Source organism: Heterocephalus glaber, unplaced genomic scaffold (assembly GCF_053883595.1).
Source record: "Heterocephalus glaber isolate CG9 unplaced genomic scaffold, H.glaber_assembly_v1.0 deba00001733, whole genome shotgun sequence".
Lineage (NCBI taxonomy): Eukaryota > Metazoa > Chordata > Mammalia > Rodentia > Bathyergidae > Heterocephalus > Heterocephalus glaber.
This window is the reverse complement of record NW_028258444.1, coordinates 11,709,116-11,773,242: the sequence shown is the minus strand read 5'-3', so window position 1 is coordinate 11,773,242 and position 64,127 is coordinate 11,709,116. Positions and strand designations below refer to the sequence as shown.

Genomic DNA, 64,127 nt, shown 5'->3' with positions numbered 1-64,127 from the left:
ATGTTCCTATTGGTTTCTAGAGCCACCTCATATCCTGCTAATAAATTCATTTTACTACTCAAGTTCACCGGGTTCAGTTTCTATCACTCACATTAAAGAACACTACAAAGAGCACATAACCTGTCCATCTGTGCTTCCCTTTCAGAGTACAAAATTGCTTCTGGAAGCACCGCCAGGCCAGACTCCATTTCCAAATACCATGTGACTTTTTCTCATTTATAGAATAAGAATGACAATTATTTGTGCCATTTCCAAATCTAAGTGGCTAATAAGCATGAGTTCTTTCTCTACTCTTTCTTCCTGCTTGATAGACTAGATATTCATTCCTAGGGTGACCTTGGATGTTGCACAGTGAAAAGGATAAAGCCTTCAGGCAGGTATGGCGGTGCATGCCTATAATCCCAGCATTCCAAGGGGCTGAGGCAGGAGGATGGAAACTTTGAGGCTGGCCTGGGCAACTTAATGACTTAGCGAGAACCTGCCTCAAAAAATTTTTTTTAATTTTTAAAAACTGAGGATGTAGATCAGTGCAAAGGCCCTAGATTCTATCTTCAGTACCACAAGAAAAGGAAAGGGAAGGAAAAGAGAGGGAAGGGGAAAGGAGGGGAGGGGAGGGGAAGGGAGGAGAGGGAAAGGGAGAGAATGAAAGATAAGGGAAGGGAAGGGAAGGGAGGTAATGGTAGAGCCTTCTTCAGCTTGGGTCCCTGAATGACAGTGTGCACAAGTGCCACCACCTTACCACATTCCATCCAGTGACTCCTATCTCTGGAACCTCTTGGACTTTATGAGAAACTTCCACTGTGTTAAGTCACAGAAATTTCAAATTTTATCTATTATAGCAGCTGGCAGTCCTTTAATTAATACAAGCCATAGTCAACACAAATGCAAATGGAAACACATACATTAGCATTTTGAAGGCTCTGAAGCAACTAGAGGCCTACCTGGCAGTGACCTGAGCCATCTGACACCTCTCCTGATGCTCCAGCTGTCCAGATGCCAGCCACTGACCTACTCACCCGTTTCATCCACATCATCCCCTCCTCATCTGCCAAAAACAGCTCTTCTCTCCTCTCAGAAAGAAGATGCTCTCCATACCTACACTGGCCAAGAGAAAAGAAGTTCTGAGGTAAGTGTAGTCTTCCCAATGACATCCTAGAGAAACTTTCCCCCTTGCTTCCTGACTGCTTTCAAAGCCTTCAAAGGGATCCTCAGCCAGAAAGAAGCAGGTTGTTGGGCTGGGAATTTAGCTCAGTGGTTCTGCTGCCTGCCTCAAAAGTGCAAGGTCCCAAGTTCGATCCCCAGCACCAAAAAAAAAAAGAAGCAGCTTTGTATGGGCTCAATCTAAGGCACAAGGGACTGGCTCTCTGAGACAAAGCGTGGGTTGAAGAGGGTGCCACAGTGCTCAGCAGTGTACACAATCATGCTTATGTGAGACTGAGAACTTGGAGATAACACGCTTCCAGAGTTTTACATTTTCCACAACTGACCACATTAACTATATTAAGTGAAATGTTCATCCTCATTTTTGCCTGTAGTTCTTTCGATAATGATAAATTATTCTATAAGTAATATGGAGCCTAAGTAGTATTAGTGTATGTGCGCACACACACGCGCATGGATGAGTGTACACAGGCCAAAATTAGTAAGAAAGGCTCATTTGAGACCTTAGAGTATCATCAGCAACCCTCCCTCCTGGCCCCACCACACACTTCTGCCTTCTGTGGGAAGGGTGTGCAATCGGCTGAGCAGGCACCCATGGAAAAAACACAGTTTCATTCAAACCACAGCCCCACAGTTAACCATATATAAACCCATAAGCCCTTGCAGCCACTGCCCTCTCAGAAAAATGATGCTGTGCTACTTCCCCTGCCTTCCTAGCAGAAATTAGGAGACAACACACTGAAACCCAGATGTGAAAGCTCACCTGCTCTGGAAAGGGGTGTGCAGGCCTGGGCTCAGGGCTCCCCTGCTCTCTCCTCTTCACACATGACTGTGTGGTCATTGCCCCAAAGCTTCTGTCCTGGTACCAACGTCTAGAGGGTCAGCAAATCCTACAGCGAATCTCTTTCTCCCACTTTTCTCAATTACAAAATAAGAAAAATTATATACCCCTGGCTGCTGTGTTGTGCCCAGTAAATCTGAAGTGTTTAGTGCTTATATAAGGGGTGATCAAAATACATGGTGAATGTTTAAATTTTTTAAACTGATTAGCCTAAAAGACACATGCCATTAATCTTCCTCAAAATACCATCCCTTATTTCAAACACACTTATCCCATCATTCTTGCCTCTTTATGAAGCAGTTCTGGAAGTCCTCTTGCATGTCTTTATGAAGTGTGATCAAAAATATAGTGAAAACTGCTGCCAAGTGCCATTCAGTGGAAAGGCTCTGCTCCAAAAATGTTATGGAAGTCCTCTTTCATGTCTTTATGAAGTGTGATCAAAAATATAGTGAAAATTGCTGCCAAGTGCCATTCAGTGGAAAGGCTCTGCTCCAAAAACGTTACAGTGTGTCCTCATCCACCTCATTCACTCGATCTGGTATTGTGCATCTTATGGCTCTTCCTCTAAGTCACAATGACCATGAAAGGTAAATGTTTTGAATCAATTCAAGACATTGAGACACTTGTGACATTGAAATTAATGTGGACTTCAAGAACTGCTTCAGAAAGTGGCAAGAATGATGAGATAACTGTGTTCAAAGCAAGGAAAAGTATTTTGAGGGGATTTAATGACAATATTTTTTACTGTAAAAATTTTTTTAATTCAAACATTCACTGTATTTTTCAATCACAGAGAGAGAGAGAAGGCAGGAGAAAGAGAGAGAGAGAGAGAGAGAGAGAGAGAGAGAGAGAGAGAACCCTTGGTACTGGAGCAATTACAGATAGTATGTTCTACCTAAAACCAACCAATAGCTTCATGAAGCCTTAATACAAAGGATGTCCATATTTCTGATAAGGTTTTCTACAGTCTTATATATTTGTCACTTCATTTGTCAACTCTCACACTCAAGGTTGGTAAGACCTTTCAGAAGGGAGGAACAAGAATCACCAACACAACCCCATGATCTTCCCCAAGAGGGTGTCTTGGAAGGTACCTCCTGGAAGCCCAAGCTAACCAAGTCCCTCTTCCTTGAATAGCTGGATAGCCGCTTTCATAATCATAATTTCTCTCTCACGTGTTGTTCAACTTTACAAAGTACCTTTCTCTTCAGGGTATGGAAATGTATAGTAAAGCTTTTACTTTTCCACTGATTTCTTTTCCTGCCTTTTCTATAATGTTGACCTACAATATTTATAGCCAGTTCTAAATTCTGGGTTGACGTTTGGCGAGTTTTATTGTAATTTCCTTTTCTACCACATGAAAATTGGTATTTACAAAATCCCTTCATGTGAGATTGGGGTTTAGAGTTATCTAAAATATTTTGGCAAAAGATTATTAACAACATGAAAAGTAGAGTGACTTACCTTAACTATGTGTGATTATGTGTTTGATTTTGTACAGATCTTAAGATACCAGGCTCTTAAGAGAGCTTAAGAAATATTATCTGGTGATAACTTTGATGATTTTGAGGTAAATTACACATTCTAAGAACAAACTGTAACCTCTTGTCCCCTAGATGCCATAGTGTCTCCTTTTAATCCACCTTGTCAAGGCCCATTTATAATCTTCTTACCAGGTTCATGACTCTTTCTTTTTACTTAGAGTTTTCCTACCCATTAGAGTCCATAAATTAAAGCACACCAAGATAACCATGTGAAGAACATACTTCTGTTATGAAAGCTTCTTGGATAATACCCAGTATCCTTGTTCCCAATTTTTATAAAGAGTTCTTTTCTTTCTCTAAAACCTCAAAGCTCCAATTCACCTAATTGGTCAATGCTCTATACATTTTCCATTTTCTAACACAAATCTCCTTTGAAGAGATAAAGCTTAAAATTATATATACATTTTCCTTCTTTGATTTCAAAAGTGAAAGTTCTGTGTGAAGCTTAATACTATGTTAGTTTTTAATACAAATTGTTGCCAAATTGAGAGGTCAGGACTTTGAAAGGACCAAGGTCTAACCCTGAAAAATTTACCTTGAATTTAGATTACAAACCTGAAAAGGAAAATACTTGAAAATTTTGCTACACATATTCACCCTGTTTTATCTGATCATTTGTATCTTTGCTTTATCAATAGTGTGTGGAGCGGTGCCAGGAAGAGAGAGAAGAAGGGAGAAAAGAAGGGAGAGAGGAAGAGAGGGAAGAAAGGAGAAAGGGAGGGAAGGAATCAGAGACAGTGCCAGGGAGGGAGAAAGAAAGGAAACAAGGAGGAAGGAGTAAAATAGAAAAGAAAGAGTGAATGAGAGAAAAAGAGGGATTGACAGATGAAGACAAGAAATGGTGGTTATTGTTTAATTTGTCAAGAAGATGATTTGGTTATCTATCAGTGGGGGAGCAAGCAAGTTCCTTTCCACTGTCCATAGATTCCCAGTGCTTCTCAGGCCTTGGAGCCCATGGAGTATTGTGACTGTGAGTCATTTTCCAGCAATGGAACAGTTGTTTCTGATTCTCCACACTTTGAAGAAAAAAAAGTTGAATCCTTTTGGTTCTACAAGGAATAACATATCCTGTAGGATATGTTCACAAGCATATTCTTCCCTCTACATGGATAGAATATAATTTTTTCAGCTGGATGTAAGATTTTAGCTGCTCTGATTCAATAATATAAAATACAAGGCACTTATATTATGCTCTGGAGTTGGATAGTCAATATTCTGCTATTTTGTGCTTTTGTCAACATACAATATGCTTCCAAAGTGGAATTCAGTTAAACAAAACTTCATTTGTCTGTATTGTGATAATAATGTTATAAGCTCAGTTTCCATTAGCCAGGCAAGAAAACAAATGTTAAAATTTAGTCATCCTCCTATGTATTACTATCAAATATGTAGTTAGGTTAAATTTTTCCCTTTTATCCTTGTAATGTAATCCTTGTCATTCTGCCTGGAGATCTTTTGTTCCATTTCATAAACACTGAGGACAGCTATATTTTTTTCATGGAAAAAACCATTTACTCTGCCACCATGTTCCATTTCTGTACATCACCAGAGAATGAAGACCTTGAAATCCTATTCACAATTATTAGGCTGCCTATTCACTTGCCCTCACTGGGACAAAATACCTGAGATAAACAACTTAAAAGGAGGAAAGATTTATTTTGGCTCACAGTTTCAGAGTCCATCCACAGTGTTTTGGGCCAGTTGCTTCTAGCCCTGTGATGAGGTAGCCCATCATGGCAGAGGCATGCAGCAAAGGAAAGCTGCAAACCTCTGGGTGGTCAGGAAATAGAGGGCTCACTTTTATCACAAAATCCCTCCTCCAAACCCATTAAACTATGAATCCATAAGAGGATTAATCCATTCAAGAGGTCGGAATGATGGGATCCTCATGATCCCATCACCTCTCAAAGGTCCCACCTCTGAACACTGCTGTATTGGGGATCAAGAGTTCAACACATGAGTTTTGAGGGAGCATTTAAAGATCCAGCCCCTAACAAGGTAGATAGGAGTGGACCAATGACAGACCACTGACTTCTGTTCCTACTTGCCAGTCTCACTACATCAACAAATTCCTCTCCTTAAAAAATGTTCCTCAAGCTGCCTGGGCTTTGACAATCCATGGCACTTCATATGTTTGGCTCTGATCCCAAGCTCCTAGGGCAGAGAAGCTGAGCTGGTCCCAGCACCCTGAAGGAAGCTCCGTGCTGCCATCCCAAGCTCCTAGGGCAGACAGGGTGAGCCACATGGGCACCAGAAGCACCCCCTCCCATGGAAATGAGAAGACATGTAAACAAGTCTCAAAAACAGACTTCTGGATCACCTACAGCAACCCCAAAGGGAAACAAGATGGAACAATCTGATACTCAACCACCTGTACTCTCTGAACTGGCAACAAAAGAGGATCTGGGAAAAATGAAATCAGAAATAATTACTCAGATAACAGCAAAGATTTTGCTCATGGTGCAAGACATGATTAATAAATCTAGAGAGGACACAGATAAAAAAATAGAGGATCTGAGGAACATGATGGAATCTCAACATAGGAAACAAATGGAATCCATAAAACAGATGCAAACAGATTTCCAGGAGATTAAAAACTCCATCGAAAGTCGTCGAAGCAGAATGAACCAATGTGAGGATAGAATTTCACATATAGAAGATAAGATTACAATTAGTGAGCAGAAAAAGAAAAATTGCTTTAAAATTGTAAGGGAACACGAGAAATCAATCCAGCAGCTGCTAGATGATGCAAAGAAGAATAACATAAGACTGATTGGAGTCAATGAAGAAACAGGAGAGAGTGCAGATGACATAAAAAAAATCTCTTCACAGAAGTGATGGCAGAAAACTTCCCAAGGAGGAGAAAAGAACTTGACATACAGATAAGTGAGGCATATAGGATGCCAGCTAGCCTTAATCAAAAAAAATCTACACATAGGCATATAATAGTAAGGATTCCAGAAATCCAACAGAAGAACAAAATTCTACAAGCAGTGAGAGAAAAGAAACAAATCACATACAAAGGAAAGCCCATCAGAATCACAGCAGACTTCTCAATGCAAACCCTCAAGGCAAGAAGAGCTTGGAGTGATGTATTTCAAGCCCTAAAGGAAAACAGCCTCCAACCCAGACTGATGTACCCTGCAAAACTATCTTTCAAAATTGATGGAGAAATAAGATACTTTCATGACAAAAAGCACCTCAGGAACTTCATGAATACCAAACCGGCACTCCAAAAAATTTCAGAAAATACCCTAGGAAAAGACAATGAGGATCACAACCCCAGGAAACCCAGCAGAATGAATCCACTGGGTGTGACAAATTAAACGCAAAGGGGAAGAATCCAAAAAAAAGAAAAAGTCATGACAAGGCTTTTAAAACTTTTAACTTCATCTCCCTAATGAGTGTATAATTCAATCTTATTATTGTACTGATTAGTATTCTTCTGATTCTAGAGTTGCACACCATTCCTTGTGCTATACTGGCTATTTATCATCTTCTTACATCTACATTTTAATTGGGTTATCTATTAATGAGCTCTAAGAATTCTCTATGTATTCTGGTCACAGGTTATATGCATTGTAAATATGGTCTGTTTAAGGACTACTTTTCATTTTAATGATGTCATTTAAAGTGCTAAATTTTCATGGAATCTCATTTATCAATTTTTTTCTTTTATACATCTTGTTTTTTGTATCCTAGGTAGTTCTTGCCTACCCTGAATTCATAAATATTTTGCCTTATAATTTCTTCTTAAAGTTTTATACTTTTAGGCTTTCTTATTTAGGTTCATAGAACCCTTCAAGTTATTTTCATGTATGGAAAAAAAGGGTTGAGGTTAATTTTTTGTACACAGATACCAGGTGTTCTAGCACCATTTGCTGAAAACACTATCTCTTCCTCGGCTCTTGAATTGAGTTTATATTCTATAAAATGCTAATGTTAAATAATCTTTCAAAACTCAGTGGACCATATATGTGTGGTTCTATTTCTAGATTCTCTGTTTTATTCAAATGATCTATATGTCTTTCCTTACACCAACACTGCCTTGATTACTATAGCTTTAGAAGAAGTCTTAAAATTAGGTACTAAACGTCCTCCAACACTGTTTTTGTTTTTGTTTTTTGTTTTTAACTGTTCTAGGTCCTTTCTACTCCTACATAACTTTTAAATTTCAATATCCAATTCTTCATTTATAGCAAGTATACACAGACCTGAATTTTTATATATACCTTGGTTTTCTAATCCTGCTAAATTCAAGTACAAGTTCTAGGAGCTCCTAGAGATTTCTTAGTATTTTCTCTGTAGATGATCATTTCATCTACATATAAAGATTTTGCTTCTGCCATGCCAATCCTATCCTAGTTGTGTCATTTTATTGCCAGACTATTTTGGTGGGTCCTAGGTTTCAAAGTTTAATGGACAGATAAAGAGTAAGCATATCTGCCCTTGTTCCCCACCTAAAGGAGAAAGCATTGTATCATCTCCATTTATATAAGGCATTCTCGCTGGAAGCATGGAGTACATGTCTTTAATCTGTTGAGAAGTTTCTCTTCTACTTCTAGGCTCCTGATAGCTTTGACCATGAACAGCTGTAGAATTTAGTCCAATACTTTTTCTCCAACTAGTGACAGGATCATATGGCTTTTGCCTTTCCTCTGTTAAAATGATGACTTTGGGGGGTGGATTTTCCAATGCTGAACCAACACTGTCATCCCTATAACAAAACCACTTTCTACATCCTGCCAGATCTGACTTCTAATAGTTTGTATTGTTAAACAAATTTCTATCCACGTTCATACTTTTTTCTTCTATTATCTTTATCCAGTTTTAGGATTAGCACGATGTTGAGTTCCTAAAATGAGGGGAGAAGTGTTCCTTCTGTTTTCTGCTTTAATTGTTTGATATAATTTATCAGTTAAAATGTTTATGAGCCTGCTGTTGTCACATAGGTAGGTTTGCAAGCTAGAAATATACTTTCTTTAATAGGTGCTATTCAAATTTTATATTTCCTCCAGAGTTAGTTTCATTAATTTCTCTTCCAAGGTACTTCTTAGAAGTTGTCAAATTTATTTCAAAACAGATTTTTGAAATATGCTTTCTATATCCTTTTAAATTCTGTAAAATCTGTGGTAATGCCTCCTAGATCTTGATATTGTAATTTTAAAATGTCTAATTGATATTGTGTCACAGGAAAAAAGGTCTAAAGGAGCAGGGGAAGTGGGAAGGGTAGGGGAAAGGAAAAAAGGGAAAAGAAAAAATATGAGAAAAGGAAAAAAATGGAAACAAAATCTTTGCAAATAAGGAAGGGTGGAGGGGGTGAAGAGAGGGCAAGGGAGGGGGAAAAAAATAAGAACCAAGATACTCATGTAAAGGTACAAGATCCCAATGATGAATGTAACTGTATTTTATACCGAAAATGTACCAATAAACTTAATGGGAAAAAAAATATGTTTGGCTCTATTTTTCTGGCAAATTAGACTTTCTGAGTTCAACTCCAGAAGAATCCTGGTTAATGTTTTGGGTTTGTTTGGTTTGGGTTTTTTTTTTTCTTACTTTCTGGCAGCCCGAAAACAGGCTAAATGACTTCATACACTTTTTTTTTTTTCTTTTTGGTACCAGGGATCAAACTCGGGTCCTTGCACTTGTGAGGCAGGCAGCGGAACCACTGAGCTAAATCCCCGGCGATTCATTCACTTTTTAAAAGTCAGTGTTCAACTGTTACACTGAAATCGACTGATTCTCAGAGGTGTGATGAAACATACACTATATTTTAACTTTTCCAAAGTATTTTTTCACATTGAGACAATGCTTTTAAAATACAGTCCCAGCACAATTTCAACTATCGTGCTTTCACTTTCAACTATATTACTTTAGTGAAAAATAAAATGGGAGTGTCTCATTGAAGCAAGATCTAATTTTAATGGGAATAAAGAGTAGAAGCATATAGGTGAAGATATACATGGATTCTACACAGATGAGCATAACTGAAGATGTACACATCAATAATCACAAATTACACAACAATGTGTTATTTTTAATCACTAAAGAAAGGGCATTTGTGCGACATCTTCAAAACTCAACGTTTTCCCTTCCTGTCTATCATCCAACACACATCTACTCCCTTCCTCCCCACAGCTTTTTCTATCTGCTTTCTGGGTTACCGATGCCAATTCCTGCCAAGCAGAAGCAATGACATCTTCAGTCTGATCCACTATTGATAGGACCTCACCTCTGAGTGTGCAGAGAATGAAGTGTGGGTGAGGCTTGGGTTAGATCGTTATGGGCACTGGTACAGCTGGAACACAGAACCATATGTTGATCAAAGCCCGCCACACAATTAACTCTCGTTTCATATACCTTTAGTCTAAAACCACTATAAGCCTTAGGCCAATGGGGTTAGAGGTGATGGTTTATTCCACTTCTTCATTAGGTGACAGTTGGGGGAAACAGAAAGAACAACAACCCCAAGGTCAGACACAATGTTCACTTTGCCTTGCCAACATGCAAAGAGGGTCTAGGAGTATTCTTTCCACCCTAGGAACTTTTTCTTGCCCCAGTTTCATGACTTGTCTTGAAATTATTTCCACCAACAGCCAAACCAATTCACCTTTCCTCTTTTAGCTTTCTAAAAAATTGTATCAGGCTGAGAAATATATTTCAAAAAGGGTTTTCTTCTCTGAAACTTTTGACCAATATCTCCCTATTCTCCTACCTCTCAGGCACAGATAACCACTATTCTACTCTCTGCTTCAATGAGTTCGATTGTTTTATATCCCACATATAAGTGAGACCACACAGTATTTGTCTCTCTGTGCCTGCCTTCTTTCACTGAGCACAATGTCCTCTAGGTTTATCCATAGCATTGAAGTTTCACCTAATGTCAAACTAGAAGAATGAGTAGAAATAGCCAGATGAGGTACTGCAAGAAATAAAGACTAACGCTTTAGAAAATAAAGACAAAAGTGTTTTGTTTAATCTCTAATTCTTCAACTATCTGTTTGCCTCATAAATCTATTCATTGCTAATCCTTCATTTTTACCAGTGGGGCCAATTCAATGCATTTTCTTCTCTAAGACATAGGTTCTACCACTGGACTTGACATAAAATCAGTACTCAATAGAAATGCAGTAGGTAGGTGGATGGATGGATAGATAAAGGAAGGAGTGATTGAGTAAATAAGTGAGTTATTCATCAGCAAGAAACCTGGGAATAGTGAAGAACCTTTATATAATTGTACCTCACTATATGTATTCCTCTGGCTAGTGGAAGTAACAGGGAAAATGTAGTCAACAAAATATGAACACTACTTTAAATAGATATATTGAATTACTACTCTCATTAAAAGAAAAGAACAAAAAGGAAAATTCCACAATTAAAATACAACCCAATATGTCATATAATAGTACCATAAAGGAGGAGTATTAAATAATTCAAGAACTATTAGGAAAGGACACCCCACTGAAAACTTAACCATGGGAACCATGTAAGGAATTTTTTTCCCTATAAATATCTGCATGTACTTGTTTAAAACATCAACATATTCTCTCAAAGACATTCATCTTATCTACATAGCTCAACATTCCAAATGCAAAATGTAATTGTTATTAATATAAGACATCTACTTTCTACATATGCTATTTTTTTGGAAGTTGTTCAAATGTCAAATTTTAATTATATCTAAGCTTATCATGTGTTCAAAACGTAGAAAGTCCAGCAACCAATTAATTTACATGATATTCAGCTAGATCTCTAAAAGATCTTGGATTTTAATGGTAACAATTATATTATTAATAATAATAATAAGAGAGATCCAACATAGCTAACTAGAGGAGGAGTCATATCTGAGGTCTATAGAGAGGACTGGCTGAAAGCACAGCTACAGTATTCTGTAGTGGAGGAGGGGAGGGACTTCACCTAAAACAGAATATTAATCAGAAAGATGATACATATGGATCGAACCAAGTATCTGGATCATTCAAAAGGGGAACCACTGCCACCATGGCTAGTCCACCCCCACTCCAGCCCCTGCCCTTCCCAAGAGCAACCATCAAGAGAGTACTTCAGAAAGCCTAAGGGAAAGAATGAGCCTGCAAAGGCTGGACTCTTGAAACAAACTGTATATACCAGCTCCTTCTTCCCACCTCCCCTCCAAACACAGGGTACCCTGCAGCCCAGCAGCAGTGCTCACCATGCAATGGAACCTCCACACACATCCAGGCAGAGAGAGGATAAACAAATAAACAGGGCCTATGAACTCGCATGGCACAATCCTCCACCTGCTGACTCCCAAAGACCCCACTCCCCAGCATGTAAAGGTGTCCAGCAACTCCAATGGGCCCCAAAGGCTCACAAACATGTCGGCCAACTCAACATCACACCTGAGGGGGAAGAGTCCCTAAGCCAAGCCCAGAGAGGGCATCAGAGTCTGCCTGCTGGCTGGAGGAAGAATTCTGGAGACTGGGTTAGATTTTTAGTACAAGGAAAAAGAGAGGAAATTGGTGTGGCTGCTTGCAGTCAGATCACAGCTAAGGCAGGAAGGGAACCATGTGAACACTTGGCGTTAAGGCACCGCGGTCACCTGGGAATCACATGTGCATTCTCTCATTGGAGTAGGTGATCTAGGTTACCATCGATGTTTTGTTTTGTTTTAGTTGTTCTTTATTTTTTCTCTCTCTTCATATCTCTATTTTGTTTCTTCAACTTCTACAGCAATATTATTTTTTAAAATTCTTACTTGTTTCTCCTACTTTTTAAATTCCTCTTTTCAAGCTTTTCGCTTGCTGTGTTCTGCTCTCCCTGCTACTTCTATCTTCTCTCACACTCTCTCTTCTGTTCTTTTTGCTCTTCCTTATCCTACCTAAGCCTCTGTCTTCCCTTCCCTCTTCTCCACTTTACAGGTCCACCAACCTATCAGCAGGTTCCAACAATCTCATAACTTTCTCCAAATCCAAACTACAGCTCTCTCCTCCCACATCTCATCCTCACCTCCACAAATATCTTCTTAAAACCCTCAACATTAACCCTTCTATCCAAGTAGGAGACCTCCAACAGAATCTGACCACCTTCTCATTTTGCCCTGTTACTATCTCCTGCTGTCTACCTCACCTCCTACTGATTTACTCATCTTTCACCCCCCCATCTTGTCTCTACTTCTCCTTCAACACCACAAACCAACAGCGAGTGACAACATAATGCATGCCACAAATTCTGATAATAGGTGAAAGTATAAATGCAAAGTTTTTCACATATAAGTGATATACAATTAGATCTGACGATGCTGTTATAACCAATAATAATTCTTTCCTCGAAATACATGACAAGTTCCAAACCACTTAAATTAAGGAGTAAATGAAGGGATAAATAGTATCTCTGGACAAATAAAGATGAAAAAATATCACTGAAAGGCAATATCTAACTAAACAAATCTTCTAAACTACAGTCTCTTTTCATCCTACTTGATCTCAAACCTCAGCACCAAAAAAAATCCAAAAAACAAAACCCTCCAAAGCAAATATACAATCAAACCTTGGATTGCAAGTAACTTGGTCTGTGACTGTTCTGTAAGCCAAGGAAACATTTCTAAGAAAAATTTTTTTTAATATACAAAATATTTATATTACTGAACTAGTAACAGATGACGTTCTCTGTGTCGGTAAAACTTTGGAACCACATAGCTGATTTGTTAAATCTAGTCCATGCCAGCTTCCAAACACCAGAAAAGATTTTAGTTAGCTTCATTCTTTGATGCTTCATCAAAATTTTCTACAAGATCCGGAACATCATCATCTTCTTCATCCATGTCTTCTGGTTTTGGTGCTTTGCTATCCAACACTTGCCATGGGAACTGTTCAGCTAATTTTCTAAGACTTGTTAAGCTGTCGGCACCAAGCTGACTTAATATTCCAGGAAGCATTTCTGTGATTGGTTTGGCTTCTGCATAACCAGTAATTGCAAAGGTGTCAGCAGAGAGGGAAGCTTGGACTTCGGGATTGTTGAAATGAATAACTGTCCCATCATCTTTAATCATGTTCACCTCTTCGATACCAGCTATATTATTTACTGCCAGCTTTTTCAGAGATCTCTGAAGCTTTTTGCCATCAGCTGTAGCTGTTCTGTGCACCACCTTCTTCTTTCTGCGAGCTGTACCCTGGCCCCCTATCCGGACCTGAGCCTGAAGTTTGGCTAACTTTTCTTGATTCATGCTGTTGGTAAATCTGAAGCAGGGCGGGTCCTCCAACACCAGCACGCGCGGCAAGAGCAGGATGGCTGCCTCGGCCGAGACACAGAAAGAGCGCAGCGGCAGTGGCTGAGGCGGCGGCGGGCGCGAGGCGAGGCCCACGTCATTGCTAAGAAATTTTAACTTGATAAATGAGCAATGTGTTGTAATATGAGTAATACAACAGGTCAAATATCACATGATCACAACTGATTCTTCTCTCTCCCTCTCTCTCTCTGCTTTGATACACAAGTGCTTTGGATTACAAGCAGAATAAATTATTGTCACAAACCAAGGTTTTAATAGACAGTAATACCTCGGTTCATGAACGCTCCTATTTGCAAGCAATTCAGTTCACAAACAGAAGCATTCAGCAAAATTTTACTTCCATTTGTGAGCTCCATATCAGGTGATGAACACAGCCATGGCCATTTTCCCCAGAATTGTGAAACAAATTAAGTTTATGAACCAAGATACCACTGCATATAGCAAAAAGAAGAGTTAAAACAAAGTCATTCCTTCAAAAACAATTTCAGAGATACATGAACACTAAACCAGCATTCCAGAAAATACTCAAGAATATCCTGGACAGAAACAATAAAGCCAAAAATTAAAATGGTACAAATTCATCAGCAAGGCAAATAGATAGAGAGAAAGAAAGAAAGATAAGAAAAGAAGGCATCATCTAAAAAAAGAACAAAATGCAAAATGTCAGGAATAATTCAACACCTTTCAGTAATAACGCTCAATATTAATGGCCTCAATTTCCCAATTAAAGACACAGACTGGCAAAATGGATCAAAAAACTGAAACCAACAGTCTGTTGCATTCAAGAAACTCATCTAATCCAAAAAGATATTCATAGAATAAAAATTAAAGGATGGAAAATAATATTTCATGCACCAGGACCCTGGAAACATGTAGGGGTATCAATTTTACACTCAGACAAAGTCAACTTCAAGGTAAAACTGACCAGAAGAGGCAAAGAAGGTCACTATATACTAGTTAAGGGAACAATCTAACAGGAAGAGATGACATTTGTCAATACATACATATGCATCAAACACTGGTGCACCTAAAACACATACTGCAGGACATAGAAGACCAAATAAATACCAACACAATCATAAGGGGTGACCTCAATACCCCACATCCACAAAGAGACAGATCAACTGAACAAAAAAATCAACAAAAAAAATCAGAGTCAAGCCACACCTTCAAAACAATGAACTTAATAGATATCTACGGAAAGTTCTAGCCTACTACAACAGAATACACACTCTTCTCAGCAGCATATGGAACTTTCTCCAAAATAGACCATGTACTAGTCCACAAAGCATAAATACAAATAGAGTCAAAATCACCCCATGTTTGTTATCAGACCATAGTGCATTGAAATTAGAAATCAATCATAGAAGAAACCACAGAAAATTCATAATCACGTGGATCCTTAATAACACACTCTTGAATACCCAATGGGTTAAAGACAAAATCAAGGAAGAAGTTAAACAATTTCTGGAATCAAACAACAATGCCAGTACAACACACCAGAACCTATGGGACACAATGAAAGCATCATTAAAGGAAAGTTTATAGCAGTCACTGCTCACATTAGAAAAACAGAACAGGCACAAATAACCTAATGATGAACCTCAAGATACTCAAAAAACAACAACAAACCAAACCCAAACCAAATTCAAGGAGGGGAAATCATAAAGATCAGAGCAGAAATTAATGAAATCAAAACAAAAAATACAAAGAATCTATAAATTGAAAAGCTGGTTCTTTGAATGATCAAAATAAAACTGTTAGCCAAATTCACCAAAAGAAAGACAGAAAAGATTCACATTCATGCAATTAAAAATGAATAAGATGAAATCACAATGGGCAGTATTGAAATTCAGAAGATAGCTACCATGAAAAATTGTATTCCAACAATTTGGAAAATTTTTTTAAATGGACAGATTCTTAGACTCATGTGAATTACCAAAACCAAATTAAGAAGACATAAAAATGCTGAACAGTCCAATAACAAGCAAATAAATTGAGGTAGTAATTTTAAAAAATCTACCAACTAAGAAAAGCCTAGGACCTAATGGATTCACTTCTGAATTCTACAAAACCTTCAGGGAGGTAATAACACCAATATTAAAACTCTTCAACAAAATTGGAAAGGAGGTAGTGTTTCCAAACTCATTTCTGGAAGCCAGCATCACTCTGATGCCAAAATCAGATAAAGACCCAACTAAAAAAGAAACTTACAAATCAATCTCCTTAACGAACATAGGTGGAAAAATCCTTAATAAGATACTCACAAATGGAATGCAGCAAATCATCAAAAGGATCATACATCATGAGCTTTGAATGGTGACTGTACCTGGACCTTAAATTGTATTGTGGAACTTGTGCTACTATTAAAATCATTTATTTTTCTCCTGAAAAAAAATACATATTATGCTATATTATATATAGTATAATACATTATATTATATACATATATTTATATCTAATATATTTTACTTTAGATTAACCACACAGAAAACATTATTTTTCTCATTCACAACCTGCAATAGCATCACAGTTGTCACCAAAAATACTTCTTTGGGGGCTGGGGATTTAGCTCAGCGGCACCACACCTGCTTCACAAGCACAAGGTCCTGAGTTCTATCCCTGATAACAAAAAAACAAAAACAAAAAACTTCTTCAGAGCTTCTAGCACACTTAGGCCCATATATACCAATATCCATTATCTAAATTAGTAAGCCTCTCTGGGGGGCACAGTAGACTGTTCCCAAAATCTCAAAATCTGCATTCCCTTTCACCCAGAAATTAGAAAACTGGGAACTTATTCTAAAAAATAATTAAGGATAAGGTTAACATTTTTTCCAAAAAGAAAGATTATTCCAGAGTTTCTATACAGCAAAATATTGACTACAATCTTAAATGTCCAACAACAACCATGGAAAATTATGTCATATAAAAACATTTATGGGTATTAATGCCATAGTCTCAACATAGAATTAAATGGAAAAGTATATCACAAAACAGGATGTAAAGCAGGCCCTGTGCATGTTTGTATGTACACAAAGGGCCTGAAAGTTCACAGCTCAAAGTATTGACAGTGGCTATCTCTAGGCAAAAGACACAAAAAGACAAACACTGTGAATGACTTTTCTTATCTTCTCCTTTCCATTTATTTATAGTTTTATTTTATTTTTTACAATGAACATTGATTTTTACAACTTTTAAAAAAGGTTATTAGTTCTTTAAATTACAGTTTTAATTTTTGAGAAATATTCCTCAAAAGGAGTTGCCCACATTCTAGGTCCATTGCACTGTTTCCCACCTAAACATTTATATATCCCTGTAAACTCATAATGTGTGCTTTAAAAAGAAGAAGAAATGAATTCAAAAAATTTATATCTTGAAACATTACAACATTCTTTCCATTTTCTTCCATTTTTTTTCTTAGTCACCTTCCTTCACATATTTGTAATTCATTTAATAAGACTTAGCTGAATTCAAATTTGCCTATGTGCTGAAGCCACACAAGTGTCCTGTTTATGATATGATTTCTCTAACACATTATTTAATAAAATCACTTCTTACTAAATTTTTAAACTCAGTTTATAATATCTAGTCATTAGTTTCCCAGGTGACATTTTGTCATCTTAAAATGAGGAGGAGGAAGAGGACAAAGAGAAGAAAGGAGGAAAAGGAAGGAGAAGGAGGAGGAGAAGGAAAATGAAAGAGGAAGGAGGAGGTGGAAGAAGAGGAAGAAGGGGCTATAAAATAACCTACCCCATAAGGTCACTATGAAAGTTAATACTCTATGCAAAACACCTGGCAGAGCACCCTACACATGGTAAGTGCTCTGTAAATATAGGTCATCACCCTTTCAGATGCATCATCATCTTCGGGCTCCTATGAATATGCTGGATGTAGGAGACATGGCATGGAAAAGAGCAATTCTTATGAACTGCATATTTCTTTGAAGTAGTAAAGTGCTCTTCTGTCCTCAGAATACCGGTCTGACCTTGAAGGGGTTTTCCAGACTCCAGGGAAAATCACAGGAGCTCAGGTCTGCAGTCACTAAAGGAATGTGGCCCTTAAAAGCTTACTTAGCCCACAAACACAGGGCAGCTAATTTATCAAGAAGAAATAGGCTCTGGTTTTCTTTGCAGCCCTCAGATCCAGGAGCTGTGAAATTGAGTCACCAGTTTGCTATCTGACCCCAGGCCAGCCACTTAACCTCTCTCTGACCCCATTTCCTTACTTAAAATCAACTCTCTGTTCAGGTTCCATTCTAATCATTATCTCTCCCCACAACAATTGTTAGTGACTAAGGGGTCCTGTAGATTTTGAAAATTAATTATTCAGTGTGTCAGGTTTACAAAATGGAACTGTAAAATGTTCAGGAATGAATAGGTTCAGCTATGCTTTTTGCTGTTTGGGTATTATTTTAAGAGCTCTCTTCCTGGAATAAAATCACCGACCCAGACAATAAGCTTTGTCTGACACTGTGACCCTAGCTCCTGATGAAGCTCCCTTGTGTTGGTATTTCTGGGAGTGACAGAAGGAAGAGAACAGAAGCTCCTTTGTCAGAAAGTAGTCAAGGGGGAAGTAAATTTCAGTTATTTAAAGAGAGTTTGGGACATGCTGGATAAGACTGCAGCAGGAACTGGATTATTAGGTTTTATTCTTGGCCACCGCCTCTCTCCTTGGCCTACGACAACAATGCACACAGCTACAGTAGCCAGAGAAGTATCCCCAAACCTATGAGCTGTTCTGGTTGCCCCGTTTACAAAGTAACTGAGCACACACTCACCTAAGGACTCACTCCATGTCTTGCCATCCTAGGATCTGCTGTGAATACCCTGAGTACAGAGGTGTTGTATGGTGCGTGCGCTCATTCACACCATGCCCAGCTCCAGAAGCACTGATGACAGAAGATCCTTAGGAGAGAAAAATGTCACCACTAACAGGATCAGAGCTGGGCAAAGCTTCAACCATTTTTACTGGGAGCAGTGGAACGGTGGCCCAGCAGCCCCTTCCTCTGGGCTGGGATGGTCTGTACTATTTAAAAACTTAAGAAATATTCTATCTCTTTTCCTGCCTCCTTGCTGACTTGAAGTCAACTACATTACCATTGATGATCTCTTGGCCTAGAATGCTGTGATTTTTCTATATCCTCTCTAGTAACCAGAAGCAGTCCCTCCTGATTCTAATTTGGTCATTTTAATAAGCTACTAAGCAAATTAACAAGGTGTGCCAGATAGGGTTACATTCAGCTGGGAGTAAAGATGCTCAAATGTAGTAGCTTAAATGCAAAAGCTGTGTTTCTTTGCTGCAGAGATAAGCAATCTGCTAGGACTCCACAGACACCAGAGGCCCTAGAGTCTTTGCTGTGCCACATGTGACTTTCTCATGGCCTGCAGAAGGCTGCTAGCACTCCAACCATTACAGCCACACTCCAAACAGAAGAAACAAGGAAGGGAAAAATAACAAAAGCCTACTCTCTTCTTTTTACACAACTGGCCAGTGGTTCTCAAAGCATGATTCCCTAGACCAGTATAACTTATTAGGAATGCAAATTACCAAGTACTAGCCCAGATGTAAAATTTAAGAATCATGAGATAGACAACAGACAATTCTATGCCACTGGGTTGAGTTAGTTTTGGATAATATGAAGATTAACTGGCTCTGTATGAACACATGCAGAGATTGGTATAAAATTTTAGATTACTAACTTTAGCATCTATATTTTGAAGGCTCCAAAGGCTTGTGTTTATTAGTTCCTTGTTCTCAAGATACAGATTGCTGGAAATCTGAACTGAGAAGCAGAAAAATGACTGAACTTTCAGGAATGAAGCACTGAAAGCAGTGTATTCTCACTGCACAGCAGTGTTAGGTGACACAGAGAAAGCAAGCAAGATCTCAGCAGCTGTCTGTAAAGACTAAGGTCATATTTGCAATCTCTTAAAGCCCATTTCTTCTTTTAAAAGCACAAAAATCATATGTCTTTCTCTTTTCTTAGGTGAAAAATCTAAATTAAATACAGAAATTAGAAATAAGCCAGACAAAAATAATTTTAGAATATACCTTTCAAAATATGCAAACACACACACACACACACATACACACACACACACACACACACACACACACACACCACCAAGGATCCTGAGTGGATACTTGCTACCATTTAACCACCTGAGCTTTGACCAAAGGCAGAGGCTACAATAAGCAAAGAGACAGTTGCAGAATGGAGGTAGAGGGCTTCATAGAGTGTTTGGAAGACTGAGAAGATGAATGGGCTGATGTCTCTCAACCCAACCCTGGCTATTTGACCTGCTGGTTCTTCAGTAACTGAACTGGAGAAGTAAACAGGAGATCTGATCCGAATTAACCAGTGTTTTATGGATTCAGCCTAAAGCAGAGACCGTAAGGCTAACGAGTCAGCATGAAACAGATGAACACATTTAAGCCAAATGCAGAGAGCTGGCATATTTAATGGAGAAGAAAGTTGTGGGAATGCACAGTTAGAGCTCCCAATTACAGGTCGACAGCTCCTTGCTCCTCAGGGATCCTGTGACATTGTTGAATGAAGAAGCCTTGGTACATTGGTGGGCAGAGGCCAGAAGATGACGGGAGTGAGAGGTCAGGAGTGTCACCTACTTTGGTGGTTTCCATCAGCAGACAGAAGATCCCAGAAGGAGACATTACGGCAAATGTCTGCAGCTCCATATGTGCAGTGAGCACTCTGCAGTAGATTGAAGGAAGTACAACACTATCACAGTGGGGCTATAAGGAGCACCAGAAGATACTCAAGAGTCCACAATGATACTGCAAGGGAATCCCACAAAGAACATGCTCCCAATGTTCCAGAAAGACACCCAGGATGTGGAGAGAAAGGCGGGACTCTAGGCATTTGCTCTGCAGAGCATATCCCTATGCACAGCACTTTCCAAAAGTTTTTATCAAAGTAGGCTTTAAATAAGACAGAGAAGAGAGACTGCCAGACCCTGGAAGTTTTAGTAGCAAATCCTAAAGCAGGGCCCAACCTCGATCTTGACATTTCTTTGAAGCCTTTCACTTACATGCATGCAAATTCTATCTGAGGTGTTTGTTCTCATTTTCTAATTTTCACCAACTTTAAAACAGGCTTGCTGTGCCCTCTGTCTTCCTATAGTCTTCCTCTGTCTTCCATATCTCCTAGTTCTGTATCCTAGAAGCCATGTAAAAACTGAAAATCTGACCTACAAATAACCCAGGAGGCTACTGTGCTTCACCTTGCTTGAATACTTTCATGTGTCACTTAGATCATTTTAACGTGGTTACAAAAACACTCCTGTCTTGGGTATTTCTTCAAGAGCTGAGGGAAGAAATAAGGAAGAGTGTAACCTGTGAGATGACAGATTTCACCAGCACAAAGAAAATGATGAAAAAAGGTTCTCATGAAACAGCCTCCCGAAAGATCATTGACATGGAAGCAGAACTGCGTAAACACAAGTCATTCATGTTCATAAAGGAAAATTATCCTGTAATTGTAAACAAACATGTAGACTCCCTCAGTTTTGACCTCAGTGGCTTTTATCACAATCTTACTAAATGTAAATAATAAAATGCATAAAACTTGGTACTAACCAGTATTTTGGCTAATGTCCTTATATGACCATAACCAAAACCAATTTACCTATTAGATACATTTTATATATAGTAATACCTCGGTTCACAAATGTTTCTGTTCAGGAACAATTCGGTTCACAAACAGAAGCATTTTGCAGAATTTTGCTTCCTTTCTAGAACTCTGCCATCAGGGGATGAACACAATTGTGGCTATGCTCCCCAGAATCATGGAACAAATTAAGTTTATGAGCCATGGTATTAAGTGATGAGCTGTATTAGGAAAAACAACATCAATAACTTAAGAGTAATGGCTTTAAAATAATGTAACCAATGTAACCAATGGTGTATACTGAAAATAAACCTCTATTTTTTTTTTTTGGTACTGGGGATCGAACTCGGGTCCTTGCACTTGCGCAGCAGGTGGCGAAACCACTGAGCTTAATTCCCGGCCCAAACCTCTATTTGTAAGCAAGATTCTGTTTGTTACTCCAATTTCTTTTAAACATATATGTATACCCGAGCACAGAAATTGTAGGATGTTACTCAGTTATCATTATCAAGATGACCAAGAATAAGTTTTAAAACTTTTTAATTATCATCCATGCAAATTTAAAATTTTTAAATTGCCACAGAAAATATACACTTTAAACAGCATTTCAAGGCTACCATTCCAGAGGCCCAGTTGACCTAGTGAGAAAAATAAGGAAACATAATCGTGATGCACGTTCTTAACATGCTGCATCATTCTTTTTGCCTGTCTCCACCACAAAACACAATGTTCCATAAAGAAATGCTCGGTCTGGTCCATCATGGTATTGCCAGCTCCTGTACAATGCCTGGCACATAGAAGGTTCTAAAAATAAATTGAGTGAATAAATGAAGTTCATAAAATACTACAAAAGGGTTATAATCCAGGTACCAATTGAAAAAGTAAGAAAAGCTACCTAGAAGTCAAGGGGAGATGCAATCGTTAAAGCTTGGAGTGCTATCACTAGATACTTGTCTCTTGTTTAGGAAGACAGCCTGTCGCTACACAATCCCAGACACGATTGAAATGCAGGAAAAGCCTGGGAGATGACTGAACTGTGTTGTCATTTGGTTGGAGGGAACTATGAGCCCAAAGACTGAGGTTACCAATTACTTGCATTGATTTGTATTTTGTTTTCTTAAAAAGGCTCTTTCTGAACCAAACAAGAGATATATACCAGATATGTTTGATAAATGATTTTCAATTTATATTAAATATAAAATTTCGAAGAGAGATAAACTAGTAATTTAACTCCATCTTTAAGGTGTTAAGGTATTGATGATAGCAGAATTATGGAATACGATGATCACAGAGGGCTTATGATACTAGTTTTATTTTTCTACTAATTGAAAAGGAGCTGGGAATGGCATTAATTAACCAAGACAACCATACTTCTTTCTTTTTGCCAAAATTTCTTGAACATAAAAATACTTCCATATTTTTCTAGGTATATATTATTAAAGTAAATGTAATTTAAAACGTCTCTTTTAAAAGATAAGTTTTTGTTTGTATAAAAAATTAGAATTAATTTATATTTGTGCAGTCTTTTCCCCCACTTCCTAAGAAGATAATCTTAAATAATAATCTGTTCTGCATGGAAAGTCTCACAAATGACACTACTTGTTTTATCCATCCTAAGGGACAGGTGTGACAAGAGAAATTGATCAGAGCAGGGCCAAGTGGGGCCAAGAGGTTGCAGCCTGACTTCCTCCAGCTTGCTCCAACAGCTTGCGAGGACACACACACACACACACACACACACACACACACACACACGCCCGGGGCACGCCCACCATCCCCAGCTTGGCCCTGCAGGCACCTCCAACAATAGCCGCCCCCTGCCGCCACCACCTCTGGCCTTCTGGCTGTGCAGCTACTTGGCTCCACATTACAGAGGCACAGGGGGACATAAAAGCCATTGTCCTGAGCTGCAGAAGTGAACAATAGAAAGAGGGCCTCTTTCAGGCTCCACGATGAAAACAAGCCCACTGGAAAAGTGAAGAGAATCTCTACAATAAAGGCACACCAAACAAATAAAAAATAAAAAATAAAGGCACACCAGACCACCATCCTTGGTAAGTTAGAGGGATCATCAGCTCCCATCGGAACCTGGACTTTCTTCAGGGGAAAGGCAGCTGAAACTTGCAATACAATCTTGCAGAGTGCAACCCTGAAGGAGGACAGGGAGCTCAACTTGCAGCCAGAAATCTGCCTGGATCTCATGGGTCTGGGACTAGCTTACTGAGACTCATTAACTTAGAACTGCACACTGCTGCCCACCTTGTTTATTGTGACAGCAGAGACATACCCTGAAGGAGGCCCCTCATTTTTAAAGGTGATAGATTAATAACTGCCACAAATTGTCATTCTCTAATGATGTATTTTATGCTATGGTGTTGCTGATTGTATTACTTGGGCTAAGGTGTTGTGATTGATCTAATCAGTTGTCCTTCCTAGTATAATGAAAATGAGATAGTCTCAGAGCCAATAGAGACTCAAAACCTAAAGACCAGCTATATCTGGAAGACACCTCTAAGAAGCAATCATTCCATAAGGGTTCAAAATACATCAACAAAGATACTTACAATAAGCAACTTCAAAATATCAACACAGGAACTAAACCAAGGACAGTACCAAAAACAAAAATGAGAAGACATTTAAGGAAGTCACAAACTCAGAATTCCACCCCACTGAAAGGCAAATTCCAGGCGAAATGAGGCAGAAAAGTCTGATAATCAACCACCTAGACACCCTGAACTGATAGCACAGGAAATAACAAAACAGATAAATGAGGCTCTAGGAAAATTCAAAGCAGAAATAATCTCCCAGATAACTATAGACATGATGAGCAGAATGAAAGACATGATTAGAGGCTCTAGAACAGAAACTGATTAAAAAAAAAACAGATGAGCTCAGAATCATGCCAGAAGCCATGAATGCCCAGCATAAGAAAGAAATGGAATCCATGAAACAGATTCAAACAGATATTCAGGAGATTAAAAACTCCACTGAAAGCATGCAGAGCAGATTAAAAGAATCTGAAGATAGAGTGTCAGATATAGAAGACAGGATTGTGGTGAAGGACCATGGAAACAGAGATTTCTTAAAAATAGTAAGGGACCATGAGAAATCAATTCAGCAGCTGCTAGATGATGCAAAGAAGAATAACATAAGACTGATAGGATTCCACGAAAAAACTGGAGAAAGTACAACTGACATGAAAAAACTGTTCACAGAAGTAATAGTAGAAAACTTCCCAGACAGAGGTGGAGAATTGGACTTACAGATAAGTGAGGCATACAGAACTCCACCTAGTCATGACCAAAAAAATCTACACCTAGACATATAATAGTCAAGATCCAGAAACCCAACAGAAGAACAAAATCCTACAGGCAGTTAGAGAAAAGAAACAAATCACCTATAAAGGAAAGCCCATCAGAATCACGGTAGACTTCTCAACTCAAGGAGAGCCTGGAGTCAAGTATTTCGAGCCCTAAAAGAAAATAACTTCCAACCTAGACTGTTGTATCCTGAAAAATTATCTTTCAAAATTGATGGGGAAATTAGATACTCCCATGACAAAGAACACCTGAGAAATTTCATGAACTCCAAACCAGCACTCCAAACAATTCTATGCAATATCCTAGAAAAAGGCAATGAAGGTCACAACTCCATGAGGCTCAACAGAGGGAAACCACCAGGCAAGGTAAGAAACTAAAGGGAAAGGGGGAAAAAGAAATAAGAGCCAACAATAGTAAAACATCATGACAAGGATGAATCAATATCTATCAATTTTAACTATCAATGTTAATGGCCTCAATTCACCAATCAAAAGAAGTAGATTAACAGAATGGATTAAGAAGCAAAACCCAGCAATATGCTGTATACAAGAAACACACCTAACTCAAAAAGAAATACATAGACTGAAAGTAAAAGGATGGAAAACGGCTCTCCACACAAAGGAACCCAGAAAAAAGCAGGGGTAACACTCTTATTTGCAGACAAAGTAGATTTCAAACCAAAAGTAATTAAGAGAGACAAAGATTGTCACTGCACCCTTGTGAAGGGAACAATCCAAGAGGAAGACATGACAATACTAAATATATATGCACCAAATACTAATGCCCCCAACTATACAAAACAAGTATTAATTGACATGAAAAACCAAATAACCACTAATACAATTGTAGTGGGAGACCTCAATACCCCACTATCACAAATAGACAGATCATCTAGACAAAAAATTAACAATGAAATTCAAGAACTGAACCAAGCTATTGAACAAATGGACTTAATGGATATTTACAGAGTGTTCCATCCCACAAAATCAGAATACACATTCTTTTCAGCTGCACAACAGTCATTCTCCTAAATAGACCACATGGTAGCTCATAGGACATGTCAAAGTCAATGTAGAAGAATTGAAATTACCCCCTGTATATTATCAGACCAGAGTGCAATAAAATTGAAGATCAATAACATGAGAAACTGCAAAACTCCCACAAACACATGGAAATTGAATAACACCCTCCTGAACAACTAATGGGTCACAGAGGAAATTAAAGAAGAAATTAGACAGTTCCTACAAGTAAATGAAAATGCCAGTACAACACACAGGTATCTATGAGACACAATGAAAGCAGTTCTACATGGGAAATTCATAGCAGTGAATGCCCATATAAGGGAAACAGAGAGAACTCAAGATAAATAACCTAATGCAGAACCTAAAACTCCTAGAAAAAGAAGAGAATAACAAACCCAAAACTCACACAAGAGAGGAAATTATAAAGATCAGAGCAGAAATCAATGGAGACTAAGAGAATGATACAAAAAAATGAATGAATCAAAGAGTTGGTTTTTTGAAAGAATAAATCAAATTGATAAACCCTTAGTCAACCTTATCAAATGTGGGAAAAACTTTTTAGCAGCTGTAAATCAAACAAAGGGCTACTATCTAGAATATAAACAGAACTCAAAAAATTCAGAGCCCCCCCCAAATTCAAAGACCCAATTCAAAAATGAGCATCTGAAATGAACAGACATTTCTCAGACAAAGAAGTAAAAGCAGCAAAGAAACATAAAAAATGTTCAACATCACTGGTCATTTGAGAGATGCAGATGAAAACAACACTGAGATTCCACCTCACCCCAGAAAGAATGGCTGCTATCATGAAATCAACCAAGAACAAATGCTGGTCCTGGTGTGGAGAGAAAGGAAGCCTTCTCCATTGTTGGTGGGAGTGCATACTGGTGCGACCACTATGGAAATCAGTATGGAGATACCTCAAAGAACTAGGGCTGGAGGTCCCATTTGACCCAGCTATTCCCCTGCTGGGTATCTTCCCCAAAGAATTAAAAGAACCATACCACAGAGATATATGTGCACCCATGTTTATAGCAGCACAGTTTGTAATAGCTGAAGCTTGGAAACAGCCCAAGTGCCCATCAACAGGAAACTGGATAAAGAAGATGTAGGGTTTTTTTAATAAAATGGAGTACTACTCAGCCATAAAGAATGAGAAACTAGAGTCATTTATAGCTAAATGGATGCATATTAAGGCCATACTCTTAAGTGAAATGAATAGGACACACATGTGTAAATAATGAATAGTTTCTCTAGTGTGAGAAACTGAGAGTGTAAATAAGGACTAAAAGGATTAATAACTAATAATTGATACTTTGAAATAGGAAAAGCTCCAAAGGTGTAGGGGTGGTGGGAGGGGAAGGGGAAAGGAAAGAATGGAAAGGAAAAATTATGAGAAAAGAAAAAAAAAAGGAAAGGAAATCTATGTAAATAGGGAAGGGTGGAGAGGGTGAAGGGTGCACAGGTAATGGGGAAAATATAAGAACCAAGATACATCATGTACAGGTACAAGCACCCAATGATGAATGTAAACGTATTGCATACCTAAAATGTACCAATAAAAGAATTTAAGCAAAAAAAAAAAAAGAGTGAAATTGATCATACAGTCTGGTAAGAATGGAGAAAATTACATAAAAATACTTTCCTTCTCTACCTAACTGAAGATACAAAAGAGAATTGTTTTAAGTAAACTGTATTCATGTTTATGATTTAAATATTACTTTATTTCATGTTAACTTTCTCAAAGTCTCCTTTTTTCTCATACAGTGTGACAATGATTATGGCAGACACTTGAAGCAAAAACTCAGAGATCTAGGATGAGTTCTGTAAGTCATAATTTTCTTGTTGGTTTACTACTCGATTAATCAATCAAAAATTGTTTAGATATATATTATGTGACTGATAATGTTCTTGTATTTTCCCTGATTCTTAAATTTTCATTTTTAATTTAACATGTCAATATACTCTGACTTGTAAATTCCCTCAAATCCTTGGAAGACTGATGGAGAGTGGGTAGATTATGGATGGATGGATGGATGGACAGGCAGACAGATGAAAGGACAGATGGACATACAAAGAGATACTGTTACCAGCACATAAAACAATAAAGACTGTATAACAACATATTAAAAAGTATAAAAACTGACAGTACAGATTCTAGCATTGTGGAAGGCATGAGAGTTAATAATAAATGGAATTAATAAGCAAATGTTTAAAATCTTTTCATCTTAGACTTCCAAAACTATAAGACTTTTATTAATCATATAGATTTCTTTTTCTGGTACCGGGGATCAAACTCAGGACCTCACGCTTTCAAGGCAGATGGTGGAACCACTGAGCTAAATCCCGGCCCAATCATATAGATTTTTATTTTCTATATCAAAGCTATAGTCATTATTGGAGAAAAATCGTGTGGTCTCTTTCTCCCCATGCCCTCGGTGAATTTTCAAACCTGTACCACTTTCTTTCAGCCTTCTGTCTGACCTCCTCCTCACTATCAGAATATTGCACCTCCAACTGCACAGAGAAATTTAGGGAAATCAGAACTAAATTTCTCCAATCCCTTGTTGTCAAATCCAATAAATTTATTTTGGTCTTTGACTTCCTTGGCTCCTCTGAGGCCTTTGACACTCATCACTCTATCTTCCTTATTGACACATCCATGCTGCTCCTTGATCCTGAGTTGTCCATTATCTCTGTGGCTCTTCCCTCTCAGAGTTTTCCATAGGTTCTTTATTATTTTATAAACAAAATTGTTGATTACAAAGTAATCAACAAATATGGTGAATATTTAAATATTATTACAGTAGAAGATACACTGTCATTAGTTGCTGTTGCTTTGAACACATTTATCCCATCATTCTTGCCACTTTCTGAAGCAGTTCTAGAACTCTTCTTTCATGAGTGTTTTTAGTTGTGATGTTGTAGCTGCCTTGAAGTGCTGAATCTATCTGAAACCTTTACTTTCAGGGTCATTTTGACTGTGGGAAGGAATCAGAAATTGCAAGATATCATATCCTGTGAATAAAGTGGATGAGTTCACATCACAATGTTTTTATGAACCTGGATTTCGTGGAATGGCACTCAGCAACAGCATTCACCCTATTTTTGATCAAACCTCATAGAGACACTCATGAAAGAGAATGTCCAGAACTGCTTCCAAACATGGCAAGAAGGATAGGATAAGTGGGTTCAAAGCAAGATGGGGTATTTTGAGTGACATTAATTGCAATGCATCTTTTATTGTAATACATTTTTTATTTAAACATTCACTATATATTTTCATCACCCCTTGTGCATTAATCACGAGTTGTGACAATAATGCGGCCTGAAAGATGATCCCAAAATTCAGGGGCTTACAATACAAGCATTTATTCTAATGTGTTCAAGTCTGCAGTTGAACTGTAGTTCAAAGTGTAAACTCCTTCAGACTATGTGTTAGACTGGACTTCTGTGAGGTACACATCGATCTCTGGTCTATTCTACCTGTTTCTACTCTGGACCCAGCCTGACTGGACTGTGGCTATCAAGGGTACATTTCTTTCACAGAAAATCACCAAAACATAAGAAGGGAGGCCCAAATCTCTAAGCAAATTTCAAGCCTCTGCTCACATCATATGCACCAACATTCTCTTAGCCAAAGTCAGTGACAGAGTCCAGCCTCATGTCAAATTATAAATGTAGGAGAAGCCCACATGAACAACAGCAGTGTGGTTGAGCAGGCCCCAGGCAGGGCCCCACCCAGACACCAGCAGCTTGGGCACACAGGCCCCTCCCATAGGCCAGCTGGAAAACAGCTGCACAGGTGCACAAGCCACAACCAGAACCCTGCTCAGAAAACAGCACAGCACAGGGATCCAGAAGGCCATCATTATGAACCCAGGAACTGACAAAATGGTGAGCAGCAGAAAAAAGGTCACTCTGAGGCTTGCTGAGTATTGAAGCCCACTGGGTGAGCAAAGAGTTTCCTCAAAAAGATGCAGCATACTGCATCTGTTGATATGAGAAGAGAAGACACATAAACAAAAATCAAAACCAGACTTCCAGATCACCAAAAATAACCCCAAGGGGCAATGAGATCGAAAAAATCTGATACTCAACTACCTGGACTCTCTGATCTGGCAACAAAAGAGGATCTGGAAAAAATGAAATCAAAAATAATTTCTCATTTAATAACAAAGATTGTGTCCATAGTGCAAGAAATGATTAATAACTCTAGAGCAGACACAGATTAAGAAAATAAAGGAGCTGAGGAACATGATGGAATCCCAAAACAGGAAACAAATGGAAACCATAAAACAGATGCAAACAGATATCCAAGATATAAAAAACTCCACTGATAGTTTACACAGCAGAATGGACCAATGTGAGGACAGAATATCAGATGTAGAAGACAGGATTGTAATTAGTGACCAGGAAAAGAAAAATTTCTTAAAAATAGCAAAGGACCACAAGAAATCAATCCAGCAGCTGCTAGATGATCTGAAGAAGTATAACATAAGATTGATAGGAGTCAATGAAGAAATAGGAGAAAGTGCAAATGACATTTAAAAAAACTGTTCACAGAAGGAATGGCAGAAAACTTCCCAAGTAGGGAAAAAGAACTTGACATACAGAACTTGACATACATACATAAGTCAATACATATTAATCATAACCATCAATGTTAATGGTCTCAATCCACCAATCAAAAGAAATAGACGGGCAGAATGGGTCAAGAAGCAAGATCCAAAAATATGCTGCATACAACAAATACACTTAATTCAAAAGAAACTCATAGACTGAAAGTTAAAGGGTGGAAAACAATATTGCACGTGACAGGAACCTGACAAAAAGCAGGAGTAGCTATCCTCTTTGCAGATCAAGTGGATTTCAAACCAACACTGATTAAGACAGACAAAGAAGAACACTAAATCCTTGTAAAGGGAACAATCCAAGAGAAAGAGATGACAATCATAAATATATATGCAAAAAACACTAGTGCACCCAGCTATATAAAAAATATTACAGATATGAAAAATCTAATAAGCACTAATATAATAGTAGTGGGGGAATTCAATACCCCAATGTCACAAACAAATACATCAATTAGACAAAAAACCAACAACAAAATACTAGAACTCAATCAATCTCTTGAACAAATAGACTTAACAGATGTTTACAGAGTATTCCACCAACAAAATCAGATTACACATTCTTTTCTGCTACAGAAGGGTTGTTCTCCAAAATAGACTATAAAGTTGCTCATAGTACATGTTTAAGTAAATGCAAAGGAACTGAAGTCATCCACTATGAATTATCAGACAATAGTGTGATGAAATTGGAGATCAATAGCAAAAGAAACAACAATTTCAAAAACACAGGGAACTTGAGCAACATACTTCTGAACAATCAATGGTTCACAGAGGAAGTTAAAGAAAAAAATCAGGCAGTTTCTGCAAGTAAATCAAAATGCCAATACAACATATCAGAATCCATGGGACATAATGAAAGCAGTCTTACAAAGGAAATCCATAGCACTGAATACTCATATTAGGAAAACAGAACAAGCTAAAATAAACAACCTAATACAGAAGCTCAAACTTCTAGAAAAAGAAGAGCAGGACAAACCCAAAGCTCATACAAGGGAAGAAATTATAAAGATCAGAGCAGAAATCAATGCAATGGAGTGTAAGTGAATGATAAAAAAAATCAATGAAGCCAAGAGTTGGTTCTTCGAAATAATAAACAAAATTGACAAACCCTTAGACAAACTTATCAGAAAAAGAAAAGAAAAGGCCCAAATCCATGCAATTAGGAATAAAAGGATGAAATTACAAGGGACTCAGCAGAAATCCAAAAGATCATCAATACCTACTTTGAGAACCTAAACGCCAATAAGATGGAAAACACAGAAGAAACAGATATCTAGATACACATGAATTACCAAAGTTGAACAAAGACTTAAAAATTCCAAACAACACAGTATCAATCAATGAAATTGAAAATGTAATTAAAAACTTAACAACTAAGAAAAGCCTGGGTCCTGATAGCTTCACTGCTGAATTCTACAAGACATTTTGAGAGGAACTACTGTTTATATTCTTCAGTGAAACTGAAAGGGAAGAAACACTCCCGAATCATTCCTGGAAGCAAGCATCACCTTGTTTCCCAAAGCAGGGAAAGACCCAACTGAAAAAGAGAACAATAGGCCAATCTCACTAATGAACATAGATGCAAAAATCCTTAATAAGATATTAGCAAACAGAATTCAGATGATCATCAAGAAGATCATACACTCGAGTACATGTCTTTGATCTGTTGAGAAGGTTCTGTTCTACTTCTAGTCTCCTGAGAGCTTTTACCATGAACAGCTGTAGAATTTAGTCCGATACTTTTTCTCCAACTAGTGTCAGGATCGAATGGCTTTTTCCTTTCCTCTGTTAAATTGATGACTTTTGGGGGTAGATATTCCAATGCTGAACAAACAATGCCATCCCAATAATAAAACCACTTTCTACATCCTGCCAGATCTGACTTCTAAGAGTTTGTTTTGTTAAACAAATTTCTATCTATGTTCATACATTTTTCTTCTATTATCTTTATCCAGTTTTAGGATTAGCACAATGTTGATTTCCTAAAACATGGGGAGAAGTGTTCCTTCTTTTTTCTGCTTTAAATGTTTAATATAATTTATCAGTTAAAATGTTTATGAGCCTGTTGTTGTCATATAGGTAGGTTTTCAAGCTAGGAATCTACTTTCTTTAATAGGCGCTATTCAAATTTTATATTTCCTCCAGAGTTAGTTTCATTAATTTCTCTTCCAAGGTACTTCTTAGAAGTTGTCAAATTTATTTCAAAACAGATTTTTGAAATATGCTTTCTATATCCTTTTAAATTCTGTAAAATCTGTGGTAATGCCTCCTAGATCTTGATATTGTAATTTTAAAAATGTATAATTGATATTGTGTAATAGGAAGGAAAGGTCTAAAGGAGCAGGGGAAGTGGGAGGGGTAGGGGAAGGGGAAAAAGGGAAAAGAAAAAATATGAGAAAAGGAAAAAAATGGAAACAAAGTCTTTGCAAATAGGGAAGGGTGGAGGGTGTGAAGAGAGGGCAGGGGAAGGGGAAAAAAATAAGAACCAAGATACTCATGTAATGGTACAAGATCCCAATGATGAATGTAACTGTATTTTATACCTAAAATGTACCAATAAACTTAATGGGGAAAAAAAAAGAAGATCATACACCCTAACCAAGTGGGATTCATCCCAGGGATATAGGGATGGTTCACTATATGCAAATCAATAAATGTACTACAAAATATTAATAGAGCCACAGACAAAAACCATATAATCATCTCAATAGATGCAGAAAAAGCATTTGAAGAACTCCAACACACATTCATGATAAAACCTTATGGAATATTGGAATAGATGGTCTCTATCACAACCTGATAAAAGCCATCTATGAAAAACCAACAGCCAGGGCTGGGGATTTAGCTCAGTGGTTCTGGCGCCTGCCTCACAAGTGCAAGGTCCCAAGTTCGAACTCCAGTAAAAACAACAACAAAAAAAGAGGTTAATATCATACTAAATGGGCAAAAACTGAAATCCTTCACACTAAAATCAGGCAGAAGACAAGGATGTCCACTAGCACCACTCCTGTTCAATACAGTTTGGAAACATTACCCACAGCAATTAGACAGGAGAAAGAAATAAAAGGAATAAAGATAGGAAATGAAGAAGTCAAACTGTCATTATCTGCAGATGACATGATACTCTATATAGAAGACCCCAAGAACTCCACCAAAAGTCTTCTAGACTTAATAACCAAACTCACTAGAGTAGATGGATACAAGGTCAACACACAAAAATCAATAGCCTTCTTGTTCACAAACAACAGACTCACTGAGAGAAGAACTAGAGAAGCAACTCCTTTCACAATATCATACCCAAAAAATGAAATACCTTGAAATCAACCTAACAAAAGAAATCAATGGCCTCTACTAAGAAAACTACAGGACTCTGAAAAAAGAGATTGAAGATGACATTAGAAAATAAAAAGACATTCCTTGCTCCTGGGTAAGAAGAACCAATACAGTGAAAATGGCCATACTTCAAAAAATGCACCACAGATTCAACGCAATCCCAAATGAAAATCCAATAGCATATGTCACAGACCTTGAGAAAACAATCCAAAAATTCATTTGGAATAAGAAGAAACCTAGAATAGCAAAACCAATTTTGGCAACAAAGACAAGGTAGTGGGTATCACAGTCCCCCACTTGAAACTATACTACAAAACTACTGTGATAAAAACAGCATGGTACTTACTGGCAAGAAAACAGGCCCAAGGATCAGTGGAACAGATTAGAAGATGCAGAAACAACTCCAGACATACTCAGCCACCTCATCTTTGACAAAGGAGCCAACCATCCTCACTGGAGGAAAGATAACCTCTTTAATAAATGGCGGTGGAAAAATTGGGTTTCAATGTGCCAAAGATTAAAACCATGCACTAAACTAAAAGCTAAATGGATTAAAGTTCTAATTGTTAAAACAAGCACTAAAATGGCTGGAAGAGTGGTTAGGTAGAACTATTATTTTATTAATTTTATTGGTACATTTTATGTATATAAAATAATGACAATCATCATTGGAAATTTGCACCTTTACATAATCTCTCTTGATTCTTATTTTTTCCCCATTCCCCTGACCTCCCTTCAAACCCTCCACCCCTTCCTATCTACAAAGACTTTGTTTCCATTTTTTCCTTTTTCTTGTATTAATTCCATTCCCTTCTTTCCTTTCCCCTACCACTCCCACTTCTACTTCCCCTTTATCCCTTTTCATCCTATTTCACATAATCTCTTTAGTCATTATTTACATTTTCAGTTTCTCACTCTAGAGAAACTATTCGGTATTTACACATGTGTCCTGTTTATTTCACTTAAGAGTATAGCCTCAACGTGCAACCATTTAGCTATAAAGGTCTCCAGTTTCCCATTTTTTATGGCTGAGTAGTACTCCATTTTATTTTTAAAGAAAAACACATTTTCTTTATCCAGTCTCCAGTTGATGGGCATTTGGGCTGTTTCCAAGTCTTAGCTATTACAAATTGTGCTGCTATGAACATGGGTGCACATATACCACTGTGATATGATTATTTTATTTCTATGGGTAAGATACCCAGCAGGGGAATAGCTGGGTCAAATGAGACTTCCAGTCCTAGTTCTTTGAGGTATCTCCATACTGATTTCCACAGTGCTTGCACCACTCTACACTCCCACCAGCAGGGGAGCAGGGTTCCTCTTTCCCCACAGCCCCACAAGCATTTGTTATAGGTTGATTTCATGATAGCAGCCATTCTTTCTGGGGTGAGGTGGAATCTCAGCGTTGTTTTCATTGGCATCTCTCGAATGACCAGTGACGTTGAACATTTTTTCATGTATTTATTTGCTATTTCTACTTCTTTGTCTGAGAAATGTCTGTTCATTTCAGATGCCCATTTTTGGATTGGGTCTTTAAATTTGGGAGGTCTGATCTTTTTAAGTTCTTTATAGATTCGAGATAGTAGACCTTTGTCTGAGGAAGAGCAGGTGAAGATTTTTTCCCACATTGTGGGTTGCCTCTTCACACTGTTGGTGGTTTCTCTTGCTGTGCAGAAGCTTTTTTTTTTTGGTACTGAGGATCAAACTCAGATCCTTGGGCTTGTGAGGAAGGCGGTAGAACCACCGAGCTAAATCCCTCGCGCCAGAAGCTTTTTACTAAGAAGAGATCCCACCTGTTGATTGTTTGTGCTAGTTCATGAGCAACTCAAGTTTTGTTCATAAAATCTTTTCCCACACCAATGTCTTCAAGAGTTCTACCTAACCTCTGTTCCAGCCAGTTCAGCATCTCTGTTTTAATATTTAGATTTTTAATCCATTTCAATTTAGTGCATGGTGAGAGGTCTAGGTCTAGTTTTCACCTTGGCACGTTGAAACTCAATTTTTCCAGCACCATTTATTAAAGAGGCTATCTTTCCTCCGGTGAGGGTGTTTGGCTCCTTTGTTGAAGATGAGGTGGCCGAGTGTGTCTGGAGTTGTTTCTGCATCTTCTAATCTGTTCCACTGGTTTTCAGGTCTGTTTGTTTGCCAGTACCATGCTGTTTTTATCACAGTAGATTTGTAGTATAGTTTCAAGTTGGGAGTTGTGATACCCCCTACCATGTCTCTGTTACCTAGAATTGCTTTTGCTATTCTGAATCTCTTCTTGCTCCAAATGAATGTTTGGATTGATTTCTCAAGGTCCATGAAGTATGCTGCTGGGATTTCAATTGGGATTGCATTGAATCTATATAGCAGTTTTGGAAGTATGGCCATTTTCACTATGTTGATCCTTCCTACCCAGGAGCAAGGGATGTCTTTCCATTTTCTGATATCATCTTCAATCTTTCTTTTCAGAGTACTACAGTTTTCAGAGAAGAGGTCTTTGATTTCCTTTGTTAGGTTGATTCCTAGGTATTTCAGTTTCTTGGATGTTATTGTGAAAGGAATTGTTTGCCCTACTTCTCTCTCAGTGAGTCTGTTGTTCATGTAGAGGAAAGCTATTGATTTTTGTGTGTTGATCTTGTATCCAGCTACTTGACTGAATTTGGTTATTAAGTCTAGAAGACTTTTGGTGGAGTTTTGGGGGTCTTCTGTATAGAGTATCATGTCATCTGCAAATAATGACACTTTGACTTCCTCATTTCCTATCTTTACTCCTTTTATTTCTTTCTCTTGTCTAATTGCTGTGGCTGTTTCCAAAACTATATTGAACAGGAGTGGTGAGAGTGGACATCCTTGTCTTATTCCTGATTCTAGAGTGAAAGATTTCAGTTTTTTACCATTTATGATATGACCAGTATGATATTGGCATTTGGTTTTTCATAGATGGCTTTTCTCAGATTGAGGTAGAGACTGTCTATTCCAATTTTGGGTAGGGTTTTCATCATAAATGAATGTTTGATTTTCTCAAATGCTTTTTCTGCATCTATTGAGATGATCATATGGTTTTTGTCCTTGGCTCTATTGATATAGTGTATTACATTGATTGACTTGTGTACATTGAACCATCCCTGTACCCCTGGGATAAATCCCACTTGGTCAGGGTGCATGAACTTCTTGATGATCTTCTGAATTCTATTTGCCAGTATCTTTTTAAGGACTTTCGCATCTATGTTCATTAGTGAGATTGGCCTATTGTTCTCTTTTTCAGTTGGGTCTTTCTCTGCTTTGGAGATCAAGGTGATGCTTGCTTCCAGGAATGAATTTGGGTGTATTGCTTCCCTTTCAATTTCACTGAAGTGTTTAAACAGTAGTGGCAGTAGTTCCTCTCTAAATGTCTTGTAGAATTCATCAATGAAGCCATCAGGACACGGGCTTTTCTTAGTAAGTTTTTAAATACAGGGGCAGCTCCTCTGCGGGCGGCGGCGGCAACCGTGGCGTTTACTACTGGCCCCATTAATGTCAGGGCCCCGGGGAGGATGGCGCCCTAGAGCCCGGCCTCGCTGGGGCTGGGGCAGCAGGGCCGGGGAGAGTACCAGCCATTTTGGAGGGGACCCGCAGTCTGCTTCAGCGCTGGGGCGCCAGCTTTAGGAGAAGTGCCGACTTCGACTCTTGGGGCCAGCTGGTGGAGGCGATAGACAAGTATTCTACAAAAAGAGGCCCAAGCTCAACACAATAATTCTGAATTCACAGAAGAACAAGAGAAAACCATGGCAAAATTGCAGCATGCTTAGAATTGAGAAGTGCAGCTTTACAGTCCACACAGTCCCAAGAAGAATTTAAACTGGAGGACCTGAAGAAACTAGAGCCAATCCTAAAGAACATTCTTACATATAATAAAGAATTCCCATTTGATGTTCAGCCTGTTCCATTAAGGAGAATTTTAGCACCTGGTGAAGAAGAGCATTTGGAATTTGAGGAAGACAAGGAAGAGGGTGGTGCTGGAGCAGGGTCTCCGGACTCCTTTCCTGCTAGAGTCCCGGGTACTTTATTACCAAGGTTGCCTTCAGAGCTGGGCATGACATTACTCACCATCAGAATCAAGAAAATTGGGCTGAAAGACGCCGGGCAGTGCATCGATCCCTATATGACAGTCAGCATAAAGGACCTGAACGGCATAGATTTAACACCTGTGCAGGAACTCCGGTGGCTTCAAGAAAGGAAGACACATACGTTCAGTTCAGTGTGGACACTGAGCTCCAGAAGCACATGGAGAAGTTGACCAAAGTGCAGCTATCTTCTTTGAATTCAAACACTACAAGCCTAAGAAGAGGTTCACCAGCACCAAGCGCTTCACTTTCATGGAGATGGATGAGATGAAGCCCAGGCCCATTGTGATAGAGCTCTACAAGAAACCCACTGACTTTAAAAGAAAAAAGTTAGTTACTGACCAAGAAACCACTGTATCTTCATCTGCATCAAACTTTGCACAAGGACTGATCCTGACCCAAGCAACCTGGAACACCTTTGAATCTCACTAGCCAGTACCAGGAATGATCGCTCTGCGGATCTTCACTTCCTTGGGCAGAGAGTGGGCTGTGCCCCTTGGACGGCCGCACTGCGGGCTAAGTCCGGCTGTCACAGAGCAGAAGACTCCTTTGGATGAAGGCTTATTGTAGGTGTCGGACGTGCTCTTTTCTGTTAATTGTGCATTAAGAATCTGTTTTCTGGGTTACCTCTGCCCTGCCTGCTTCCTGGGACAGTGCTGCTGTGGTAGGTGCGCTCATCTCCACACCCCACGTGGCAGGAAGAATGTCTCAGGTTTCCACCTCCGCTCCCTTTTGACCCGGTGTGCGCTCTGGTCGGAGTGGACCTCAGGCTCCAGCAGGTGGGTGGGTTGGTAGCAGGTTGTGTGGAGAGCCCTGGACCAGCTATGCTACAAGAGGTCTGTGGGAAGGGGACAGGCACCTCCTGCCTGGGGGCACAACGGCTCTCCTTAGAACAGTGTGCCTGGCCCAGATCAGTGTCCCCAGGCAGGGACAGTGTCCCCAGGTGGTGGCTACGATTTTTTTCCAGATAACCAGATTGTTTTTCTGAAAATGAGCATATTTTAGTCAATGTGGATTAGCTGTTCTGCATCACATTGTCTTTTTTTCTGATGATTATAGTTATCATTGGAAGTGTCTCAGAATAAACACATTTCTAGATGGGTAAAAAAAAAAAGTTTTTAATTACATTTTCAATTTCATTGATTGATACTGGGTCATTTAGAATTTTTAGGTCTTCTTTGTCCAACTTTGGTAATTCATACACATCTAAGAATCTGTCCATATCTTCTGTGTTTTCCATCTTACTGCCATGTAGGTTTTCAAAGTAGGTTTTGATGATCCTCTGGATTTCTGCTGAGTCCATTGTAATTTCATCCTTTTCATTCCTAATTGCATGGATTTGGGCCTTTTCTTTCCTTTTTCTGATAAGGTTGGCTAAGGGTTTGTCAATTTTGTTGATTCTTTCAAAGAACCAACTCTTGGCTTCACTGATTTTCTGTATCATTCTCTTAGTCTCCATTACATTGATTTCTGCTCTGATCTTTATAATTTCCTCGCTTGTATGAGCTTTGGGGTTGTCCTGCTCTTCTTTTTCTAGAAGCCTATGGTGCAGCATCAGGTTGTTTAATTGGGCTCACTCTGTTTTCCTAATATGAGTATTCACTGTTATGAATTTCCCTCATAAGACTGCTTTCATTGTATCCCATAGACTCAGATATGTTGTACTGTCTTTGTCATTTAATTGTAGAAACTGTCTGATTTGTTCTTTAATTTCGTCTGTGACCCATTGGTTATTCAGAAGTGTGTTGTTCAATTTCCATGTGTTTATGAAATTCTTGCGGTTTCTTTTGCTATTGATCTCCAATTTCATTACACTATGGTCTGATAATATACAGGGGATAACTTCAATTCCTGTGCACTTACTTAAACATGTTCTATGTGTGAGTATGTGGTCTATTTTGGAGAATGACCCATTTGGAGCAGAAAAGAATGTGGAGTGATTTTGTGGAGTGGAACACTCTGTAAAAATCTGTTAAGTACATTTGTTTAAGAGATTGATTGAGTTCTAGTATTTTGTTGTTTATTTTTGTCTAGTTGATCTATCTATTTGTGACAGTGGGGTATTGAGGTCCCCTACTATTATTGTATTAGTGCTTATTTGATTTTTCATGTCCATTAGTATTTGTTTTATATAGTTGGGTGAACTAGTGTTTTTGCATATATATTTATTATTTTCATCTCTTCCTCTTAGATTGTTCCCTTTACAAGGATATAGTGTCCTTTGCCTCTCATAACCAGTGTTGGTTTGAAATCCACTTGATCTGCAAAGAAGACAGATACTCTTGCTTTGGGGGGGGGGGTCCTGTCTCATGGAGTATTGTTTTCCACCCTTTAACTTTCAGTCTATGAGTTTCTTTTTGAATTAAGTGTATTTGTTGTAGGCAGCATATTGTTGGATCTTGCTTTTTGACCCATTCTGCCAGTCTATTTCTTTTGATTGGTGGATTGAGACCATTAACATTGATGGTTATGATATGTATTGACATCATTATCATGACCATTTCCTGTTGTTGGATTCCCCGCCTTTGCATTTAATTTCTTATCCTGCTTGATGGATTCATTCTGCTGGGTTTCATGGCATTGTAACCCTCATTGTCTTTTCATAGGATATTGTTAAAATTATTTGGAGTGCTGGTTTAGTATTTGTGAAATTCCTAACGTGCTCTTTGTCATGAAAGTATCTTATTTCTCCATCAATTTTGAAAGATAGTTTTGCAGGTACATCAATCTGGGTTGGAGGCTGTTATCCTTTAGGGCTTGCATTACTGCACTCCAAGATCTTCTTGCCTTGAGGGTTTGCGTTGAAAAGTCTGCTGTGATTCTGATGAGCTTTCACTTGTATGTGATTTGTTCTTCAACTGCGTGTAGAATTTTGTTCTTCTGTTGGGTTTCTGGAATCCTCACTATTATATGCCTATGTGTAGTTTTTTTTTTTATCAAACCTAGTTGGAGTCCTATATGCCTCACTTATCTGTATGTCAAGTTCTTTTCCCCTGCTGGAAAGTTTTCTGCCATCCTTCTGTGAACAGTTTTTTTTATGTCGTCTGCACTCTTTCCTGTTTTTTCATTGACTCCAATCAGTCTTATGTTATTCTTTTTTGCCTCATCTAGCAGCTCCTGGATTGATTTCTCGTGGTCCCTTACTATTTTAAAGAATTTTTTCTTTTCCTGGTCACTAATTGCAATCTTATCTTCTATATCTGAAATTCTGTTCTCATACTCATTCTGCTGCATAAACTTTCAATGGAGTTTTTAATCTCCTGGAAATCTGTTTGCATCTGTTTTATGGATTCTATTTGTTTCCTATGTTGGGATTCCATCATGTTCCTCAGCTCCTCTATGTTTTTTATCTGTGTCCTCTCTAGATTTATTAATCATGTCTTGCACTACGAGCACAATCTCTGCTGTTATCTGAGAAATTATTTCTGATTTCATTTTTTCCAGATCCTCTTTTGTTGCCAGTTCAGGGAGCCCAGGTGGTTGAGTATTAGATTGTTGCATCTCGTTTTTCTTTGGGGTTGCTAAGGTGATCTGGAAGTCTTGTTTTGAGACTTGTTTATGTATCTTCTCATTTCAATGGGGTGGGGGGATCTGCTGACGCCTGCGCAGCTCACCTCCTCGGTGCTGAGGGTGACTCTGCTCCTCCCCACTGGGGATGGTGGTATGGCAGCCCAGAAGGCTCGAGTTAGGTAGAACTATTGAAGACATTGGTGTTGGAAACAATTTCATGAACAAAACCTTAGTCACATGTGAACTAGCACAAAGAATCAACAACTCAGATCTCATTGTATTAGAAGTCTTCTGCACAGCAAGAAAATCCACCAATAGTGTGAAGAGACAACCCATAATAAGCAAAAAATTTTTACCAGATGTTCTTCAGATAAAGGTCTACTATCTAGAAAATATGAAGAACTTGAAAAAGTCAGACCTCCCAAATGTAAAGACCCAATCCAAAAATTGCCACATGAAATAGAAAAAATTAAAAGAATCATAACACAGCTATATATGTGTACCCATGTTCATAGTGGCACAGTTTGTAATAGATAAAACTTGGAAACCCCCCAATTGCCCATCAACTGGAGACTGGATAAAGAAGATGTAGGGTTTTTTTATAAAATGGAGTACTACTCACCCATAAAGAATGGAAACTAGAGACATCTGTAGCTGAATGGATGCATGTAAATAAGGACTAAAAGGTGTAACAGATAATGTGAAATAGGAAGAAAAGGGGCAAAGGGGAATGGGAAGTGGGAGGAGTAGGGGATAGGAAAGAAGAGAATGGAATTAATATGAGAAAAGGAAAAAATGGAAACAAAGTCTTTGTAAATAGGGAGTGGTAGAGGGGTTGCAGGGAGGGCAGGGGAATGGGGAAAAAATATGAACGAAGATATATCATGTAAAGGTACAAACTCCCAATGATGAATGTCATCCTACTGTATACCTAAAATGTACAAATAAAATTAGTGAATAAAAATCATTATAAATGTAGTCCAACTCATCCATCATAAAACTACTGCAAGACTATAGATATATAATTCAATTAGCAGAAAGTAAAGAATTTGGTGTAATGATTCAATCTTGTTTCCTAAGTTTCTTTCCTCAGCTTTCTTCCACTCTTATCTCTTCCTAGTTTCTCATCCATATTCATTATATGTTAATAATCCCAAAAGTATATGGTTTCCATCCAGAATTTTCTGCTGCTCTCCAGACCTGTATAACCAGTTTCCAAACCTCAAGTTGGAAGTTCCATAGACATCTGAAATGCAAGATAAAATGGAAGTGACTGCATACATTATTTCTCCATAGATAAAGACCCCAAATATGTGACTCTCACCCAATTAATATTTAGTGAGGAGTTATTATAGGTCAAGAACTATTCTCAGGACAAGAAACAGAGTGGGGGAGTTATTGCTACTCTAACTTTATATGGCATCATTTCTGTCTCTGTCTTTCTTTTCTCCCTCTCTCTCTTTCCTTCTCTCTCTCAATCTCTCTCTCTCTCTCTCTCTCCCCTTTATTAATTTAGGGAAACAACATTATCATATATTTCCCCAAACAGTGGATAACTCTCAGAAACCTGCATGTACATCTGCTTGTTAAATAAATCTAAATTTCTATGTATTGGTCAGGATTACAGTCATCACAATACTACCACAATTTGGAAAGAGATTTATTCTAGGGGTTAGAGCTATGAAATTGTGGAAGCTGTCCATGAAAGCCGATGAAGAAATCTATACAGCCTGTCATCTCTCTGACTAGGGTTAAGTCATTATGTTTAATTCCCTGGAGTTCATCCCGGCTGACAGGTAGGGGGGAAACCTGAATATGAATGAGAACAAAGACAAACTGGAAAACCAAAGATGAGATGGGACCTACATTTGTGTCTTACAGTCTCAACCCTGATGGTCTAAGTGACCTGCTGCTCCTCTTCTGCTCAGAACTGCACATCCACTGGGTTTAGCACTTGGAAGCCAATGCAGGTCATGTGATGAGAGCTGGAGGAGCCACAGGTTAGGGTCAGTCAAGCCAGCAGCCTCTGACACCATGTACAAGTGACTACAGTGTCTTTGGCCCAGCACCCACCTTCAGAATGAAACACACCTGCAATTTCACTTCAGTTTTCCAAATACTGGGCAAAATTCTGTGGCTGCTGCTAACCCAAACCCAGGCACAGAAGAGAGTTCTGGAAAACTGCTACAGTTTAGATACTGAATATCCTCCAAGGACCTGTGTGTTCAAGGCTTGGTCCCCAAGATGGTGATACTGAGAAGTGCTGGGAGGCTTTAAGAGGAGGGGCATAGTTGGAGACCCTGAGGTCATTTGGGACGTGCCCTTCAAGAGACTTCAGAATCCCAGCCTTGTGCTGCATTTCCTTGGTGATGTGACTGCCAGCCCCAATATGTACCTCACCATCACCATCTATGCTTGGAAGGGATCAGTCCAGGGCCAGCCCTCACCAAGCCCGTGCTCTACCTTAGACGCTGAGCCTCTGAGACTGTGAGCTAAGTAGACTTCTCTTTATAAAGTTAATTGCCCTGGGTATTTCATGATAGTAATATGAAACTCATAAAGAAACACAGTTCCCTATGTCAGCTAACAAAACTATCCTAGTGTGTTTAAAATATATGCCTGACATATGGGTTCAATGGGACCTGAATGGTATATAGAATTTGAATAATTCTACACCTGAGAAGATTCACCCAAAAGACAAAAACAAGTATAACAACCTCTCATAGTAAATAGTTTGACCTAGCTTCGGAAGTTTGTCTTTTAAAAAAATATATATATGTAATTAATAGTATACTTGCCTGGTAGAGAATTTACAAAGATTTTATAGAACCAGATTAAAAGATGCTGGCAAGTCAATACACAAATCCCAAATGTTATGCATTTTTATTTATAGAAGAGATATTATTACATGAAGACAAAAGAATCTATTCTTTACATGTTCAATAACTTCAGGACACACAAGAGAAATTCTAAAATGTACTCACCAGGAGATATTTATCGGTGGCCTAAACAATGGAAAGCACCCATCCTATGACTAACTTACATTCAGGTAATAATTTACTCTCCTGGAAGCATCTAGCTCATCACTTTTACTGTGGTTTTCACACATATTCTGAGGAAGGTGCCAATCACTTGACTATTTGGGTACAACTGACCTAATTTAGAACAGATGTCCCGTCTCAATACCCAACAGAAGATTCTGTCTGGAGACAGCTGAAAGGGCAGAGCACGTCGCTGCTGGCAGGCCCTGAGACAGAGCTCACAGGCAGGGTCCCTGGAGGGCAAGAGTTTAAAGCAGAAGGAACTGACCTGAAGCACACCAAACACTTTCTTCTACACTTTTCCCTTTTTGTTTTCTCTCCCATCAACTACTCAACATTCTCCCTGGTTCTAGGGAAAGAAGCCAATAAACTAATTCACACTAAGGTGTAAAAACCTGATAAGGCAGCTAGCAGGTATTAACAAGGCCATAAGCTAAGAAAAAACATCCTAGCAATGAGATTAGAGTTGTCTTGAGCCAATAAGAGAGAAAATAACATCATCCAGATTCCTTCAAATTAATCGTCTTCTCATTTAGAGCCTGCCATATTCCCGTCTATCAGGGAAGACTCACAGATACGAAGGAATGGCAAACTTCAACAGTGCTGGTGCCACACTGTGGACTCTAGAGGTGAGAGACTTCCAACCACAGTTTGGGCTCACTTCTTAGGAACAGTGAGTTTAGGTGTTCTAACCTGTAACAGCCCAGTACCATCCCTTCCAGCACACTGCTTTTTCTACTGACTGAAACTCGTTAAATAGCCTGCTTAAAATACCCTTCTCAGCTTCTTTCTCACTACAGAAATCTCTCTCCAAAACTAAATGATAAGATAGATAACAGGTCTGTAGGTAGACAAAAACTTATCAAAAAGAGGAAGCAGGAATTTTCAAACAAGACAACAGAAGGAAATGAAATACAAAGTACCCTGAAAAGATGTCCAAAACGGCTTTCATACCAAGGTCTGGACAGTGGGTCTACACAATGTGCAATGTGTACTTCTAGCCCTCAGGATTCACCCAGAAGCATCTATAATGGCCCATCGCCAAAGGAATACTCCCCTGGTATCTGCCCTCCCTTACTGCACTAACCCTCCTCATTCCCTACCCTTAAGCAGCTCAGACACATTTTAATGCCAGGAGAGCACTGCAAGGGGCCCAACTTCCTGGAGCCAAGGGCAAAAATAAAGCTATGAAACTGTTTGCAAGAGCTTAAAATAACTCTTCTAACAAAGCTAAGCTACACTTTGAGAGAAACAGCACAGCAGCAGAAGAGAGAATTCTAACCATCCAGCTGCCTATAAATGACCTCTCGGCTTCACCCAGCAGCGAACTTCCTCCCCATGAGAACATCTCCCCCAAGGCAGTGACAGTCGTTCAGCTTTTTAGATTTCACCCACATATCATCTTTTTAAAAGTCTAGCTGAATAGTAAAAGACCAGTGGCAATGAGAGAAGCACTTTTAATGTAATTTAATATGACTTCAGAAACCACAGCCAGGAGACAAGTATATCAGTGGATGTATTTTTCTTTTAGAATGACCAAAATTTATTCATCATGAAATCCTCTGTTGTAAGCAAGTCCCCAAGGATTGCAAAACAAAAGCTAGATTCAGCAGCTTCTTCCTTGCTAAACAAGACTCACCCTGTCCCTTGGGGCAGCCAGCAACCAAAAAGGGTTTGCACCCTGCCTCACAGGGCAAGTCGCTCAGGGTAAGAAAGGACCTAGAATGAGGAACCTGAGCTGGGTAGGTCTCAGCTGCTCCCTGCTCCATCTGGGACAATGAACCAAGTGGTCTGGGTGGAGGTCTGGCACTTAGATGCATGTTAATCAACGCCAGCCTCGGTGCTGCCCTGCAGTAGGCACAGAACCAACATGATGCACCAGCAGGCACACAGACACTTGTGCTTTTGCCAAACCTTTGGGCAAGCTGGATCCAGTCTCCATTATTTCATTTGATTCTGAGCCCCTGGCTATAGTGGTGGATGAAGTCCAAGCCCTAGTAAATCTCTCTGCCCTCAATAGTTCCCAGGAACTTGGGCTGGTTCTAGCACCTTCACACGGTCAGTGTTCAGCCTCCATCCCCTCCCTCTCTCCTCCACTAGCATTCAAGCAGCTTCCAAGCTGGCCCCTGGAGACTTCCAAACTGGAGACAGCCAGTTAGAATTAGACACTAGAATTGCTTCTTCTTAAGCAAATGTGAGTAGAAGCTGGCATTAGCGACACCACTTCAGGATTTTGAAGATGTGAGGAGCCCCAGCATGTTCCCTCTATGCAGACTCCCAGACCAGAGATTTGAAGTTCTATGTAATACTTCTCTTAAATGGTCATATTAAAGATCACACTTATCCTAAAGAAATAAATGTCATCTCTTTAGCCATCACCTATCAAAAGACTGGCTTTGTCTTGTCTATCTGATAAATATTGGGGGCTTAAAATTAATTTTTGGTTCATCTTGATGTCTTTGCCACCTAGCATGGGGTCTGGTACAGAATCCATCATGGGAATTGCTTCGCTGGTAATACAGTCCATATCACAGATCACTTATTCCCTTGTGTTAAACTTGCTTGTGTATTATATTACATTTACTAGGATTCTGTAGTACAAGTTTGTAAAGGACTAAAGCCACCATAAGTAATCAACCAATAAAAAGTGTTTATCAAAAAAAATGAAGTCAAGGAAACCATGAATTTCTCAGAAACAGAAAAGTTTTTCAAGTCTAAATAGAGTTTTTTCAAAATGATCTACCACAAAATTTCTTATTCACCATCAGTAATAAGTTACATAATGATATATACTTACTTTAACCATTTCCTCTAACTAATTCGAATGGACACACAAAGGATCAACCTCCCAAAAGTCAAGGGTTTAGGTTTAGGTAAAGAGCTGAAGAATTATTGCATGGCTAGTTATTTTAGGCCCTGGCAGGGCTATTTAGTAAGTTCTCTGGAACTTGTTGCCCAGTTGTCTAGACACAGGCACATCTGAGGGCAGGCACATCTCAAAGTGATTTGCTTCTCTCAAACACACAAGGCATTTAGTTGGTTGGGCCAAAGAATTCCCCTGGGTATTTCCCATATTAAGAATTATATGACATCTATATGCTATTTGATTAATGCATTTTCAGTGTTAATAGATTCAAATTGGTAACTAATACTTGAAAACAGAAAACCCCTGGGGAGTAAAGGTAAAAACTTGATGCAAATCAACTTCCTATGAAATACAGATTATGATGCAATACATCAAAGGCACAGTATTCTTCAGTGAGTCTAGAGAAATAGAACTTGGATGACATCTTAAATATACACCATTCTAATTTTACCCAAGCTAAATAATTGTATGTTATTATAATAATACACACTATTACTAGATAATAATAGGGTTGCATTCATATACTAAGCTCTTTACAAACTACAAGTACAATGGTATTTGCAGAAATGGTTATCCATCAAGTTTGCAAAAAACCTCACTGCCTCCATTTTCACATATTCACATGACTTAGCACCAATGAATTCTCCAAGATCCTTTGGGGAAAAAAATCATAAAGGGGTGAGGTAACTGAGTAGAAGAGAAAGGAACAGAAGGGCTTGCTATTTACAAAAGCACCTTAGCTTATGAAAAAGAGCATGAATTCGAGAGTCAAATTACTCTGGATTTGAATCCTGGCTCTTATGAGCTGTGTGATGTTGGGCAAGTGACTTAACCACTCTCCTGATCTGCAAAAATGTAATAATAATACCCTTCAGAAAGCTGAGGCAAAGATTAAGCCAGATAATGCATGTGAAAATGCCTCACATGAAACCCAAAATGGTTTATACCAAATGCTCATAAATATAGAGTTTTCTTCTTTTCCTAGAGTTAATTATTTGCTTAAAACTCACAGCTGACATGAAGAGTGTTGATCCCCTCCCCCTTTTCCCCTAAATTCTCCCAACTGGTCAGGCCCATCCTAATATTTTTACACAATCTCCCAGTAATTTTTCATCTCAAAATAAATCTGTACTCTCAGATAACTGAGAAGTTCATGAGTTAAAAAGGAATCTTTCTAGAAATAGGGCAATGTTTTTAGGAGTATCTAGATTTTTTGTTTCTGTTTGGTATCCTAAAACAGTGTCAGGGATAGGAAGTGGTCTGTGAGGTCTTTATTCAAAATATAAAATAAAACACAAGCTGAAAAATCTGAGCTCCCCTGCTCTGGAGATGGTCATGGTTACTGATGCATGACACTGTGAGGAAAATTCCGTGTGGAAACTAGATAATAGCAAGAGGGGCCTTCCTCACAGGGAACTCAGAGCCTTTAATGTCTAAAGTTCCACTTGTGCTGAGAATATATTTGCTCTACTTTAGAAGCTCTGGAATTCTCTCAGGCCACTGATAACAAACACTTTAACACCAAAAGCTCTTCATACGGTTTTCCTTTAGGACATGTTTAGTTCAATAGGGGAAATGTAATTTACCTTAAAGATTTATTATGCATTTCCAAAAGGTGGACATTTACTCTCTCCTCATCACAGGATTAGGCACAATTATGTCATTAACCTTCCAAACATTCCTTTTGGAAGGTGGTGAATTTCCTAATAACCACTATGGTCAAGCTGAGGTCAGAGGTAAACAAAAGGTTAAGTATCACAGAGTTTAGGGTCCTATAACTTCACAGGCGAAATTGTGATTGGAATCTAGGTCCTCTGGCTAATTGACTCACTACCATCCAGGCTGGTGTGCCTCTTCTGATGTCAACAGGGATACTTAGTTCCTGATGTTCAGAGGTCATGATGAAAGCTCAAAAGGAAGGAAAAATTATCAAGATTTTATGAAAGAGGGATATGGCTCACCACAGCTAGACCAAATGCATGGGTATATCCAACCACATCAGCCTGCTGGGACCAAAACAGCATCAAGCAGTGCAGAGATAAAACAGGGTTCTTTCTGCTGAAGGATTTGCTACTCCCTTCTGAAGACATGAGCAGAAAATTCCTCTCCCTTTATTAAGTGGATTATCTAATTTGCAGCTCAGATCCTAAGTTTATGGAGTTAAAATAACTGAAATATTCTGAGGTTCTGCAGCATAGTATGTACTATGCGAGACCTTTACATATATTTTCTTGTTTAATCGTTATAACAACTTCTTTAACAAGCAAGCTGCATATTATACTTCTATTTTACCAGTTACTACACTGAGTTTCCAAAAGACCAAGTAATTCACCCAAGGGAAGTAACATAGTAGAGACTATTACTGTGAAAAGTTTAACAGACTTCAAAATCTATGATCTCTGTGTTATGTTTTAATTTTCTTACAAAAAAAACTGTAAGGAAAGGGCTTGATCACATTTCCCCCTTGTTCTGTACATTACTCACCTACAACTTATGGTAACCCTCTTCAGCTAGGATTGATCTCTTTGAAGTAAAATCAATTCAACCTTGAGAACTGGCTCACCAGCTCCTATGTATGGCAAGGAAAGACTACATAGATATTGACCACAATGCCCTGCTGACCCCAGGATCCTCAGGAAATACTCAAATTATGAACTTCCATGAAAGGAAAATGATGATTACACGGCTGCCTGGAATGGTCACAAATGCCAATACTCTGTCAGATAGTACCATTTAATGTCATCCTTGCTAGAAATACAACAAAATCACAAATACTCATCTTTAAAATAAAAGGAGCCCTGTCACATCTTTCTCTTGTTACTTCTTCCCTATACCATGCTTAGGGACCTGCCTCTTCTCTCTGGAACTCAACCTCACCACTACTGACATTTAGAATGGGAAAATTCTTCATTGGGAGGGATGGATCTGTCCTTTTCTGTGTCCTGTAATTTGTTCAGCAACAACCCTGACCACTACCCACTACATGCCTGTAGTCATGAAATAAAAACTGTCTCCATATGGTCCTAAATGTCTCATGCAGGACAAAGTTGCCCCCAGTTAAGAATTACTGGGCTCAAAGGAGCCAAACATCCTCACTGGAGGAAAGATAGCCTATTTAATAAATGGTGTTGAAAAAACTGGATTTCAACTTGCCAAAGATTAAAACTAGACCCATACCTATCACCATGCACTAAACTAAAATCAAAACAGATTAAAGATCTAAATATTAAAACAAAAACAATAAACTTGCTGGAAGATAAGGTAGGTAGAACTCGCAAAGACATTGACATAGGAAAAGGCTTTATGAACAAAAAACCTGAGTAGCACAGGAACTAGCAAAAGAGTCAACAACTGGGATCTCATCATTAAAAAGCTTCTCCACTGCAAGAGAAACCACAAACAGAGCTAAGAGACAACATACAATGTGGGAAAAAATTTTTACCAGCTATTCCTCAGACAAAGGTCTACTATCTAGAATATATAAAGAACTCAAAAAAATCAGATCCCCCCCAAATATAAAGACTCAATTCAAAAGTGGGCATCTGGCCCACACTCCCCAGTGACCAGCTTAGCTGTGCAGGTGCCTGCAGCAACCCCCCCTCACCCCCCTACCCCTCCACCTCCGCCTCTGGGCTCCTGCCAGTGCTGGTAACTGGTTCCACACTACAGAGGCACAGAGGGTCATAAACGCCATTGTCCTGAGCTCCAGAAGATAGAGCAGAAGTAAACAACAGAAAGAGGGCCTCTCTTAGGGTCCTTGATGAAAACTGAAGCCCACTGGAAAAGTGAAGAGAATCTCTGCAATAAAGGCACACCAGACCACCTACTTGGTAAGTTGGAGGGATCATCACCTCACATCTGGAACCTGGACTATCTTCAGGGGAAGGGCGGCTGGAACCTGCAGTAGAACCTTGCAAAGATGAACCCTGCAGGAAAACAGGGAGCTCAACTTGGTACTTGAAGCCAGAAATCTGCCTGAATCTCACGGGTCTGCGACTGGCTTGCTGAGAGTCACTGACTTATATCGCACACTGCTGCCCAAATTGTCTACTGTGACAGCAGAGACATACCCTGAAGGAGGCCCTTCATTTTTATTTTTTCTTATTTTCAAAATTATTATTACTTTTTTGCTCTTATTTTTAATTTTTAATTATTTTCTACTCTTCACATTTTTCTTTTTTCTTCTTCTATCTTTGCATTCCCTCTCTCACTCTCTCATTCTCTTGCTGTCCCACATTGTTCTTCATTTCCCTTTTTGTTCCTATTCTGGCCCTAACTCAGATTTCTTCTTTATTTTTCTTTTCTTCTCTTTTTCCTTCTCTCAATTGTCATTAGTTTTAAAGGAAAGTAAATACAGTTTCTAGCATCCCTATTGCAGTTAGGTTGTTCTGTTCTCATCTTTCTTATTCATTCTGTCTTTTCCTCTTGGCTTCAACAGTTTCTTAGACTTTGCATGATCTTTCTTTGTCCTCTGGCCTCACAGCTAACCTTTCCCTATCCTTCTACCTATCTATCCCTCCCTCCCCAACTCCTTCTAACTCCCCATCCCAAAGGGTAAGGTTGCTATATTGAAGAGTTTATTCACTATAAACATATGTTGGGCTAGTCCTCGATTTTGATTTAATTCACACAATTAAGAGTGATATATTAATAACTACAACAAATAGTCATTTTCTAAGCTGTGCTTGATGCTATGGTGTCGCTGATTGTATCACTTGGGCTAAGGTGTTGTGATTGATCTAATCAGTTTTCTTTCCCAGTATAATGAAAATGAGATACCCTCAGAGTCATTAGAGATTCAAAACCCAAAGACCAGATATATCTGGAAGACACCTCTGAGAAGCAATCATTCCATAAGGGTTCTAAATACAAGCAAAAAAGACACAATAAGCAATTTTGAAGTACCAACCTAGGAATTAAACCATGGACAGTACCAAAAACAAAAATGAGAAGACATTTAAGCAAACGCAGACTTCCACCCCACCAAAGGCAAATTCTGGGGGAAAAGAGGTGGAACAGTATGATAATCAACTACCAGGACACCATGAACTGATAGCACAGGAAGTAACAAAACAGACGAATGAGCCTCTAGAAAAATTCAGAACAGACATAATTTCCCAGATAACCTCGGAGATGGTAAGCAGAGTAAATGACATGATTAAAGACTCTAGAACAGAAAAAGATAAAAAAAAAAAAATAGATGAGTTCAGAACCACGCTAGAAGCCATGAAAGTCCAGCATAAGAAAGAAATGGAAACCATGATTGCCCAATATAGGAAAGAAATGCAATCCATGAAACGGATTCAAACAGATATTCAGGAGATTAAAAACTCCATTGAAAGTATTCACAGCAGATTGAGTGAATGTGAAGATAGAATATCAGATATAGAAGACAGAATTGTGGTTAGTGAAAACAGAGATTTCTTAAAAATAGTAAAGGACCATGAGAAAGCAACCCAGCAGCTGCTAGATTATGCAAAGAAGAATAAGGTAAGATAGGAGTTCACGAAAAAGCAGAAGAAAGTACAAATGACAATTGAAAAACTCTTCACAGAAGTAATAGTAGAAATCGGACATACAAATAGTAGAGAATTGGACATACAGATAAGTGAGGCAAATAGAACTCCAACTAGTCACGATTAAAACAATCTACACCTAGACATATAATAGTCAAGATCCCAGAAACCCAACAAAAGAACAAAATCCTACAAGCAGTTAGAGAAAATAAACAAATCACATACAAAGGAAAGCCCATCAGAATCACAGCAGACTTCTCAACACAAACGCTCAAGTCAAGGAGAACCTGGAGTAAAATATTTCAAGTCCTAAAAGAAAATAACTTCCAACCTAGACTGTTGTACCTGCAAAATTATCTTTTAAAATTTATGGGGTAATTAAATACTTCCATGACAAAGAACACCTGAGAAATTTCATGAACACCAAACCATCACTCCAAACAATTCTAAACAATATCCTAGAAAAAGACAATGAAGATCACAACTTCATGAGGCCCAAAAGAGTGAAGCCACCAGGCAAGGCAAGAAACTAAAGGGAAAGGAGAAAAGTAAAAAATAAAAGAGTTGGGCTGGAGATTTATCTCAGTGGTTCTGTCACCTGGCTTGCAAGCGCAAGGACCCAAGTTCAATCCTCAGTACCAAAAAAAAAAAGAGCCAACAACAATAAAACATCATGACAAAGACGAATCAGTATCTATCAATTATAACCATCAGTGTTAATGGCCTCATTTCACCCATCAAAAGAAATAGACTGAGGCCAGGGATTTAGCTCAGTGGTTCTGCTGCCTGCCTCACAGGTGCAAGGTCCCGAGTTCAATCCCTGGTACCAAAAAAAAAAAAAAAAGAAATAGACTGGTAGAATGGATTAAGAAGAAAAATCCAACAATATGCTGTATACAAGAAAAACACCTAACTCAAAAAGAAATTCATAGACTAAAAGTAAAGTGATGGAAAACAGTTCTCCATGAGACAGGATCCTGGAAAAAATCCAGGGGTAGCAATCTTATTTGCAAACAGTGTAGATTTCAAACCAAAACTAATTAAGAGAGACAAAGATGGTCACTACATCCTTGTGAAGGAGACAATCCAAGAGGAAGAGATGACAATCATAAATATATATCATAATCATAAATATATATGCACCAAATATGAATGCCCCCAATTATACAAAACAAATATTAATGGACATGAAAAACCAAATGAGCACTAATACAATTGTAGTGGGGGACCTTAATACCCCACTATCACAAATAGACAGATCATCCACACAAAAAATCAACAATGAAATTCTAGAACTGAACCAAGCTATTGAATAGATGGACTTAATAGATGTTTACAGAGTGTTTCACTGCACAAAATCAGAACATACATTCTTTTCAGCTGCACATGGGTCATTCTCCAAAACAGACCACATGCTAGCTCATAGGACATGTTTAAGTAAATGTAAAAGGACTGAAGTTACCCCCCTGTAATTAGGGGCCATAGTGCAATAAAATTGGAGATGAATAACATAAGAAACCACAAAACTGCCACAAACACATGGAAACTGAATAACACCCAATGGGTCACAGAGGAAATTAAAGAAGAAACTAGACAGTTTCTACCAGTAAATGATAATGTCAGTACAAGATAGAGGACACAATGAAAGCAGTTCCATGAGGGAAATTCGTAGCAGTCAATGCCCATATTAGGAAAACAGAAAGAGCTCAAATAAACAACCTAATGCTGAGCTTCAAACTCCTAGAAAAAGAAGAGCAGGACAAACCCAAAGCTCATACAAGGGAGGAAATTATAAAGATCAGAGCAGAAATCAATGCAATGGAGACCAAGAAAATGAAACAAAACAATCAGTGAATCAAACAGTTGGTTTTTGAAAGAATAAAATTGATAAACCTTTAGCCAACCTTATCAAAAAAAAGGAAAGAAAAGGCTCAAATCCATGCAATTAAGAAGGAAAAAGGTGAAGTCACAACAGATCCAATAGAAATCCAGAGGATCATCAATGCCTACTTCGAGAACCTACTCTAATACAATGGAAAACACCGAATAAATGGACAGATTCCTAGATATGTAAAAATTGCCAAAGTTAAACGAAGAAGATGTAAAAATTCGAAACACCCCAACTGCAATGAGTGAAATTGAAAACATAATTTAAAATTTACCAACAAAGAAAAGCCCAGGTTCTAATGACTTCACTGCTGAATTTTACAAGACATTTAGAAAAGAACTATCACCATTACTCTGCAAACTCATCAAGGAAATTGAAAGGGAAGCAATATTTCCAAATTCATTCCTGGAAGCAAGTGTTACTTTGATTCCAAAACCAGGGAAAGACCCAACCCAAAAAGAAAACTACAGGCCAATCTCCCTAATGAACATAGATGCAAAAATCCTCAACAAGATACTGACAAACAGAATACAGAAGGTCATCAAAAAGATCATATACTCTGACCAAGTCGGATTTATCCCAGGAATGCAAGAATGGTTCACAATATGTAAATCAATAAATGTAATGCACTATATTAACAGAGCCATGGACAAAAACCATATGATCATCTCAATAGATGCAGAAAAAACATTTGACAAAATCCAACACCCATTCATGATAAAAACCCTACAGAAAATTGGAATAAAAGGTCTTTATCTCAACCTGATTAAGGCTATCTATAAAAAACCTACAGCCAACATCATACTAAATGGTCAAAAACTGAAAACTTTGATACTAAAATCAGGGACAAGACAAGGATGCCCACTATCACCACTCCTGTTCAATATAGTTCTGGAAACATTAGCCACAGCAATTAGCAAAGAGAAAAAAATAAAAGAAATAAAGATAGGAAAGGAAGAAATTAAACTATCATTATTTCCTGACAATATGATACTTTAAATAAAGGACCTAAAAAACTCTGCCAAAAGATTTCTACACTAAATTGCCAGATTCAGTAGGGTAGAAGGATACAAGGTAAACACTCAAAAAACAGTAGCCTTCTTGTACACAAATAACAGACTAACTGAGGGAGAAATTAGGAAACAATTCCTTTTACAATAGCATTCAAAAAATGAAATATCTAGGAATAAATCTAATGAAGAAAGCAAAAGACCTCTACACTGAAAACTACGCACTCTGAAAAAAGAGATTGAAGAAGATATAAGAAAATGGAAAGACACTACTTGTTCCTACGTAGAAAGAACCAACATGGTGAAAATGGCCATATTTCCAAAACTACTATGTAGATTCGATGCAATGCCGACTGAAATTCCAACAATATATTTCACAGAACTAGAGAAAACAATCCAAAAATTCATTTGGAACCATAAGAGACCTAGAATAGCTAAAGCAATTCTGGGCAACAGAGACATGGCAGGGGGTATCACAATCCCCAACTTGAAACTATACTACAAAGCTACTGTGAAAAACACAGCACGGTACTGGCAAAAGAACAGACATGAGGATCAGAGGAATAAATTAGAAGATGCAGAAGCAAGTCCAGACATACTCAGCCACCTCATCTTTGACAAAGGAGCCAACCACCCTCATTGGAGGAAAGATAGCCTATTTAATAAATGGTGTTGGAAAAACTGAATTTCAACCTGCCAAAGATTAAAACTAGATGCATACCTATCACCATGCACTAAACTAAGATCAAAGTGGATTAAAGATCTAAATATTAAAACAGAAACACTAAAATTGCTGGAAGATAAGGTAGGTAGAACTCTTGAAGATACTGGCATAGGAAAAGACTTTATGAACAAAATCTCAGTACCATAGGAACTAGCACAAAGAATCAACAACTGGGATCTCATCTTATTGAAAAGCTTCTGCACTGCAAAAGAAACCACCAACAGAGCTAACAGACAACCTACAATGTGGGAAAAGATTTTTAGCAGCTGTACCTCAGACAAAGGACTACTATCTAGACTGTATAAAGAATTGAGAAAAATCAGACCTCCCAAATTCAAAGACTCAATTCAAAAATGGGCATCTGAAATGAACAGGCATTTCTGACAGGAAGAAGTAAAAGCAGACAGACAGGCAGGTCTACGCACGCCCTACGGAGGTCCCAAGTCACGCAGAACACACCGAATCAGCCTGCTGCAGACAGGCAGGTCTGGGCACAACCTACGGAGGTCCCAAGTCACACGGACCATGCAGAATCAGCCTGCGCCTCCGCAAAAATCCACTGGACCCCCACCCTTACTCCTCTGTACAGCCATCTGGTTCCACACTACAAAGATGCAGAGGACACTGGACCACCAGACCACAGTACTGAGTCCCACTGCTCCCAGCCCAGAGGTAGGGCCTTCTGAGCCACTGTCCCACTGCTCCTAGTCCAGAGGAAGGGGCTTCCTGGCCACCATCCCTCCCACTGCTCCCAGCACAGAGGATAGGGCTTTTGGGCCACCTTCTGTCCCACCACTCCTGGCACAGAGGAAGGGGCTTCCAAGCCAATATCCTTCCTACCGCCCCCGGCCCAGAGGTAGGGGCCGTTGAGCTGCCATCCCACTGCTCCTAGACCAGAGGAAGGGGCTTCCTGGCCACCACCACTCCCGCTGCTCCAAGCCCACAGGAAAGGGCTTTAGGGCCACCATCCCTACTGCTGCTCCCGGCCCCTGTCCCACCTCTCCCAGCCCAGAGGAGGTAATCCGTGCAGACGCCAACAGCACGCCTCCCCCCCCAATTGAAACGAGAAAACACATAAATAAGTCTCAAAACCAGACTTCCAGATCACCTACAGCAACCCCAAAGGGAAATGAGATGGAACACTCTGATACTCAACCACCTGGACCCACTGAGCTGGCAACAAAAGGGGATCTGGAAGAAATGAAATCAGAAATAATTTCTCAGATAACAGGAGAAACTGTGCCCCTAGTGCAAGACATGATTAATAAATCTAGAGAGGAGCTCAGGAACATGATGGAATCCCAACATAAGAAACAAATGGAATCCATAAAACACATGCAAATAGATTTCCAGGACATGAAAAACTCCACTGAAAGTCTACACAGCAGAATGAGCCAATGTGAGGACAGAATTTCAGATATAGAAGATAAGACTGCAATTAATGACCAGGAAAAGAAAAATTGCTTCAAATTAATAAGGGAACATGAGAAATCAATCCAGCAGCTGCTAGATGATGCAAAAAAGAATAACATAAGACTGACTGGAGTCAATAAAGAAACAGGAGAGAGTGCAGATGACATAAAAAATCTCTTCACAGAAATAATGGCAGAAAACTTCCCAAGCAGGAGAAAAGAGCTTGACATACAGATAAGTGAGGCATATAGGACTCCAAATAGGCTTGATCAAAAATATCTACACATAGGCATATAATTGTTAAGATTCCAGAAACTCAAAAGAAGAACAAAATTCTACAAGCAGTGAGAGAAAAGAAACAAATCACATATAAAGGAAAGCCCATCAGAATCACAGCAGACTTCTCAACACAAACCATCAAGGCAAGAAGAGCTTGGAGTGACATATTCCAAGCCCTAAAACAAAACAGCCTCCAACCTAGATTGATGTACCCTGCAAAACTATCTTTCAAAGTTGATGGAGAAATAAGATACTTTCATGACAAAGAGCACCTTAGGAACTTCGTGAATACCAAACCAGCACTCCAAAGAATTTTACACAATATCCTAGGAACAAACATTGAGGATCACAACCCCAGGAAGCAAAGCAGAATGAACCCATCTGGCATGACAAGAAATTAAATATAAAGGGGGAGAACCCAACAAAAAGAAAAACTCACGGCAATGACAAGTCAATAAGTTTCAGTTATAACCATCAATGTTAATGGTCTCAATTCACCAATCAAAAGAAATAGACTGGCAGAATGGGTCAAGAAGCAAAATCCAACAATATGCTGCATACAAGAAACACACTTAATTCAAAAGGAAACTCACAGACTGAAAGTTAAAGGGTGGAAAACAATACACCATGCAACAGGAACCCGAAAAAAAGCAGGAGTAGCTATCCTCTTGGCAGATCAAGTAGATTTCAAACCAACACTGATTAAGAGAGATGAAGAAGGACACTACATCCTTGTAAAGGGAACAATCCAAGAGGAAGAGATGACAATCATAAATATCTATGCACCAAACACTAGTGCGCCCAACTATATAAAACAAATACTAACAGACATGAAAAACCATATATGCACTAATACAATTGTAGTGGGGGAACTCAACACCCCACTGTCACAAATAGATAGATCAACTAGACTAAAAATAAGTAGTGAAATACTAGAACTCAATTGAACTCCTGAACAAATGAACTTAACAGATGTTTACAGAGTCTTCCACCCCACAAAATCACAATACACATTCTGCTCAGCTGCACATGGGTCATTCTCAAAAATAGACCACATACTCACACACAGAACATGTATAAGTAAGTGCAAAGGAATTGAAGTTATCCCCTGTATATTATCAGACCATAGTGCTATGAAGCTGGAGATCCATAGCAAAAGAAACTCAAAACATTTCATAAACACAGGGAAATTGAACAACACACTTCTGAATAACCAATGGGTCACAGAGGAAATTCAAGAAGAAATCAGACAGTTCCTTCAATTAAACGATAATGACAATACAACATATTGGAATCTATAGGACACAATGAAAGAAGTTTTACGAGGGAAATTCATAGAAGTGAATACACATATTAGGAAAACAGAACAAGCCCAATTAAGCAACCTGATGCTGCACCTCAAGCTTCTAGAAAAAAGAACAGGACAACCCCAGAGCTCATACAAGAGAGGAAATTATAAAGATCAGAGGAGAAATCAATGCAATGGAAACTAAGAGAACAATACAAAAACTCAATGGAGCCAAGAGTTGGTTCTTCGAAAGAACCATCAAAATTGACAAACCCTTAGCCAATCTTACCAGAAAAAGGAAAGAAAAGGCCCAAATCCATGCAATTAGGAATGAAAAGGGTGAAATTACAACAGTCCCAGCAGAAACCCAGAGGATCATCAATACCTACCTCCAGAACCTATATGCCAATAAGATGGACAACACAGAAGAAATGGACAGCTTCCTACACACACATGAATTACCAAAGTTGAACGAAGAAGACCTAAAAATTCTGAACAACCCAATATCAACCAATGAAATTGAAAATGGAATTAAAAACTTATCAACTAAGACAAGCCGGGGCCCTGATGGCTTCACTGCTGAATTCTACAAGACATTTAGAGAGGAACTGCTGCCACTACTCTTTAAACTCTTCAATGAAATTGAAAGGGAAGCAATACTCCCAAATTCATTCTTGGAAGCAAGCATCACCTTGATCCCCAAATCAGAGAAAGACCCAACCAAAAAGGAGAACTATAGGCCAATCTCACTAATGAACATAGATGCAAAAATCCTTAATAAGCTAATGGCAAACAGAATGCAGACGATCATCTCATCAAGAAGATCACACAACCTGATCAAGTGGGATTCATCCCAGGGATGCAGGGATGGTTCAATATACGCAAATCAATCAAGGTAATACACTATATCAATAGAGCCAAGGACAAAAACCATATGATTATTTCCATAGACACAGAAAAAGCATTTGACAAAATCCAACATGCATTTATGATAAAAACCCTACAAAAAATTGGAATAGATGGTCTCTACCTCAAACTGATAGAAGCCATCTATGAAAAACCAACAGCCAATATCATACTAAATGGTCAAAAACCGAAATCCTTCACACAAAAATCAAGAACAAGACAAGGATGTCCACTATCACCACTCTTGTGCAATATAGTTCTGGAAACATTAGCCACGGCAATTAGACAAGAGAAAGAGATAAAAGGAATAAAGATAGGAAATGAGGAAGTCAAAGTGTCATTATTTGCAAATGACATGATACTCTATATAGAAGACCCCAAGAACTCCACCAAAAGTCTTCTGGACTTAATAACCAACTTCAGTCAAGTAGCTGGTTACAAGGTTACAACACACAAAAATCAATAGCTTTCCTCTACACCAATGACAGACTCACTGAGAGAGAAATACGGCAAATAATTCCTTTCACAATAGCATCCAAAAAACTGAAATATCTAGGAATCATCCTAATGAAAGAAATCAAAGACCTCTTCTCTGAAAACTATGGCACTCTGAAAAGAGAGATTGAAGATGATATCAGAAAATGGAAAGACATCCCTTGCTCCTGGGTAGGAAGGATCAACATAGTGAAAATGGCCATACTTCCAAAACTGCTATATAGATTCAATGCAATCCCAGTTGAAATCCCAGCAGCATACTTCATGGACCTTGAAAAATCAATCCAAAAATTCATTTGGAACAAGAAAAGACCCAGAATGGCAAAAGAAATTCCAGGTAACAGAGACATGGCAGGGGGTATCACAATCCCCAACTTGAAACTATACTACAAATCTACTGTGATAAAAACAGCACGGTACTTGCAAAGAAAGAGACCTGAGGACCAGTGGAACAGATTAGAAGATGCAGAAACAACTCCAGACACATTCAGCCACCTCATCTTCAACAAAGGAGCCAAACACCCTCAGTGGAGGAAAGATAGCCTCTTTAATAAATGGTGCTGGAAAAATTGAGCTTCAACTTGCCAAAGATTAAAACTAGACCCATATCTATCACCATGCACTAAACTAAGATCAAAGTGGATTAAACATCTAAATATTAAAACAGAAGCACTAAACTGGCTGGAACAGATATTAGGTAGAACTCTTGAAGACATTGGCATGGGAAATGATTTTATGAACAAAACCTCAGTTGCCCATGAACTAGGACAAAAAATCAACAAGTGGGATCTCTTCTTACTAAAAAGCTTCTGTACACCAAGAGAAACCACCAGCAGTGTGAAGAGACAACCCACAATGTGGTAAATATCTTCACCTGCTGTTCCTCAGGCAAAGGTCTACTATCTTGAATCTATAAAGAACTTAAAAAAAATTAGACCTCCCAAATTTAAAGGCCCAATCCAAAAATAGACATCTGAAATGAACAGACATTTCTCAGACAAAGAAGTAGAAACAGCAAATAAACATATGAAAAAATGTTCAACATTACTGGTCATTTGAGAGATGCAAATGAAAACAACACTGAGATTCCACCTCACTCCAGAAAGAATGGCTGCTATCATGAAATCCACCAATAACAAATGCTGGCAGGGATGTGGGGAAAGAGGAACCCTGCTCCACTGCTGGTGGGAGTGTAGATTGGTGCAAGCACTGTGGAAATCAGTATGGAGATACCTCAAAGAACTAGGACTGGAAGTCCCATTTGACCCTGCTATTCCCCTGCTCTGTATCTTCCTCAAAGAATTAACAGAATCATTCCACAGTGGTATATGTGCACCCATGTTCATAGCAGCACAATTTGTAATAGCTAAAACTTGGAAGCAGTCCAAATGCCCATCAACTGGAGGCTGGATCAAGAAAATGTGGATTTTTAATAAAATGGAGTACTACTCAGCCATAAAAAATGAGAAATTAGAGACATTTATAGCTAAATGGAGGCACACTGAGGTGATACTCTTAAGTGAAATAAATAGGACACACATATGAAAATACTGAATCATTTCTCTAGTGTGAGAAACTGAAAGTGTAAATAAGAACTAAAAGGCATAATATGAAATAGGAAGCAAAGTGGCAAAGGGGAAGGGGAAGTGGGAGGGTATGGGAAAGGAAAGAAGGGAATGGAATTAACATGAGAAAATGGAAATAAAGTCTTTGTAAATAGGGAGGGAAGGGGAAGGGGGCAAAATAAGAGCCAAGAGAGATTATGTAAAGATGCAAATTTCCAATGATGAATGTCATTATATTGTATACCTACAATGTACCCATAAAATAAAAATTTTTTTAAATATCAAAATATCTATCTCAAAATGTATTAAAAATGAAGCTGTACATGTAAAATGGCCTGGCACAGAAAAATGAGCATTACTGCCCTACCACCTGCTTTTTGCAAAGCCACTGAGACCAGAGAGACAAAAGAGAGAACAAGGAGCTCTCCACAAACATGAAGAATTTAGAGCTCAATACTAATGTTCATTGATTTACTCAGCACAAGCACTATTTCTTTGAAGTAACAATGCCTCACCACCAATTTGGCATTCATGCTTCCCCAGGGTTTGGTTAACAGAACTGCTACTAACTTATTGTCCCATTCTTTAGAAAACTGAAAACCCACAGAGGTGACCTCCAAGGTTCAACCCAAACGTCAACAGAAATAGAATGCACACTTGTTAAAATCCAATTAACACAACGTATAATAGAAAGTATTACAACAGAACCACATTTTTAGATTAAGAACAATCTAATAACCATACTTAGTACCTACTGCATATCAGGGACTCTGCTAGGGGCTTCACATAAAATTTTTATTCAGTATTTGTATATCATCTTCTATGACACTGACACCATCCTAGACCCATAGAATATAATGATATGCAAAAAGAAATATGGTCTCTTGTCTTGCAGAGTCCCGTGCAACAAGAAAATACTAATCAAATAGCCATGTGAGTGATAAGCACAGTGACAGTTCAGGGCACATAGAGTGCATACCAGGGTATGAGAAGGACAGTTTTCCAAGAGGAATGCCATTTGAACTGAATTTTAAAGGCTGAACATTAGGACTAGGGGACCAAACGGGAAACAAGTCTCTGGGTAGGAGAAACAGCAAGTGCTGGAGGGAAACAGAACATGCAATATTCAGGCCACTAGGTCCAGCATGGCTGGTTCACAGAGAGAGAGAAGGGCAAGTAGGGCTGAGGAGACTACAAAAGCTGTACATTTCTGTTAGATTCTTCAAGCTTTATCTTACAAGCACCAAAATACCAAGTCAGTTCACCTATCATGTGTCTTGGGACTCTTCTGGAATAGCATCCTACCACAAACATCTACGTAATATCTAGTGTAGAATTCAAATCCACTAGGCCACTAACTAAATACAATCCACATCTGATTCAGAATTTAACAGCCCTCGTAAGTATTGAGCTGTCAGACTGGGCCAAGCCTTTTATCCACAAACTCCAGTGGGGACATTCAGAACCAAGCAGCTACATGGTTACATCTGCCATGTGACTCAACACATGGGTCCAGTAGGGATGGAAAACTGATTCAAGATTCTAAGAAAGGGCACTGCTCCTCGTGTACATCGGTATAAGAATAAGATGTTTAGAGAGAAAAGCTTTTCTTGGCTTCAAAGGTTCTCAAGACAGCTACATCTGCATCATACAACAAAGCAATCTGGAGTTCACATGGTGAGAATTAAGTATTTCTCACTCAGTATAAACTGTGAAATGCATTTGAAAATAGAATTTGCTATTAAAATTAGCATTTTTTTATACATGGCCAAGAGTAGTCACC

General features: G+C 38.7%; 1 protein-coding gene and 1 pseudogene across 1 annotated transcript; one reads left to right on the top strand and one right to left on the bottom strand.

The window, feature by feature from the left end:
• Positions 1–13,158: 13,158 nt before the first annotated feature.
• Positions 13,159–13,792, bottom strand: LOC101699783 (transcription factor BTF3 homolog 4). The gene has a single exon (XM_004863168.4). It carries the CDS (start codon positions 13,748–13,750, stop codon positions 13,274–13,276), a length of 477 nt encoding a protein of 158 aa, XP_004863225.1. The 5' UTR covers positions 13,751–13,792; the 3' UTR covers positions 13,159–13,273.
• A 7,384-nt stretch (positions 13,793–21,176) lies between these two features.
• LOC101721441 (axin interactor, dorsalization-associated protein pseudogene) lies at positions 21,177–38,234 on the top strand (annotated as a pseudogene).
• The last annotated feature ends 25,893 nt before the right edge of the window (positions 38,235–64,127 follow it).

Excerpts from the sequence above, each read along its gene's own strand:
- LOC101699783 (XM_004863168.4), bottom strand. The coding sequence starts at position 13,750 with ATGAATCAAGAAAAGTTAGCCAAACTTCAGGCTCAGGTCCGGATAGGG.